Genomic DNA, 72089 nt, shown 5'->3' with positions numbered 1-72089 from the left:
TGCTGTCATCATAGGTTTCTCCGGTAAGTATTTAGCAAGAATTGGATCTGTTCTCAACAGCGACCAATGCTTAGATAGAATAGCTCTCATTGTTTCCCATTGATGATTGTAGGTTGATATGAACCTTGTCGTTGCCTGTCTTCCATTTTTCCTGTCCTTTTTGGCCAGATGATGATCTGAGAGGAGAGCACCCCTATTCGCCCTTCTTGCTCTCTCATACCCTTTCTTAATACTTCTCCCACTGTACCCACGCTCCAAAAATCTCCCCCTAAGGTCCAAAGCCTGTTTCTCAAAGGAGTCAGAGGAACTACAAATTCTTTGCATACGGAGAAACTGTCCTGTAGGGATGGCCTTAATGGTGGACCCGACATGTGCTGATGACGCATGAAGCAATGAATTTTCTGACGTCCCCTTCCTAAAGACATCAGTCACCACTCACCACAGATCCATCATCCTTGACCTGTATATTGATGTCCAAGAAGGAGATCTCCCGTCTATGGTATGTGTAGGTAAGTCTGATGTTTGAGTCATTGCGATTTAAGTTCAACATAAATAAATCTAAATCTTGAACCGTCCCCTGCCAAATAAAAAGAATATCATCAATAAAGTGGAACCAGCCAATGATTTGGGAGGAGGCACGTGCGTCGTCAGGAAAAATAGTTCGTTCCCATAGGCCTAAAAATAAATTTGCATAAGCCGGCGCACATGCCGCCCCCATGGCGGTCCCACGCTGTTGTAAATAAAACCGATCTTTAAAAGTAAAGAAATTGTGTGTTAAAACAAATTGCAACAACTCAAGCACCAGACCACGCACATCTGGATCAATGTTACTTGCTTCTAGAAAAAATTGTGATGCCCTTAAAGGGAAGGTGCCATCAAAAAATTTTTTTTTACAGCAATTGTAAAAATGTAAAGAATTAATGTTTAAATTTTCTTAAAAAATATCATTTGTTTATAATTTAGTAAAATCTGAAAAATAATTTGAAAAGTTTTGGAATTTCCACTTTTAAACACTAGGGGGAGCAGCTGCTGAAATTTCAGAAAAACCTAGTGTACAAATAGCTCACATTACAGCACTGCAGTAATTATGGGTGGAGTCTGCTGACGTGTGTGATGTCTCCTCTCCTCCCCTTCTGGGTGTTTGCTAAGGGATAAGAGAGGATGATATTCAGGAACCCAGTGAGCAGCCATTTTGTTGGTGACTGCAGAGTAAGGCTGCCGTCACACCAGCAGTATTTGGTCAGTATTTTACCTCAGTATTTGTAAACCAAAACCGGGAGTGGAACAATTAGAGGAAAAGTATAATAGAAACATATGCACCACTTCTGCATTTATCACCCACTCCTGGTTTTGGCTTACAAATACTGAGGTTAAAATACTGACCAAATACTGCTAGTGTGACCGCAGCTGTTGTGAAATTGGATTCTGGGCTCCCCCGGTGGCCACTTGTGGAATTGAACTTGTGTGCATCATCCCCTCTGTTCACCTGCTCCTATCAGGATGTGGGAGTCGCTATATAACCTTGCTCCTCTGTCAGTTTCATGCCGGTCAACAATGTAATCAGAAGCCTTCTGTGCTTGTTCCTGCTACTAGACAACCCCCAGCTAAGTTGGACTTTTGTCCTTGTGTGTTTTTGCATTTTGTTCCTGTTCACAGCTGCTGTTTCGTTACTGTGTCTGGAAAGCTCTTGTGATCGGAAATTGCCACTCTGGTGTTATGAGTTAATGCTAGAGTCTTAAAGTAATTTCTGGATGGTGTTTTGATAGGGTTTTCTGCTGACCATGAAAGTGCCCTTTCTGTCTTCCTGCTATCTAGTAAGCGGACCTCGATTTTGCTAAAACTATTTTCATACTACGTTTGTCTTTTCATCTAAAATCACCGCCAATATATGTGGGGGCCTCTGTCTGCCTTTTGGGAAAATTTCTCTAGAGGTGAGCCAGGACTGTCTTTTCCTCTGCTAGGATTAGGTAGTTCTCCGGCTGGCGCTGGGCATCTAGGGATAAAAAAACGTAGGCATGCTACCCGGCCACTTCTAGTTGTGCGGCAGGTTTAGTTCATGGTCAGTATAGTTTCCATCTTCCAAGAGCTAGTTCTCATATATGCTGGGCTATGTTCTCTCGCCATTGAGAATCATGACAGTTTGACCGGCCCAAAAAAGGGTTAAATTACTGGCTGAGAAAGGAGAGAAAAAAGAAGTCTGCTACAATTTTTTTTTTTTTTTTTTTTTTCCCCTCTAGTTCTGAGTGTGCTCTTAATTGAATCACTTGCTAGTCTGCCTATACTGCAGCCTTCCTCTTTTTCTCTCCTTCTAATCCTTGAATGGCTCTGTGTTCACCTGTTTCAAATGGATCTTCAGAGTGTAGCTACAGGTTTGAATAATCTCGCCACAAAGGTACAAAATTTGAAAGATTTTGTTGTTCATGCACCTATGTCTGAGCCTAGAATTCCTTTGCCTGAGTTCTTCTCGGGGAATAGATCTCACTTTCAAAATTTTAAAAATAATTGCAAATTGTTTTTGTCCCTGAAGTCTCGCTCTGCCGGAGACCCTGCACAGCAGGTCAGGATTGTAATTTCCTTGCTCCGGGGCGACCCTCAAGACTGGGCTTTTGCATTGGCACCAGGGGATCCTGCGTTGCTCAATGTGGATGCGTTTTTTCTGGCCTTGGGGTTGCTTTATGAGGAACCTCATTTAGAGCTTCAGGCGGAAAAAGGCCTTGATGTCCTTGTCTCAGGGGCAAGAGGAAGCTGAAATATACTGCCAAAAATTCCGCAAATGGTCTGTGCTTACTCAGTGGAATGAGTGCGCCCTGGCGGCGATTTTCAGAGAAGGTCTCTCTGATGCCATTAAGGATGTTATGGTGGGGTTCCCTGTGCCTGCAAGTCTGAATGAGTCCATGACGATGGCTATTCAGATCGATAGGCGTCTGCGGGAGCGCAAACCTGTGCACCATTTGGCGGTGTCTACTGAGAAAACGCCAGAAAATATGCAATGTGATAGAATTCTGTCCAGAAGCGAGCGGCAGAATTTTAGACGAAAAAATGGGTTGTGCTTCTATTGCGGTGATTCAACTCATGTTATATCAGCATGCTTTAAGCGTACTAAGAAGCCTGACAAGTCTGTTTCAATTAGCACTTTACAGTCTAAGTTTATTCTATCTGTGACCCTGATTTGTTCTTTGTCATCTATTACCGCGGACGCCTATGTCGACTCTGGCGCTGCTTTGAGTCTTATGGATTGGTCCTTTGCCAAACGCTGTGGGTATGATTTGGAGCCATTGGAGGCTCCGATACCTCTGAAAGGGATTGACTCCACCCCATTGGCTAGTAATAAACCACAATACTGGACACAAGTGACTATGCGTGTTAATCCGGATCACCAGGAGGTTATTCGCTTTCTGGTGCTGTATACTCTACATGATGTTTTGGTGCTGGGATTGCCATGGCTGCAATCTCATAACCCAGTCCTCGACTGGAGAGCTATGTCTGTGTTAAGCTGGGGATGTAAAGGAACTCATGGGGACGTACCTTTGGTTTCCATTTCATCATCTATTCCCTCTGAGATTCCTGAATTCTTGTCTGACTTTCGTGACGTTTTTGAAGAACCCAAGGTTGGTTCACTACCTCCGCACCGGGAGTGCGATTGTGCCATAGACTTGATCCCGGGTAGTAAATACCCTAAGGGGCGTTTATTTAATCTGTCTGTGCCTGAACACGCTGCTATGCGAGAATATATAAAGGAGTCCTTGGAAAAGGGACATATTCGTCCTTCGTCATCTCCCTTAGGAGCCGGTTTTTTCTTTGTGTCTAAGAAAGACGGCTCTTTGAGGCCGTGTATTGATTATCGACTTTTGAATAAAATCACGGTTAAATATCAATATCCGTTACCACTGCTTACTGATTTGTTTGCTCGTATAAAGGGGGCCAAGTGGTTCTCTAAGATTGATCTCCGTGGGGCGTATAATTTGGTGCGAATCAAGCAGGGGGATGAGTGGAAAACCGCATTTAATACGCCCGAGGGCCATTTTGAGTATTTGGTGATGCCTTTTGGTCTTTCAAATGCCCCTTCAGTCTTCCAGTCCTTTATGCATGACATTTTCCGCGATTATTTGGATAAATTTATGATTGTGTATCTGGATGATATTCTGATTTTTTCGGATGACTGGGACTCTCATGTCCAGCAGGTCAGGAGGGTTTTTCAGGTTTTGCGGTCTAATTCCTTGTGTGTGAAGGGTTCTAAGTGTGTTTTTGGGGTTCAGAAGATTTCCTTCTTGGGATACATTTTTTCCCCCTCTTCCATCGAGATGGATCCTGTCAAGGTTCAGGCTATTGGTGATTGGACGCAACCCTCTTCTCTTAAGAGTCTTCAGAAATTTTTGGGCTTTGCTAACTTTTATCGTCGATTTATTGCTGGTTTTTCTGATGTTGTAAAACCATTGACTGATTTGACTAAGAAGGGTGCTGATGTTGCTGATTGGTCCCCTGATGCTGTGGAGGCCTTTCGGGAGCTCAAGCGCCGCTTTTCTTCCGCCCCAGTGTTGCATCAGCCTGATGTTGCTCTTCCTTTTCAGGTTGAGGTCGACGCTTCTGAAATCGGAGCTGGGGCGGTGTTGTCGCAGAGAAGTTCCGACTGCTCCGTGATGAGACCTTGTGCTTTTTTTTCCCGTAAATTTTCGCCCGCCGAGCGGAATTATGATATTGGGAATCGGGAGCTTTTGGCCATGAAGTGGGCTTTTGAGGAGTGGCGTCACTGGCTTGAGGGGGCCAGACATCAGGTGGTGGTATTGACTGACCACAAAAATTTAATTTACCTTGAGTCTGCCAGGCGCCTGAATCCTAGACAGGCGCGCTGGTCGTTGTTTTTCTCTCGGTTTAATTTTGTGGTGTCTTACCTACCGGGTTCTAAGAATGTTAAGGCGGATGCCCTTTCTAGGAGTTTTGAGCCTGACTCCCCTGGTAATTCTGAGCCCACAGGTATCCTTAAAGATGGAGTGATATTGTCTGCCGTTTCTCCAGACCTGCGGCGGGCCTTGCAGGAGTTTCAGGCGGATAGACCTGATCGTTGCCCACCTGGTAGACTGTTTGTTCCTGATGATTGGACCAGTAGAGTCATCTCTGAGGTTCATTCTTCTGCGTTGGCAGGTCATCCTGGAATCTTTGGTACCAGGGATTTGGTGGCAAGGTCCTTCTGGTGGCCTTCCCTGTCACGAGATGTGCGAGGCTTTGTGCAGTCTTGTGACGTTTGTGCTCGGGCCAAGCCTTGTTGCTCTCGGGCTAGTGGATTGTTGTTACCCTTGCCTATCCCGAAGAGGCCTTGGACGCACATCTCGATGGATTTTATTTCGGATCTGCCTGTTTCTCAGAAGATGTCTGTCATCTGGGTGGTGTGTGACCGTTTCTCTAAGATGGTCCATCTGGTTCCCTTGCCTAAGTTGCCTTCTTCTTCCGAGTTGGTTCCTCTGTTTTTTCAAAATGTTGTTCGTTTGCATGGTATTCCGGAGAATATCGTTTCTGACAGAGGGACCCAATTCGTGTCTAGATTTTGGTGGGCATTCTGTGCTAGGATGGGCATAGATTTGTCTTTTTCGTCTGCTTTCCATCCTCAGACTAATGGCCAGACCGAGCGGACTAATCAGACCTTGGAGACATATTTGAGGTGTTTTGTGTCTGCGGATCAGGATGATTGGGTTGCTTTTTTGCCTTTGGCGGAGTTCGCCCTCAATAATCGGGCCAGCTCTGCCACCTTGGTGTCCCAGTTTTTCTGTAATTCGGGGTTTCATCCTCGATTTTCCTCCGGTCAAGTGGAATCTTCGGATTGTCCTGGAGTGGATGCTGTGGTGGAGAGGTTGCATCAGATTTGGGGGCAGGTGGTGGACAATTTGAAGTTGTCCCAGGAGAAGACTCAGCTTTTTGCCAACCGCCGTCGTCGTGTTGGTCCTCGGCTTTGTGTTGGGGACTTGGTGTGGTTGTCTTCTCGTTTTGTCCCTATGAGGGTTTCTTCTCCTAAATTTAAGCCTCGGTTCATCGGCCCGTACAAGATATTGGAGATTCTTAACCCTGTGTCCTTCCGTTTGGACCTCCCTGCATCCTTTTCGATTCATAATGTTTTTCATCGGTCATTGTTGCGCAGGTATGAGGTACCGGCTGTGCCTTCCGTTGAGCCTCCTGCTCCGGTGTTGGTTGAGGGTGAGTTGGAGTACGTTGTGGAAAAGATCTTAGACTCTCGTGTTTCCAGACGGAAACTCCAGTATCTGGTCAAATGGAAGGGATACGGTCTGGAGGATAATTCTTGGGTCACTGCCTCTGATGTTCATGCCTCCGATCTTTTCCGTGCCTTTCATAGGGCTCATCCTGATCGCCCTGGTGGTTCTGGTGAGGGTTCGGTGCCCCCTCCTTGAGGGGGGGGGTACTGTTGTGAAATTGGATTCTGGGCTCCCCCGGTGGCCACTTGTGGAATTGAACTTGTGTGCATCATCCCCTCTGTTCACCTGCTCCTATCAGGATGTGGGAGTCGCTATATAACCTTGCCCCTCTTTCAGTTTCATGCCGGTCAACAATGTAATCAGAAGCCTTCTGTGCTTGTTCCTGCTACTAGAAAACCCCCAGCTAAGTTGGACTTTTGTCCTTGTGTGTTTTTGCATTTTGTTCCTGTTCACAGCTGCTGTTTCGTTACTGTGTCTGGAAAGCTCTTGTGATCGGAAATTGCCACTCTGGTGTTATGAGTTAATGCTAGAGTCTTAAAGTAATTTCTGGATGGTGTTTTGATAGGGTTTTCTGCTGACCATGAAAGTGCCCTTTCTGTCTTCCTGCTATCTAGTAAGCGGACCTCGATTTTGCTAAAACTATTTTCATACTACGTTTGTCTTTTCATCTAAAATCACCGCCAATATATGTGGGGGCCTCTGTCTGCCTTTTGGGAAAATTTCTCTAGAGGTGAGCCAGGACTGTCTTTTCCTCTGCTAGGATTAGGTAGTTCTCCGGCTGGCGCTGGGCATCTAGGGATAAAAAAACGTAGGCATGCTACCCGGCCACTTCTAGTTGTGCGGCAGGTTTAGTTCATGGTCAGTATAGTTTCCATCTTCCAAGAGCTAGTTCTCATATATGCTGGGCTATGTTCTCTCGCCATTGAGAATCATGACACGCAGCCTTATACTGACAAGTAGACAGTCACCGAGGATGGCAGGCAGCAAGGATTCTGGGAGATATGTGGTGGAGGGAGCAGGGTGACAGCAGCACAGAGTATTTCAGGAGAGCAGTGTGCTGGTCTTTGGGGGGGCACCATGTTCAGTGCGCGGAGCAGCCAGGGATTTACATAGAGCACTGTCTTTTATACACATGGATGAACCGTCTGCTCCACAGAAATCCAGGAAACATTTCTGCGGATTGATGACCTGTTCTGATCCAGACATTGCATGCAAAGACCCCAATCCCCTCCTCAGATCCTGTCTTCTCCATCCTGTCCTGGCGATGTGTGAAAGCGAGGCGACAGGCGCAGTCCGGGGTGACACTGGGAAGGAAATCTAGCCATATAGTAACGATAAAAATGAGAACCTTCTCTTCAGCTGCCTCACCAGCCCTGACTGCACCTAACTGGAGGTCATGCTGCCCCCTCTATTACCCCAGTCCCGTGTGCAGCTGCTCAACCAGAACCACCCTAAAATGGGTCCGCTTTCTGAAGATAATACTGCCATAGTGTTCTCACATAATACCGCCATATAGATCACACATAATACCGCCATAAAGATCACACAATACTATCAAATAGATCACACAATACTGTCATACAGTTCTCACATAATACCACCATATAGATCACATATAATACCGCCATATAATTCTCACCTAGTACTGCCACATAGATCACGCATAATCCCACAATATAGTTCTCATATACCACCGTCATATAGTTTTTACATCATTCCACAACACTGATCAAACATAATACCGCCATATAGATCACATATAATACCGTCACATAGATCACACAATACTTAGCGGCATAATGTGTGATATTATATATATATTATATCTCGGCATAATGTGTGGTCTTTATGGAGTATTATGGGATAAATATATATAGCGTCATTATACGTGATCCATATGGTATTGTGCTGCTCTAGGGAGGTCACAGAGACGTATGGTGGAAGGAGCAGGGTGACAGGAGCAGAGTATTTCAGGAGAGCAGTGTACTGGTCTATGGGGGGGTGGGGGGGAGGGTGTGCTCACACTCACACGCTCCCAACTGTATACTTAGCCTTTACTGGCTATTAAAATGGTGGACACCCCCCAAAAAAAGACGTGGGGCCCCCTATAATTAATAACCATCAAATACTATGCAGACAGCTGCGGGCTGACATTAATAGCCTAGGAAGGGGCCATGGATAGTGTCCCCCTCAGGCTAAAAACATCAGCTCTCAGCCGCCTTTTACATGCGCCTTTTCTGGCAGTGGTATATGGAGGCGGGTGGCAGTGGTATATGGAGGCGGGTGGCAGTGGTATATGGAGGCGGGTGGCAGTGGTATATGGAGGCGGGTGGCAGTGGTATATGGAGGCGGGTGGCAGTGGTATATAGAGGCAGGTAGCAGTGGTATATAGAGGCAGGTAGTGGTAGGTGGTAAATAGGGGCAGGCAGCAGTGGTATATAGAGGCAGGTAGCAGTGGTAGGTGGTATATAGGGGCAGGCAGCAGTGGTATATAGGGGCAGGCAGCAGTGGTAGGTGGTATATAGGGGCAGGTAGCAGTGGTAGGTGGTATATAGGGGCTGGTAGCAGTGGTAGGTGGTATATAGATGCAGGTAGCAGTGGTAGGTGGTATATAGGGGCTGGTAGCAGCGGTAGATGCATAAGAAAAAAAAAACCCCGTACTTACCTTCCATCCTCTCTCAGGAAGTGCTGAGTCATGTTCAGGGCAGAGCAGTGAGACGATCTCCCTGCTGTGCTCTGAACAGCTCGGCAGTGAGCAGTGATTGCAGCCTGTACTGTAATACTAAGTACAGGCTGCAATCACCGCACCTCGCTGCAGATACTTACCTCGGACCCTCGCTTCCCAGCAGCAGCTTCTCCCTGGCACAAACTGACATCGCACGCACTGAGCTGTGTGTGCGATGACAGAGGTCAGAGGAAAATAAATAAGATGGCCGCTATCTCCTCTCACAGCTGTGACAGCAGCTCAGTGGGCGTGCCCAAGTCACAGCTGAGAGGCAGGAGGAGCGGCCTCAATGAAAGAGATGCGGTCGGAGCCCGACTGCAGTCTCCATTCCCATGGCTGCCGTAAGTGAGGAGTGCAAGTGTCGTGCCCAGACACACCCACACTAATGAAAATGGCGGCCTCCAGTGGTAACAGTAAGGGTATGTGTCCAAGGTCAGGATGGCCGGCGGTTTCGTCGGAGTGGCTAAGCCGCTCGGCGCTAAGCCCCGCCCCCTTCTGGGACGCGATGATGCCGGATGTGTTAACTGTACACATCCGGGATCATCCCACTCCTCGCATAGGGCCCTGTGATATTCCTTGCGGCGACGCTGCGTCGCCGCAAGGAACATGGACATGCTGCGATCTGAAAAAACAGCGCAGCATGTCCGGAGTCGCAGGGCCGCCGCGTGCGTGTTTCCATGCATAGTGGACACGGGATTTCAAAAAATCCCCTCCACTATGCTGGAACATCTGGACGCTGCGTGTTTGACGCTGCAGCTCTGCGCAGCGTCAAACACGCAGCGTTTACTGACCGTGGACACGTACCCTTAAAGTGAATAAATAAAAAAGTATGAAAGTAGTACATTTACTTTTGTATTAAAAATAATTGATTTTATAATCAATAATTATTAATACAAAAACTAAAATCACGGCACCCTCCCTTTAAGGCCCAATTAGGCCTGGTTCTCACAGTGTTAAAGGAAATTTCCTATGAACAAAAGTAAATTTTACTCAGTACATCTTGGAATAATAAATTCCATTTTATTTAAACACATCTAATTGTGGAACTTCTTATTTATTCCAAGATCTATTGATTAAAATTAACTTTTGTTCTTGTGAAAACCTCTTTAAAGACCTAACTTTTTTTTTAGATATTTTCAATATTTTTTCATCCTCATCCAAGAGACATAAATTTTTAAAATTTTCCATCAATATAGCTGTGTAGAGGCTTGATGTTTCAAGGTGAATTCCATTTTCCATGACACCTTTTTGGGATACACAACTTACCGTATTTTTCCGACCATAAGACGCACTTTTTTTCCTGCAAATTTGGGAGGAAAGTGTGGGTGCGTCTTATGGTAGGGATGTAACATGTGGGGAGGGGGCCGCAGCTAGTGGGATCGCACTGGGATCCCACTTGCAGGAGGCAGAAAAATGTCCCCACTGCCTGAATCAGCGCTGGGGAAACCATGTGATCCCGCTGATTAAAGTGCAGTGAATATTCATTAGCCGCTTCCTCGCCCACCTGTCAGCTGAGCAGTGAGCGGGGAGCAGCCATTGAATACTCCTTCACTTACACAGGGACACACATGGTTTCCCCAGTGCCGGATTCCTGCAGCGGCTGGGGAGATCTTTGTCCGGTGGAGGAGGGGGCAGCAACAGGGGCCAGCGGAGACAAGATCGCTGCATACCTGCCTGGCTGTGCTGGATGCTGAGGCATAAGGACCTGTGTGATGTCATGAAGTGGGAGGGCTGGAGCATCACATGACAGCACAGAGCCCTCCCTCTTCTGACGTCATCACAGGTCCTTCAGACTCCCCACTAGAATCTGCAACCTTCCTCTTATGACCTGTGCTGTGGAGAGGCAACAAGAGGGAGAGCTCTGTGTGTGCAGTCATGGGATGCTCCAGCTTTTACCTCACTACAGTGTGGCTGGCTGCCACAATTAAGAGGTTAGTCTTTACAACACACAATAAAGCATTCTGCCACTCCTGTGGTGAACTATAACTCCCAGCATGCCATAGGATCTGCAGGACATGCTGGGAGTTATTGTTCTTCCATGGGATTTTAAAGCAGCACTCCACTGTTATTTTGCAGTGCTGGAGTGGTGCTTTAACCCCTTCATGACCGTGGGATTTTTCGTTTTTCCGTGTTTGTTTTTCACTCCCCTCCTTGCCAGAGCCATAACTTTTTTATTTTTCCATCAATTTGGCCATGTGAGGGCTTATTTTTTGTGGCACAAGTTGTACTTTTGAACGACATCATTGGTTTTACCATGTCGTATACTAGAAAACGGGAAAAAAATTCCAAGTGCGGTGAAATTGCAAAAAAAGTGCAATCCCACACTTGTTTTTTGCTTGGCTTTTTTGCTAGGTTCACTAAATGTTAAAACTGACCTGCCATTATTATTCTCCAGGTCATTACGAGTTCATAGACACCTAACATGACTAGGTTATTTTTTACCTAAGTGGTGAAAAAAAATTCCAAACTTTGCTTAAAAAAAAAAAAAAAAATTGCGCCATTTTCTGATACTCGTAGCGTCTCCATTTTTCATGATCTGGGGTCGGTTGAGGGCTTATTTTTTGCGTGCTGAGCTGGCGTTTTTAATGATTCCAATTCGGTGCAGATACGTTCTTTTGATCGCCCGTTATTGCATTTTAATGCAATGTCACGGCGACCAAAAAAACGTAATTCTGGCGTTTCAATTTTTTTTCTCGTTACGCCGTTTAGCGATCAGGTTAATGCTTTTTTTTATTGATAGATCGGGCGATTCTGAACGTGGCGATACCAAATATGTGTAGATTTGATTTTTTTTTATTGATTTATTTTGATTGGGGCGAAAGGGGGGTGATTTAAACTTTTATATTTTTTTTATTTTTTTCACATTTTTTTTTACTTTTTTTTTAACTTTTGCCATGCTTCAATAGCCTCCATGGGAGGCTAGAAGCAGGCACAGCACGATCGCCTCTGCTACATAGCAGCGATCTGCTGTTCGCTGCTATGTAGTAGAAAATCAGGTGTGCTGTGAGCGCCGACCACAGGGTGGGGCTCACAGCTACCGGCGATCAGTAACCATAGAGGTCTCAAGGACCTCTATGGTTACTGTCCTGACACATCGCCAACCCCCGATCATGTGACGGGGGTCGGCGATGACGTCATTTCCGGCTGCCCGGCCGGATGCGATAGTTAAATGCCGCTCTCTGCGTTTGACAGCGGCATTTAACTAGTTAATAGCGGCGGGTGAATCGCGATTTCACCCGCCGCTATTGCGGGCACATGTCAGCTGTTCAAAACAGCTGACATGTCCCGGCTTTGATGCGGGCTCACCTCGGAGCCCTGCATCAAAGCAGGGGAGCTGACATCGGACGTACTATACCGTCCGATGTCAGTAAGGGGTTAAATACAGTATAAGCCCTGTGCCCCCATACTTATACTCACCCTCCAGCATCTTCATACAGTTATTTACCGACACCACACTGGTCCCGCAGCACCATCTTCTACCCACAGCTTCCAACAGAAAACATACTATCATATATAATAACACCACATAAAACAGTATGTTATTTATGTTATTACATTTTACCACTTTTTTTGCTTCAAATATTTTTTTCCCTAGTTTCCACCTCTAAAACCCGGGTGCGTCTTATAGTCCGGTGCGTCTTATAGTTCGAAAAATACGGTATATACTCACTTTTATTAACACTTTTTGAGGGGGAATGTACAAAAAAACTGCAAATCTATAATTGTATGTTGTATGTGCCACTAATCTAAGTTCCAATCCCTTAGTAATATAGTCACCAGTCACTGTCTTCTGTTTTCAACACGGCTCCGCTATGTCTTCTGCAACTTGTGACCTGCCTCATAGCTCCAGCATTTGCTGGATGGGCCGGAAATCACAATTCACTGTAGTCTATTGAAGCCAGAACAAGGCTCTCATAGACTTGCTGTCATGATTAATTTTTGGAGTCATGACAGCTCTGGTTCTGCTTTAATTTAAATGCTGTTTTTACATTTGGGCCAGCAAGGGTTAATATCAGTTTCCTCGCTGGCACCTGCCTTGTTGCTGGTCAGCTGATGTGGGTGGTAACCACTCCCACCATCCTTTAAATAGTCGCATCAGCTGACTGTTGGTAATAGAGTTGTCTCTGAAGACCAGCCAAGGAGTTTGGAGCTCTCTGATGCCAGTGGTATATCTGCTGCTTCTGAGGAGTTTGGGGTCCTGGTTCCATTTCCTCTGCTGTGTCTAAGAGCTAAGTTTCATTTTTCCTTTCCTAGTCTTTCTTGTGCTTGTCACTACCCCCTGAGCTGATACCATCTGTAGTGGTGAGGCTAGCATCCTTGCCGGCCAGTACACTAGCCAGGGTATTGTGAGGTGACAGGGACTAGGCACGTGACGGCGGCGAGGGTAAGGACCCACATAGGGCATTAGGGGAGCTTAGGGATAGGCACAGGTTGTTATTAGGGCCTTCCTCTCCCTTTTTCCATCTCATTGTGTGTGTGTGTTGTGCCGTCCGCCAGACTTTCCCATCCCGAGCATGACGCTTGCATTAAGATCTTGTGATCATTACCTCTGACTTTTGGTCAGCCAGAAGTTGCTATCATAAATAATAGTAATGTATGTTAGTAATCAGTCCCTGCTGGGATACAGTTACCAATGTAAACACTCACCCACTTTATCTCAAGAGTAATGTATTGGTAATATATTTTAATAATCAGTCCTTACTAGGATACAGTTAGCCAGGTAAAGGCTCATCCTCTCTATTGTCACCTCTATGACTGAAAGATTTTATATAATATGAGGTACCTATGCTAGTATAGTGTGGCCGTGGATCAACACTTAAATGTGTTTTTCCTAGAAGCAAAAGTTAATTGTAATCAATATATCTTGGAATAAAAATAAGTTCAACAATGTTTAACCCCTTAGTGACACAGCCAATTTTGTACTTAATGGCCAAGCCATTTTTTACAATTCTGACCACTGTAGAATGCTCCAATGTATCTCACTGATTCTGAGATTTTTTTTGTGATATATTGTACTTCATGTTAGTAGTAAAGAATTTTTGATAAAACGTGCGTTTATTTATTAAAAAAAACGGAAATTTGTCAAAAATTTTGAAAATGTTGCAATTTTCAAACTTTTAATTTTTGTATCCTTAACTCAGAGACATGTCACAAAAATAGTTAACCCCTTTCTGACATTGGATGTACTATCCCGTCGAGGTGGGGTGGGCCGGTATGACCACCGACGGGATAGTACGTCCAGCGCGATCGGCCGCGCTCACGGGGGGAGCGCGGCCGATCGCGGCCGGGTGTCAGCTGACTATCGCAGCTGACATCCGGCACTATGTGCCAGTAGCGGTCACGGACCGCCCCCGGCACATTAACCCCCGGCACACATCATGTTTGATCGCGGTGTGCCGGCGGTACAGGGGGGGCTCCCTGCGTGCTTCCCTGAGACCCCCGGAGCAACGCGATGTGATCGCGTTGCTCCAAGGGTCTCTTACCTCCTCTCCCTGCAGTCCCTGGATCCAAAATGGCCGCGGCATCCGGGTCCTGCAGGGAGGAAGGTGGCTTACTGAGTGCCTGCTCAGAGCAAGAGCTTGGTAAGCCTGCAGCACTGTAAGTCAGATCGCCGATCTGACAGAGTGCTGTGCAAACTGTCAGCGATCTGTGATGTCCCCCTGGGACAAAGTAAAAATGTAAAAAAAAAAATTCCACATGTGTAAAAAAAAATTAAAAAAAAATTCCTAAATAAAGAAAAAATATATATATATTATTCCCATAAATACATTTCTTTATCTAAATAAAAAAAAACCAATAAAAGTACACATATTTAGTATCGCCGCATCCGAAACGACCCGACCTATAAAACTGTCCCACTAGTTAACCCCTTCAGTGAACACCGTAGAAAAAAACGAGGCAAAAAACAACGCTTTATTATCATACCGCCGAACAAAAAGTGGAATAACACGTGATCAAAAATACGGATATAAATAACCATGGTACCGCTGAAAACGTCATCTTGTCCCGCAAAAAACGAGCCGCCATACAGCATCATCAAAGAAAAAATTAAAAAAGTTATAGTCCTCAGAATAAAGCGATGCCAAAATAATTATTTATTCTATAAAATAGTTTTTATCATATAAAAGCGCCAAAACATAAAAAAATGATATAAATAAAGAATAAAGAAGAATAAAACTGCTTTATCAATTTTACCAAAAGTTGAACGGTATAAACGCCTCCCCCAAAAGAAATTCATGAATAGCTGGTTTTTTGTCATTCTGCCTCACAAAAATCGGAATAAAAAGCGATCAAAAACTGTCACGTGTCCGGATATGTTACCAATAAAAACGTCAACTCGTCCCGCAAAAAAGACCTCACATGACTCTGTGGACCAAAATATGGAAAAATTATAGGTCTCAAAATGTGGAGACGCAAAAACTTTTTTGCTATAAAAAGCGTCTTTTAGTGTGTGACGGCTGCCAATCATAAAAATCCGCTATAAAAAATGCTATAAAAGTAAATCAAACCCCCCTTCATCACCCCCTTAGTTAGGGAAAAATAATAAAATTTATAAAATGTATTTATTTCCATTTTCCCATTAGGGTTAAGGCTAGGGTTAGGGCTAGGGTTAGGGCTAGGGTTAGGGTTAGGGCTAGTGTTAGGGTTAGGGCTAGGGTTAGGGCTAGGGTTAGGGTTTGGGGTTAGGGTTGGGGTTCTAGGGTTGGAGCTAAAGTTAGGGTTAGGGTTGGGGCTAAAGTTAGGGTTAGGGTTAGGGGTGTGTTTGGATTAGGGTTTGAGTTAGAATTGGGCAGTTTCCACTGTTTAGGCACATCAGGGGCTCTCCAAACGTGACATGGCATCCAATCTCAATTCCAGCCAATTCTGCATTGAAAAAGTAAAACAGTGCTCCTTCCCTTCCGAGCTTTCCCGTGCGCCCAAACAGGGGTTTACCCCAACATATGGGGCATCAGCGTACTCGGGACAAATTGGACAACAACTTTTGGGGTCCAAGTTCTCTTGTTACCCTTGGGAAAATGTAAATTTGGGAGACTAAAAATCATTTTTGTGGGAAAAAAAGGATTTTTTATTTTCACGGCTCTGCGTTGTAAACTGTAGTGAAACACTTGGGGGTTCAAAGTTCTCACAACACATCTAGATAAGTTCCTTGGGAGGTCTAGTTTCCAATATGGGGTCACTTGTGGGGGGTTTCTACTGTTTGGGTACATCAGGGGCTCTGCAAATGCAAAGTGATGCCTGCAGACCAATCCATCTAAGTCTGCATTCCAAATGGCGCTCCTTCCCTTCCGAGCTCTGCCATGCGCCCAAACAGTGGTTCCCTCCCACATATGGAGTATCAGCATACTCAGGACAAATTGGACAACAACTTTTGGGGTCCAATTTATCCTGTTACCCTTGTGAAAATACAAAACTGGGGGCTAAAATTTCATTTTTGTGAAAAAAAAAAGAATTTTTATTTTCATGGATCTGCGTTATAAACTGTAAAACACTTGGGGGATCAAAGCTCTCAGAACACATCTAGATAAGTTCCTTAGGGGGTCTACTTTCCAAAATGGTGTCACTTGTGGGGGGGTTTAATGTTTAGGCACATCAGGGGCTCTCCAAACACGACATGGTGTCCCATCTCAATTCCAGTCAATTTTGCATTGAAAAGTCAAACGGCGCTCCTTCCATTCCGAGCTCTGCCATGCGCCCAAACAGTCATTTACCCCCACATATCAGGTATCAGCGTACTGAGGACAAATTGCACAACAAATTTTTTTTTTTAATTCGTTTATTAACCAGAAAGTGAAAATACACAATATACATATTTTTGTTCATTAGCATTACAGTCAATATGGAACATGTACATTGTATATATGATTAAAAATCACAATTTGTACTCAACATATCTTTTACTCCATTTAAACCGTACAAACCTAATATGGAGTCATGAAAAATTTACAGTCATTGAACCAAAACTACAACTATATCCTACTAACTACTTTTCTGCCGTTTAACAATAAGCTCGCATTTTCCTTTGCATGACATCTAAAGAAATTTGACACTTTGCACTAACGCAATGAACCATAGGTCTATAAAGTGAGGTGAGAGGAGTTCCATCCGCTCCAAATTTTCTCAAATTTATTTGGACATCCTCTGTTTTGATATAGCGTACGTTCATATCGAATGACCAAATTTACCAACTCAACCCAGGCTCTGAGGAGAGGGGCATGAACCCCCCATCCACCACATTGCCACCATCTTCCTTGCCATAAAGAGTGACTCCCATAAAAAAATCCCAACATGATGACCCCAAGTCTCCTCGTCCCATACCCCAAATAGACAAATTAATGGTTCAAGAGGAATAGGAGATAGGACTATGGAGGAAAGTAGTGATGTCACCTCCTTCCAATATTGAAGGATAATAGGACAACTCCACATCATGTGGATAAAATCTGCGTCTGGTGAATGACAACGCAGGCATTCCGAAGAGTGAAGTCGACCCATCTTAAAAAGCCGTATGGGAGTCAAATACGATTGATATATTATATATAATTGTGTCATTCTATTATTGGCCGATGGGGATACTGTAAGTGGAGACTCTAAAATTTCCTCCTATTCTTCTTCTTGTACATCAGGGATGAGTCTCTCCCACTTCCCTTTGATAAGTCTTATAATTAGTGTTGAGCATTCCGATACCGCAAGTATCGGGTATCGGCCGATATTTGCGGTATCCGGAAATTCCGATACCGAGTTCCAATATTTACCGCATATCGGATACCGGAATCTGAAGTTCCCAGAATTCAAACTGCATGAATTCAGCCAGTGAGGAATGATTACAAGTGTGGGCACATCCTGTTGAGCATGGTGGGCATGTAACTACTGGCAAGGCTGTGATTGGCTGCTGAAATGATGTCATGATGCACTATAAAAAACCCTGCCGCCATTTCTGGCTCACTCTGCTGTGAATTCAGTTAGGCATAGGATGCTGTGTTCTGACTGAGGGCCAGTTGAGATAGCGATTTGCTTCATTGTGCTTTTCCCAGGCTAATTTAGCAACCGCTGTGTGTTCACCTTGCTTTTGCCTTGCAGCGCTGTTTTCACAGCGATCTGCAAGGTCTCTGTGTGTGTGTGTGTGTGTGTGTGTGTGTGTGTGTGAGTGCAGCCCACTCTGTAGTCTGTGTGCAGCCATAGCCGGTTGTATTCAGCTCAGGGTGGTTCACTGCCTCATACTGTTCTATCCATTGTCCTTTTTTGCTAATTGTGCAGCCTGCTGCAAATTTTTTCAAATAATTCCTATTAGTGGCTTTCCACCCGTATCCAGCTAAATTGTGGAAAAACACTACATAGGATAACCTAGAGGAGGTTTTTTGGGCCTTGCAGCGCCGTTTACAGCTGTCTGCACGGTCTCCGTGTGAGTGCAGCTCGCCCTGTAGTCAGTTCTGCCAAAAAAAAAAATAATAATAATAAAGTTCACCAAACACACCACTTTACAGTTGTGTAGGCCACATTAGCTCATATTAAAGTCTAGTCCACACTTTAGAAAATTAGTGTTTCTTATACCTGTTAGGAGCTGTTCAGGAATAAGCACACTAAGCCCTTAGTACTTTTCTGCTTATCTTTATCAGTCAACCAAGATGAAGAAGGCAGGGAGTAAGGCACGTGGGCGTGGGCGCGGAGCAGGGAGAGGACGTGGGGATTCTGTGCCTGCTGTGGGCACCAGTGACTCATCATCACCCAGTTTCAGCAGGGAACAGTACTTCATGCGCAGCTTAGTTGGAGAGCGCCGTACACCGCTGCTGCGTGAAGACCAAATTGAAGCCATTGTCGGATGGATGGCAGCTAACGCATCGACTTCAATTAGTGCCACATCCTCTCAGGCACAGAGCACTGGAGAGCACCCATCTGTCTCTTCACCACCTGCCAAATTGTACAGGCAGTCAGAGAGCCCAGGACAGGAGCCATCTCTACTTCTGTTCTTTGAATCTCTTGGCTTGGAAACAGGGGGCCAGCCAAGCAGCATTGGAGAAATGGAAGAAGAGGCAGTGTGCAGTGATGCGCAACAGCTTTGTCTCTCTGACTCTGAAGAGGCGGGTGGGCCAGTGCCTCCGGTCACCACACCGCAGTACGCATCTGATGATGACACTCAGGTGCCACTTTCTGGTGCGTGCTGTGCTGCCAAGACTACCCAGGAGGAGCAGTTGGTGGCAGAGGGTAGTGTAGATGATGAGGTCCTTGACCCATTGTGGTGTGAGGAACAGGAAGGTGGTGGGAGCAGCTCTGAGGAAGAGATTCCCCGAACGGGCCAAAGAGGGAGAGGGAGGGGGAAGACTGCGGAGCCTGTAGCCTCCACTTCGGCACCCGTTAGGAGCATGTCTCTTCCAAAAGCCAAAAAGGGCGCTCCCAAGACTTGCAGTGCCTGGTCCTTTTTTGACACAGTTGCAGATGACATTTGCTTTGTCAAATGCAAGGTGTGTCACCAGAAAATCAAAAGAGGGAGAAATGTCGGCAACCTCAATACCTCAAATATGTGGAAACCTGTTGTGGACCAGGCACGCGGTGGAGTTACAAAAACACACTGAAGACCTAGGCCAACCAACAGCGGCAGCTACCACCTCTTCAGCTCGTGTTGCCTCTTCCTCCAGCTCACACACAGCTGGTTCGGCTTCCTCCCAGGATCGCCATGGAAGAACCTCTGGCACTGTTGTCCAGAGACCCACTGTAATTCCACCCGCAGCACCACGTTCCCAGTCATCCTCACATTCCCAGCCCAGTCTACAGCCATCGGTAGTATAGGCATGGGAGAAAAGGCAGCCATTCTCGGCAAACCACCCCCGAGCACAGGCTCTGAATGCTGGCATTGCAAAACTACTGTCCCTTGAAATCCTCTCATTCAGGCTTGTGGAGACTGACAGCTTCCGTGACTTGATGGCATTGGCAGTCCCACAGTACAATGTGCCCAGCCGCTTTTATTTCAGCAGGCAAGCCGTCCCTGCCCTGCACAAGCATGTGGAGGGACACATAAAACGCGCTACTGAACGCCGTCAGTAGCAAGGTCCACCTCACCACCGATGCGTGGACCAGTCACCATGGGCAGGGGCGATACCTTTCCCTCACTGCCCATTGGGTTAATGTTGTTGAGCCGGGTACAGATCGTGCGAGTGGCGCAGGATGTGTCCTGCCCACTCCAAGGATTGCAGGAATCCAGTCTGTACGCATTGACTCCTCCTCATACACAAGTTCCTCAGAATCATCGCTGCAGGAGCCGTCACAGTCCACCTCCACATGGACCTGTGAACGTTTACCTGTTTCGACCGACATGAGCAGAGCCGTGGCCAAACGTCAACAGGCCGTCTTGAAATTAATTTCTTTGGGGAATCGAAGCCACACAGCGCAGGAGCTCTGGAATGCCATCAAGCAGGAGAGCGACGTGTGGTTTGTGCCAGCGAATCTCCAGCCAGGCATGGTAGTGTGTGACAATGGCCGAAATCTGGTGGCAGCTCTGGCCCTCGGCAACCTCACTCACATCCCATGTCTGGCACATGTGCTCAACTTGGGCGTGCAGAGTTTTTTGAGGGACTATCCGGATCTTGATGCACTGCTGCACAAGGTCCGCCTAGAGTGTGCTCACTTGCGGCGTTCCAGCACGGCAAGATCACGCATTGCAGCTCTGCAGCGCCGATTCCGCCTACCGGAACATCGCATCATATGTGACCTACCTACCAGGTGGAATTCCACGCTACATATGTTGGAGCGGTTGTGTGAGCAGCAGCAAGCTGTAATGGAGTACCAGCTGCATCAGGCGCAAAGAAGTCGCACTGCACTAGTCAGCCTGACTGTCCCCCTTATCTGCCTGCTTCAACAAATGCTGCTAGCGCCAAGGGATGATGTTGTGGAAGAGGTGGAGGATGAGGAGTCACCATTTCAATCAGCTTCTGGACAGTCAGCGCCACGTGGTTCTTCACAAAGGCGTAGCCAGGGGACACTTTGTGAGGAGGATGAGGAGTAGTCAATGGAGGAGGAAGACATCCATCCAGAGGAGGGAGTTACACAATTGTCCAGTAGTCAGTGTGTACAGCGAGGGTGGGGTGATGAAGAGCGGGCAGAGATCACGCCTCAAGCAGGGGACAGCGTTTCTTGGCCAGTTGGCAGTCTGCAGCACATGGTTGATTACATGCTGCAGTGCCTGAGAAACGACCGCCGCATCGCCCACATTCTCAACATGGCTGATTATTGGGTGTACACCCTCCTCGATCCTCGCTACCGGGACAACGTACAAAGCCTCATCACACCGTTGAACCGGTAGCGTAAAATGCAGGAGTACCAAGACACACTGGTGAATTCCATCATCTTCTCCAGTCCAACTGAGTGCTGCTAGTGCGTTACAAAGCAGCTCAGTGCGTCGAGGCAGTGGAGGAGGCTCTGCACAAAGAGAAGCAGTGCCTCTGCCCAAGTCAAGACCAGTATGGCCCAACTGTGGCACAGTTTTGTGTGCCCACCACAAATGTCTACACCATCACCGGCGGCTCCAGTCAGCAGGAGGCAACGGTTCCGTCAGATGGTGACAGACTACATGTCTTGCCCTCTTACTGTACTCCCAGATGGCTCTTCCCCTTTCAAGTTTTGGGTCTCTAAGCTGGATACATGGCCAGAGCTAAGCCAGTATGCATTGGAGGTGCTGGCTTGCCCTGCGGCTAGTGTATTATCGGAACGCGTCTTTAGTGCTGCAGGTGGTGTACTAATAGACCGTCGCATGCGACTATCCTCCGATAACGTTGATCGGCTTACTTTTCTGAAAATGAACCAGGCCTGGATCTCGCAGGAATTTGCCACTCCTCTTCCTGAGTAAATAATTGGGTGTCTACAGTATCCAGGTCTCCTGTTGTGTTCATCTTTCTACCACCTGAACTGTAATTCCTGGGCTCCAACACCGCCAGTTGAGGCTCAGAAGTGCCGTCTGCACAGTAAAAACATACGACCCAGTGTTATTGGGTTTCAGTAACTTCAGCTGATCCCCAGCTGTGTAGCCGGCAATGTGTCCTGCGACCGCCACGCTGACGCAACAACTGAAATGTAAGGGAACCTGTCCCCCCCGCCCCAGGCGTTTGTTACTGAAAGAGCCACCTTGTGCAGCAGTAATGCTGCACAAGGGAAAGGTAGCTCTTTTACTTTAGCTCCTTGCACACGCAGAACTTAACACTTATAAAATGTGTCCACTGATACCGTACAACCGTCCCGGAGGTGGGACTTTCCTTCGTAATGGGACACAGCACAGCCATCATTTCTACCCCCTTGGTGCCGTGCGCCGCCTCCTCAGCATTGTTTGAATCTGTCCCGGAGCCTGCGCTGTTAGGTTATCCCTTGGCCATGCACGCTTAGCGCTGCCCATCTTCTGACATCACGTTCCCCGGCTGCTGTTAGTGTTTGCGCTAGGATCAGGTATATGGTCAGCCTAGTTACCACTTCCCTATGAGCTGGTATTTATGTTTTGCAGACTTTGCTGTAATCTTTGAGGTCCCCTGCCATTGGGATCATAACAGTAAGCCAGGCCAATAAATAGTTAATGCATTGCTGAAGTGGGATTAAAAGAAAAGAAGTTCTGAGTTTTTTTTTTGTTTTTTTTTCTTCCTCCCCTTTATCTCTGAGTGGCTTGAAGCTTTGCTGCAGACATGAATGTTCAGACCTTGATTACTAGTGTGGATCAGCTTGCTGCACGTGTGCAGGGCATTCAGGATTTTGTTGTTAGCAGTCCTATGTCAGAGCCTAAGATACCTATTCCTGAGCTGTTCTCTGGAGATCGATTTAAATTTAGGAATTTTAGGAATAATTGTAAATTGTTTCTATCTTTGAAACCTCGTTCGTCTGGAGATTCAGCTCAGCAAGTTAAAATTATTATCTCCTTCTTGCGTGGTGACCCTCAGGATTGGGCTTTCTCGTTAGCGCCAGGAGATCCTGCATTGGCGGATGTTGATGCGTTTTTTCTGGCGCTCGGGTTGCTTTATGAGGAGCCTAATCTTGAAATTCAGGCAGAAAAAGCTCTACTGGCCATCTCTCAGGGCCAGGATGAAGCTGAGGTGTACTGCCAAAAATTTCGGAAATGGTCCGTGCTTACTCGATGGAATGAATGTGCTCTGGCCGCAAATTTCAGAAATGGCCTTTCTGAAGCCATTAAGAATGTGATGGTGGGTTTTACAATTCCTACAAGTCTGAATGATTCTATGGCGCTGGCTATTCAGATTGATCGGCGTTTGCGGGAGCGCAAATCCGCTAAACCTCTGGCGGTGTTGTCTGAACAGACACCTGTCTCAATGCAATGCGATAGAATCCTGACTAGAACCGAACGACAAAATCATAGACGTCAGAATGGGCTGTGTTTTTACTGTGGTGATTCTACACATGTTATATCAGCATGCTCTAAACGCCTAACCAAGGTTGTCAGTCCTGTCACCATTGGTAATTTGCAGCCTAAATTTATTTTGTCTGTGACTTTAATTTGTTCATTGTCTTCCTACCCTGTTATGGCATTTGTGGATTCAGGTGCTGCCCTGAGTCTTATGGACTTGTCGTTTGCCAAGCGCTGCGGTTTTGTCCTGGAGCCTTTAAAGGTTCCGATTCCTCTCAGAGGAATTGATGCTACGCCACTGGCGGAAAATAAACCGCAGTATTGGACACAAGTGACCATGTGCATGACTCCTGAACATCGGGAGGTGATTCGTTTTCTTGTTCTGCATAAAATGAATGATTTGGTCGTTTTAGGTCTGCCATGGTTACAGACCCATAATCCTGTTTTGGATTGGAAGGCTATGTCTGTCTCAAGTTGGGGTTGTCAGGGAATTCATTGCGATTCTTCGCCGGTGTCTATTGCTACTCCTTCAGAAGTTCCTGGGTATTTGTGTGACTATCAGGATGTATTCAGTGAGTCCAGGTCCAGTGCTGGAACCTCATAGGGACTGTGACTGCGCTATAGATTTGATTCCTGGCAGTAAATTTCCTAAGGGACGATTATTTAATTTGTCTGTACCCGAGCATGCCGCGATGCGTTCTTATGTCAAGGAGTCTTTGGAGAAGGGGCATATTCGTCCATCCTCTTCCCCTCTCGGTGCGGGATTCTTTTTTGTGGCCAAGAAAGACGGGTCTTTGAGACCTTGTATAGACTATCGGCTTCTGAATAAAATCACTGTTAAGTTTCAGTATCCGTTGCCGCTATTGTCAGACTTGTTTGCTCGGATTAAGGGCGCCAAGTAGTTCACCAAGATAGATCTTCGTGGTGCGTACAACCTTGTGCGCATTAGGCAGGGAGATGAATGGAAAACTGCATTCAATACGCCCGAAGGTCATTTTGAATACTTGGTGATGCCCTTTGGGCTCTCTAATGCCCCTTCAGTGTTTCAGTCCTTTATGCATGATATCTTCTGGAAGTATCTGGATAAATTTTTGATTGTGTATCTTGATGATATTCTAGTTTTCTCGGATGATTGGGATTCTCATGTAAAGCAGGTCAGGATGGTGTTTCAGGTTTTGCGTGATAACGCTTTGTTTGTGAAGGGCTCAAAGTGTCTCTTTGGAGTGCAGAAGGTTTCCTTTTTGGGTTTTATTTTCTCCCCTTCTGCCGTGGAGATGGACCCAGTCAAGGTCCGAGCTATTCATGATTGGACTCAGCCCACGTGTGTTAAGAGTCTTCAGAAGTTCTTGGGGTTCGCTAATTTCTACCGTCGCTTTATCGCTAATTTTTCTAGCGTTGTTAAACCTTTGACGGGTATGACCAAGAAAGGTTCTGATGTGGCTAATTGGGCTCCTGCAGCCGTGGAGGCCTTCCAGGAGCTGAAGCGCCGGTTTACTTCGGCGCCTGATTTGTGCCAGCCTGATGTCTCACTTCCCTTTCAGGTTGAAGTGGATGCTTCTGAGATCGGTGCTGGGGCTGTTTTGTCGCAGAGAGGCTCTGGTTGTTCTGTGATGAGACCATGTGCCTTTTTCTCTAGGAAGTTTTCGCCTGCTGAGCGGAACTATGATGTTGGTAATCGGGAGTTGTTGGCCATGAAGTGGGCATTTGAGGAGTGGCGTCATTGGCTCGAGGGTGCTAAGCATCGTGTGGTGGTCTTGACTGATCACAAAAATCTGATGTATCTCGAGTCTGCTAAGCGCCTGAATCCTAGACAGGCTCGTTGGTCATTGTTTTTCTCTCGTTTTGACTTTGTGGTCTCATACCTGCCTGGTATGGAGGGCATTCTAAGGGATGCTATGCTGGAGTATCTGAAGAGGAATAACCTCATGACCCAGTATCAGCACGGGTTTACTAGGGACCGTTCATGTCAGACTAATTTGATCAGCTTCTATGAAGAGGTAAGTTCCGGACTGGACCAAGGGAACCCAGTGGACGTAGTATATATGGACTTTTCCAAAGCTTTTGATACGGTGCCACACAAAAGGTTGTTACATAAAATGAGAGTAATGGGGATAGGGGAAAATATGTGTAAGTGGGTTGAGAGCTGGCTCAGGGATAGGAAACAAAGGGTGGTTATTAATGGAGCACACTCGGACTGGGTCACGGTTAGCAGTGGGGTACCACAGGGGTCAGTATTGGGCCCTCTTCTTTTTAACATATTTATTAATGACCTTGTAGGGGGCATTCAGAGTAGAATTTCAATATTTGCAGATGACACTAAACTCTGCAGGGTAATCAATACAGGGGAGGACAATTTTATATTACAGGATGATTTATGTAAACTAGAAGCTTGGGCTGATAAATGGCAAATGAGCTTTAATGGGGATAAATGTAAGGTCATGCACTTGGGTAGAAGTAATAAGATGTATAACTATTTGCTTAATTCTAAAACTCTGGGCAAAACCGTCAATGAAAAAGACCTGGGTGTATGGGTGGATGACAAACTCATATTCAGTGGCCAGTGTCAGGCAGCTGCTACAAAGGCAAATAAAATAATGGGATGTATTAAAAGAGGCATAGATGCTCATGAGGAGAACATAATTTTACCTCTATACAAGTCACTAGTTCGACCACACTTAGAATACTGTGCACAGTTCTGGTCTCCGGTGTATAAGAAAGACATAGCTGAACTGGAGCGGGTGCAGAGAAGAGCGACCAAGGTTATTAGAGGACTGAGGGGTCTGCAATACCAAGATAGGTTATTACACTTGGGGCTATTTAGTTTGGAAAAACGAAGACTAAGGGGTGATCTTATGTTAATGTATAAATATATGAGGGGACAGTACAAAGACCTTTCTGATGATCTTTTTAATCATAGACCTGAGACAGGGACAAGGGGGCATCCTCTACGTCTGGAGGAAAGAAGGTTTAAGCATAATAACAGACGCGGATTCTTTACTGTAAGAGCAGTGAGACTATGGAACTCTCTGCCATATGATGTTGTAATGAGTGATTCATTAATTAAATTTAAGAGGGGACTGGATACCTTTCTGGAAAAGTATAATGTTACAGGGTATATACACTAGATTCCTTGATAAGGCGTTGATCCAGGGAACTAGTCTGATTGCCGTATGTGGAGTCGGGATGGAATTTTTTTCCCCATGGTGGAGTTACTCTTTGCCACATGGGGTTTTTTTGCCTTCCCCTGGATCAACATGTTAGGGCATGATAGGTTAGGCTATGGGTTGAACTAGATGGACTTACAGTCTTCCTTCAACCTTAATAACTATGTAACTATGTAACTATGTATGTAACTATGGTTCGAAGAATGTTAAGGCTGATGCTCTCTCTAGGAGCTTTGTGCCTGACTCTCCTGGAGTCTCGGAGCCAGCTGGTATTCTTAAAGAGGGAGTGATCGTGTCGGCCATATCTCCGGATTTGCGACGTGTGTTGCAGAGATTTCAGGCTGGTAGACCTGACTCGTGTCCACCCGACAGACTGTTTGTTTCTGATAAATGGACCAGCAGAGTCATTTCCGAGGTTCATTCCTCGGTGTTGGCAGGGCATCCGGGAATTTTTGGTACCCGAGATTTGGTGGCTAGGTCCTTTTGGTGGCCTTCCTTGTCACGGGATGTGCGGTCATTTGTGCAGTCCTGTGGGACTTGTGCTCGGGCTAAGCCTTGTTGTTCTCGTGCTAGCGGGTTGCTTTTGCCCTTGCCCGTCCCGAAGAGGCCTTGGACGCACATTTCCATGGATTTCATTTCTGATCTTCCGGTGTCTCGGGGAATGTCTGTCATCTGGGTGGTGTGTGATCATTTTTCCAAGATGGTCCATTTGGTACCCTTGCCTAAGTTGCCTTCCTCTTCCGATCTGGTTCCTTTGTTTTTTCAGAATGTGGTTCGTTTGCACGGCATTCCGGAGAATATCGTGTCCAACAGAGGATCCCAGTTTGTGTCCAGATTCTGGCGATCTTTTTGTGCTAAGATGGGCATTGATTTGTCGTTTTCATCTGCCTTCCATCCTCAGACTAATGGTCAAACGGAGCGAACTAATCAGACACTGGAGGCTTATTTGAGATGTTTTGTTTCTGCGGACCAGGATGATTGGGTGACCTTCTTGCCATTGGCGGAGTTTGCCCTTAATAATCGGGCTAGTTCCGCTACTTTGGTTTCGCCATTCTTCTGCAACTCTGGTTTTCATCCTCGTTTCTCCTCGGGTCATGTTGAGTCTTCTGACTGTCCTGGGGTGGATTCCGTGGTGGATAGGTTGCAGCGGATTTGGAATCATGTGGTGGACAACTTGAAGTTGTCACAGGAGAAGGCTCAGCGTTTTGCCAACCGCTGCCGCGGTGTGGGCCCCCAACTTCGTGTTGGGGATTTGGTTTGGTTGTCTTCTCGGTATGTCCCTCTGAAGGTTTCCTCTCCTAAGTTTAAGCCTCGCTTTATTGGTCCTTATAAAATTTTGGAAGTTCTTAACCCGGTTTCTTTTCGTTTGGATCTTCCGGTGTCGTTTGCCATTCACAATGTGTTCCATAGGTCTTTGTTACGGCGGTACGTTGTGCCTGTGGTTCCTGCTGTTGAGCCTCCTGCTCCGGTGTTGGTTGAGGGTGAGTTGGAGTACGTGGTGGAGAAGATCTTGGATTCTCATCTCTCTAGACGGAGGCTCCAGTATTTGGTTAAATGGAAGGGCTATGGTCAGGAGGATAATTCCTGGGTGGCTGCCTCTGATGTTCATGTGGCCGATTTGGTTCGTTCCTTCCACGCTGCTCATCCTGGTCGCCCTGGTGGTCTTGGTGAGGGTTCGGTGACCCCTCTTTAAAGGGGGGGTACTGTTGTGAACTATACTTTTTGGCTCCCTCTTGTGGTCACTAGTTATTTGGCACTTGGATTGTCTTTTACCAGGTTTGTGCTCACCTGCTTCGTTAGGCCTGGGGTATTGCTATTTAAACTTCCTGGATTCTCAGTCCAGTGCCTGGCTGCGTTGTAATCAGTTCACTTCTGTTTGCTCCTGTCTTCAGGTCCTGGTTCTTTGCAAGATAAACTAAGTCCTGCTTTCGTACTCTTGATCATTTGCATTGTTCATATTTTTTGTCCAGCTTGTACAATATGTGATTCCTGTTATTGCTGGAAGCTCTAGGGGGGCTGATATTCTCCCCCCACACCGTCAGTCGGTTTGGGGGTTCTTGGATATTCAGCGTGGATATTTTGCAGGGTTTTTTGCTGACCATATAAGTCTTCTTACTATATTCTGCTATTAGTCAGTGGGCCTCTCTTTGCTAAATCTAGTTCATTCTTACGTTTGTCCTTTCTTCTTACCTCACCGTTATTATTTGTTGGGGGCTTGTACTACTTTGGGGTCTTTTCTCTGGAGGCAAGAGAGGTCTTATTTTCCCTGATAGGGGTAGTTAGTTCTCCGGCTGGCGCGAGACGTCTAGAATCAACGTAGGCACGTTCCCCGGCTGCTGTTAGTGTTTGCGCTAGGATCAGGTATATGGTCAGCCTAGTTACCACTTCCCTATGAGCTGGTATTTATGTTTTGCAGACTTTGCTGTAATCTTTGAGGTCCCCTGCCATTGGGATCATAACACACCGCCAGTTGGTGCCCGGAAGGGCTGGCTGCACAGAGCAAAACACCCGCCAATGTGTCAGTGGGGTTCAGCAACGCCAGCTGTTCCCCTGCTGTGTAGCCGGCATCGTGACCTGCCAAACGCCACGCAGACACAAAGCTGCCGCCAGTGCAGGCTTCGGCCTACACTCTGCTCCTCTGCTCCTCCTGCTGACTCTGGGCTCTAACACCGCCAGTTGGTGCCCGGAAGGGCTGGCTGCACAGAGAAAAACACCCGCCAATGTGTCAGTGGGGTTCAGCAATGCCAGCTGTTCCCCTGCTGTGTAGCCGGCAATGTGTCCTGCAAACGCCACGCAGACACAAAGCTGCTGCCAGCGCAGGCTTCGGCCTACACTCTGCTCCCTCTGCTCCTCCTGCTGACCCTGGGCTCTAACACCGCCAGTTGGTGCTCGGAAGTGCTGGCTGCACAGAGAAAAACACCCGCCAATGTGTCAGTGGGGTTCTGCAACGCCAGCTGTTCCCCTGCTGTGTAGCCAGCATCTTGTCCTGCAAATGCCACGCAGACACAAAGCTGCCGCCAGTGCAGGCTTCGACCTACTCCCCCTGCTGACCCTTTGATCCAACACCGCTAGTTGGGGCTCTAGGAAGACAATCTTGAATAGGTCCCCATCCTGGTTCCAGTACCGTCAGCTGGTTCCGGGTAGAGCCTTTGGCTTAGGTGCCTCCTTCTGGGTATCCGAGTTCCACCAACGTCAGGTAGTCCTTGGTAGTGCTTTCAGGCACGGGTACCTCCTGCTTAGTGACGTCACCGCTGTGATCTGCTTTCACTTTACGGCGGCACTCAGTCAGAGCGGGAAGCAGACGGCAAGGGACCTGAAGGACACCGGAATGTGAGTATGTACAGTTTGGTTTTTTTTACTTTTACGCTGGTAACCACGGTAAACATCGGGTTACTAAGCGCGGCCCTGCACTTAGTAACCCGATGTTTACCCTGGTTACCCGGGACCTCGGCATCGTTGGTCGCTGGAGAGCGGTCTGTGTGACAGCTCCCCAGCGACCACACAGCGACAAAACAGCGACGCTGCAGCGATCAGCATCGTTGTCTGTATCGCTGCAGCGTCGCTGTGTGTGACGGGGCCTTTAGCCGCATCCAAGGATGCTAATGGCAAATTGTTATCAGACACCAAAGAGCTATATTGAATTATTGATTGAACTCGCCTGATGTTAATAGAGGTATTTTTTCCCGGCATAAAGCCAGTCTGATCTGGGTGAATAAGATCTAGTATAATGGAATTTAGTCTAATGGCCAGGATTTTAGTGAAGATTTTATAGTCTACATTAACTAACGATATGGGTCGATAGGAGCCACATTCCAGAGGGTCCTTCCCCTCTTTTTTGAGTATGACAATATGTGCTTCATAGAAGGTTTCGGGCATACATCCTCTCTCCCATATACCCTGGAATACTTTCAATAGGAGTGGCGCTAGTATATCCCGATATCTTTTGTATATCTCAACGGGAATCCCGTCCGGCCCGGGAGCTTTCCCAGAGGACATATCCATTATTGCATATTCTACCTCCTCCAATGTAAATTTAGCATCCATAAAATCTCGTTGAGTGGGATTCAATGTGGGAAATGTTACGTCTGACAGATAATCTAAACATTGCGAAACACCGAGGCCACTCTTGGAGCTATACGATGACTCATAATAGTCATAAAAACAGTGAAGTATTCTTTCTGTTGTGGACATCAATAGACCGTCTGGCGCACGAATCTGCAGTATTGTATTAGATGTATTATGTTGACGCACCAGATAGACTAGAAATTTGCCAGTTTGATTTCCCAACTCAAAATATGACTGATGTGCGAAGAATAGCTTACGCTTAGACTTGGTGTCCGTGTGCTGAGTATACAGTCTCTGTGAGGTCAACCACTCAATTCTATTACCACTAGTTTGGCTAGATATATATGCGGCCTCTGCATCTTTCAGTCTCTGTTCCACCTCATCATCCTCTCTCGAAGTCACTCTCTTTATATATGAAATTGTGGAAGACAAACATCCTCTCAAGTATGCCTTGAGAGTATCCCAGAGTAAATTGACAGTCTGGGGTTCTGGGTGGGATGAGATGAAACAGTTCAATTGGTCCACTGTTCTGTCATTATGATCCATTAGTTTCAACCAAAAGGGGTTCAGTTTCCAGACCACACCACTCCTTGGTTGCCCAAATTTGAGTTTAAGTATGATCGGGCTATGGTCTGATATCCCCTTATTACCATGTTCCACACTATCCACCCACGTCGCCAACCCGCTGGAACTAAATATGTAGTCTATGCGAGACAGAGACCGTTTGGTAGATGAGTGGCAAGTATACCCTTTCACTCCAGGGTGACACATTCGCCACAGGTCCAACCATCCACTGCCCTCCATAAATGATGCCAGCTGAGTCAGGATCAAAGAGGGGGGCTCCCCAGATCTCTCATCATCCAATCTCAATCTATCAAGGCTATTATCCATAACTAAATTAAAATCTCCCATACAAATGACTTGTGCGTCTGGATAGTTTAAAGCAAAGCTCATCGCCATCTGGAGGATTGACATATTAGCCGGGGGAGGGTGGTAGATACATAAAATTACATATTCATTAGAATTAATTAGCGCATGCACAAAAACAAACCGGCCTTCAGAGTCCCTTCGGGCCTCTCTAGCCTCCCATCTGACATCTCTATGTATTAGTAATGATACTCCTCTCGAGTAGCTAGTGTGGAAAGCGTGTATATACCATTGTACCCATGATTTCTGCACATATCGGGCTGTATCTTTGGTCAGGTGTGTCTCTACCAAGGCTACTATATGAGGGTGGTGGCGTCTGATCTGCGAAAAAAGCTTAATTTTCTTTCGGGGGGGACTTAATACCTCGTACATTCCATGTCATACATACTATTTCAGATCCCATGTTTACTTATCCAAATATGGTATGCGTTGTTACTCAGGCAAAGGTCAAAGGTAGCACATAGAAAACAAGAACATCGTCAGCGGCAGTTTCTACTTAAATAACAAAGAAAACCAATAGGAAAGGAAAAGTTAAACAAGAACCAAACAGTATAGGAGCAACGTCCTGTGCTCCTGTTATCAAGAAAGTAAGGGGATACCCTCGCTGGAGTCAGCGTCCGGTATTGTTGGTAATCTGGACATTTCCTGAGAGAGCTTCACATTTAGTAATCAGAAGTATTTTACTTGACTAGATGCATTTAGGATTCCTTTGCACAAGACGCCCCATGAGATCGCAGCCATTCAGCTACCTCCGCTGGATCCGTGAAGAACACAGAAGAACCTTTATGGACAACTCGGAGTCGGGCCGGGTAGATCATTGAGTAGATGATGTTTCTGTCTCTGAGTTGCTTCTTGATCTCCATAAATCTGGCCCTTTGCTTCTGGAGTTCCATGGAAAAATCCGGAAAGATCGAGACCACAGCATTATTAAATTTAATGGGGCTTTTTTGCTGTTCCAGTCGCAAAATCGTATCTCTGTCCTTGCAGTTAAGAATCCGTGCCAGAAAAGGTCTAGGTGGGGCCCCGGGTGGGAGAGGCTTTGTGGGTACTCGATGGGCTCTTTCCACAGCGAACGTTGAAGAAAATTCATCACCCAGAGATGACTTGAGCCATCCCTCCAAAAATATCTCAGGCTGTTGACCCTCTGTACGTTCTGGCAAACCAATAATACGAATATTATTCCGACGCAATCTATTCTCTAGATCATCCGCCTTTTGTTTCCAGGCATTTATAGAGCCAGCTACTTTTGTCAGCTTGGCTTCCATGGGTGCAATGGTATCTTCTACACGGGATACCCTCGTCTCCACTTCCGTAATACGTCCCTTCATAGTTTGCATATCTTGACGGAGGTGTCCCACCTCAATATGTACATCTTCGATTTTTTCGGTGAGGGACGTTCTGGTTAGGGACATAGCTTGCATTAATTGGTCAGACGCTTGTTTAAGCGTTAATTCTTCCTGTTCGCCTACCTCAGTGCCATCAGAGAGACGATTTTTATGTTGCACCTGAGAGGGGTTATTTCTAAGAGTTCGTGTATTATCAGAGGGGTCAACTCTGGCAAATTCTTTTAATTTATCAGCTGCTCCCGAGCCCTTGGAACGTTGCATGATTAACAAGGTCAGAGTCGCAAATCGTATAGACACAGCAGGGCTATGGCAGAGTGGTGTCTGCAGTGAACCGAGAGGTTATAAATATGGTGGTCTCAGGGTTACACTAAGGTGCTGTGCACCAGGGAGGACTCACTGTGCCCGCAGTGGTAGCAGCCAGGAGGGGGGATCCAGGGGACCTCCAAAGTAATGGCACCAATAGGCACGGTGTCTTATTGAAAATATGAGGGGCGCTGGGCTCAATTTTTCAGAGCACACACCACGCGTCCGCTCAGTGTGTCCAGGATATTGCTCACTCGCCCATACAGTGCAGCAGAGATAAAGAAGATGGCGCCGCATCTCCACCTGCTGGAGTGCGCGCTCAGAAGGAAACAGCCACTTCACACAGGCACCACCTCCACACGGGTCTCCCTTGCTCCCGTCGCACCACAGACTCACGGCACCTACCGCAGGCACCGGTAACCACCCAGGAATCAGGGCAAGGTCCAGTCTCCAGCGGGGAGCTGCACAGCGCTTTCCCAGCAAAGCGCGTTCCACTGAAAATGGCCGCCTCCTCACTATGTGTCTGCTCCGAAGTCCTCCGTCCCTGGAGCCTCCCGGTCACAGAGGTTTCCCCACACGGTCCAGAAGAGCCGCTGGTAATCAGGGGGGTCCAGCGGTAGCAAATATATCGCTTTGTTTGGGGGTCTTGAGTGCAGGATAATCGAAGGATTCAGGAGCTCTCTCAATGTGTGTCCTCTCTACTTCACTACATAGCCACGCCCCCCCTGCACAACAACCTTGGGGTTATTTTTATGTCTCTGCATTATAAACTTCTGTGAAGCACTTGTTGGGTCAAAGTGCTCACCACACATCTAGATAAGTTCCTTAAGGGGTCTACTTTCCAAAATGGTGTCACTTGTGGGGGGTTTCAATGTTTAGGCACATCAGGGGCTCTCCAAACGCAACATGGCGTCCCATGTCAATTCCAGTCAATTTTGCATTGAAAAGTCAAATGGCGCTCCTTCCCTTCCAAGCTCTGCTATGCGCCCAAACAGTAATTTACCCCCACATATGGGGTATCGGCGTACTCAGGACAAATTGCACAACAACTTAATGGTCCAATTTCTTCTCTTACCCTTGGGAAAATAAAAAATTGGGGGCGAAAAGATAATTTTTGTGAAAAATTATGATTTTTTATTTTTACGGCTCTGCATTATAAACTTCTGTGAAGCACTTGGTGGGTCAAAGTGCTCAACACACATCTAGATAAGTTCCTTAGGGGGTCTACTTTCCAAAATGGTGTCATTTGTGGGGGGTTTCAATGTTTAGGCACATCAGGCGCTCTCCAAACGCAACATGGCGTTTCATCTCAATTCCAGTCAATTTTGCATTGAAAAGTCAAATGGCTCTCCTTCCCTTCCAAGCTCTGCCATGCGCCCAAACAGTGGTTTACCCCCACATATGGGGTATCAGCGTACTCAGCACAAATTGTAAAATAACTTTTGGGGTCCATTTTCTCCTGTTACCCTTGGTAAAATAAAACAAATTGGAGCTGAAATAAATTTTGTGTAAAAAAAGTTAAATGTTAATTTTTATTTAAACATTCCAAAGATTCCTGTGAAACATCTGAAGGGTTAATAAACTTCTTGAATGTGGTTTTGAGCACCTTGAGGGGTGCAGTTTCTAGAATGGTGTCACACTTGGGTATTTTCTATCATATAGACCCCTCAAAATGACTTCAAATGAGATGTGGTCCCTAAAAAAAAATGGTGTTGTAAAAATGAGAAATTGCTTGTCAACTTTTAACCCTTATAACTCCCTAACAAAAAAAAAATTTTGGTTCCTAAATTGTGCTGATGTAAAGTAGACATGTGGGAAATGTTACCTATTAAGTATTTTGTGTGACATATCTCTGTGATTTAAGGGCATAAAAATTCAAAGTTGGAAAATTGTGAAATTTTCAAAATTTTCGCCAAATTTCCATTTTTTTCACAAATAAACGCAAGTCATATCGAAAATTTTTTACCAATATCACGAAGTACAATATGTCATGAGAAAACTGTGTCAGAATCACCAAGATCCGTTGAAGCGTTCCAGAGTTATAACCTCATAAAAGGACAGTGGTCAGAATTGTAAAAATTGGCCCGGTCATTAACGTGCAAACCACCCTTGGGGGTAAAGGGGTTAATAAATAACATTTCCCACATGTCAACTTTACATTAGCACAATTTTGGAAACATAATTTTTTTTTTGTTATGACGTTATAAGGGTTAAAGGTTGACCCGCTATTTCTCATTTTTCCAACAAAATTTACAAAACCATTTTTTTAGGAACCACCTCACATTTGAAGTGAGTTTGGGGGGTCAGTATAACAGAAAATATCAAAAAATTAGTCCATTCTAAAAGCAGCACGCCTCAAGGTGCGCAAAACCACATTGAAGAAGTGTATTACTTTTATTCATAAAAAAAATTACTTTGGAACCAATTTTTTTATTTCCACAAAGGTATCAGGAGAAATTGGAGAACAAAATTTGTTGTGCAATTTCTCCTGAGTATGCCAATACCCCGTATGTGGGGGAAAGCCAACGAGTGGGTGCATGGCAGGGCTCAGAAGGAAGGGAGCACCGTTTGACTTTTTAAACTTAAAATTTGTTAAAATTAATGGTGGCAGGGGTTTGGAGACCCCCTGATGTACCTAAACAGTGGAACCCAAATTCTAACTCCAGCCCTAACCTCAACACATCCCTAACCATAACCCGAACCACAACCCTAACCCAACACACCCCTAACCCTAATCCCTAACCATAACCCTAACCACAAACCTAACCCTAACACACCACTAACCCTAATCCCAACCCTAACCGTAATCCCAACCATAACCACAACCCTAACCCTAGTCCAATGCTAACTTTAGCCCAACCCTAACTTTATCCCCAACCCTAACTTTAGCCCAACCCTAACTTAAGTCCATCACTAACCCTGGCCCCAACCCTAACCCTAACTTTAGCCAAACCCTAAAGTTAAAGGAGGGTTTTATTTACAATTTTTTTATTTTGATCACTGTGATAGGGTTTATCACAATGATCAAAATGAACCAATAGGAAAAATTTCCTATTAACTGCCTCTGGGGTTTCCGGTCTGTGCACTTGCCTAGGACTGGTGGGCGGCAGACTATCCAAATCTGAGGATGAAGCAAGGGGCTCTTCTTCATCACAATCAAGCACCATGGGGGTGAGTGTCTAGTTATGTCTGGCACTCCCTCTCCTTGTTCAGGGGTCTGGGACAAGAAAGGATGCAACATGCTACAGTGGACTATTTGGGTAAGTGGTCCTTCATCCTGTTCGGGTTGAAATTCATACACTGGCCCATCAGATCCAACTCGGCATTTCACCCAATACGGAGTCTTTTCTCATCGATGCTCCAACTTGCCCCAGGGCCATTTGTCTCCGACCAACACTCAATCTCCAGCCTTGAGAGCTGTCCCTTGAATATACATCATTTCATGATGTGGGAGTTCCTGAAACTTAGTCTGCACTAGCCGGTGAAGAGTCTGCAGTCGATGTCGATGTTCTCAGATCCAGGAAGACTCCCCTGTCTGTGGGTAGCCTTCTTCTGGATCCAACTCCAGCTCTGTGATTTCCCATCCCTTTCGGCCAAGCAGTAGGTTATACGAAGTGTATCTTTAACATGCCTTTAACCCGCTCAGTCCAGTCCCACAGCAGTGAATTGCTCCCGGTACATTTTGGGAGATTGCTGAGCATGGAACCCCACCTGTAAGCTGGCCCTTGGGGCACCCATGACTGTTTGGTCTGCTGCCTCTGCGCTCGTAGACCGCATCCTACCGACTATGCCAAATGTAAGCAGGTGCTGAGATGCAGTACGCAGGGACTGTAGAGCAATGCGGTATAGCAAGATTGTTAAATTTGACAGTAAATATGCAAATAATCTCTTTGCAGGGAGTTAATAAATAGTAAACAAAAATTAAGGGAAGAACAAGAATTAATGTGGCAGTCTGAGGTTTAAACAGCAATTATCATGACTCCCACTGGTCCTCCTTAGTATATGGTCCGATGGAGGTCTTAGTCCAGGGACAGCCAGTGTAGAATCTTCAGATGGGGTCCAAGATTAACGATACAACTTCTGATGGCAGCGGGTGGTCTCTAGTTCTGCCTGCTGAGCCCCTAGTCCATAAGCCTGTACAGCCAAAGTGAAAGAAGCTGCAGGAGTCTCTGTACCAAGCGTGGGCTGATGCACGCTGGCCAGCAAAGGGAACTGCACATCAGTGTCCTGCAGCTGGGCCACACTTCGTATGAGCACTGCCCTACATTTATCTGGTCACACGGCTCTCTCCACAGTCATGGTCCCGCTGTAGCATGCGGGTAAGCCTAGTCATGGAACATCTCGGTGGGTGCGGAGCGTGTTGAAAACCCTGCTGCACTCTCACCGATGGTGGGAAACTACCGTCCCTTCGCTTTTTTGCTGACTGCCCAGCTTAGCCACGCCCCTTTCCCAGGGTTATGAGGTCTTTCCGGTCCCCTATACTTTCCCACGGGCAACATGGGATGCAGAGAAATGATGAGGAATCCAGCTCAACGAGATAGTGAAAAAAACCTTTTCTTTATTCACTTGAAAAATGTGTTCAGTGGAGGATAAAAACATCAGCAATAACAGAGAATAAAATGTGATATCAATGCGTTTCTGGTGACCAAGCACAATTAGTTATGTTCTACTACCAACAACTAGTATGTTTTTACACTCCCTGACAGAAGTTATGTCGCTTATCCAAGTTATGCATTGATGCCAATTTATTTTCTTAACCTAAACCACATTTTGGAGGGTTTCAGCTTTCAAAATAATAATTTATACAACCAATAGATGAATTTAACATCAGGTTATAAGCTTTTATTTACATAATGGATAAGCGACATAACTTCTGTCAGGGAGTGTAATTGCGCTTTAGCCCTATTATTAATTATATCAATAAAGGTTATATTTTAGTAGTCTTTAGCTAGGGTTTATGTTGTGGAACTGCAACACAGGACTAGGGTAGAAGGGGAAAAACTGACCATGCACTATCACTAGGCTGATACCCTACAATGGAGTGGGCGACCCATTCCTTGTGAAAAGACCCACTGACGATCCTGGGTTAATCTGAGGCGAAGACCTATAGATCGGGGGAAGGGGTTCCCTGAAAGAACGGGTCACCTCCTAATAGAAAGCACAGGGATGGCTGCAGATACAAACAGAAGACTAGCAGAACACAATACAAACTAAGACTAGCAGAACCAGAACTCCCAGTTCCGCACAAATTATGCACACAGAAGATAAAGCAAAGCACTAAGCCAGAGCTAAAGCAGATTAACACTGTTGTCCAGCAAGGACTGGGAGGCAGGTGCTCATTAAAAAAGAGTGATACAATTACCTGACCCAAGACAAACCCAGCACAAGAGGGAAAAGACCATCAGCCAGAACACCACAAGAAAATGGCAGATAGTCACAAACCAAACAGATTCTAACAGTACCTCCTCTTTAACGAGGATCCCCCGTATCCTCAAGGCCGGGCTTTATTTGGAAATCTCCTGTTAAAAAGCCTTAATTAACCTTGAAGCTGAGACGTCCACAGCTTTCACCCAGGAATTGTCCTCAGGACCGAAACCCTTCCAGGACACAAGATACTGTAACCCTCCTCTGTGCCACCTGGAATCAAGAATGCGTGAAATCTCAAACTCGCACTTTCACTGCCCAATCCCCCCTCCACCATGACTCATATACATCAGCTCCTCTCTCCTTCCCTCTCCCATGTACAGCTCCCATACACTTCTCACCTTCCTGGAAAACCTCAGCCCATCTTGCCCAAACACACCGCACAAAATAACTTCATACACTTCCAAAAACTACTTGCTTTATATCTTCTTACTCCTACTGATTTCGGGGGACATCTCCCCCAACCCCGGTCCCCCATCCCCCAACTTCAACCGCTACCCTACCTCATATCAAAACCATACTAACCTTATTAATATTACTTGCCCTCCCTCACCTCTCTCTTTCAATTGTGCCCTTTGGAATCCACGGTCTGTATGTAACAAGCATCCTTTCCTGCACAACTACTTTCTGAACAACTCTCTAAATCTGTTGGCCCTCACTGAAACCTGGATCCAGGACTCTGACACTGTCTCCCCCGCTGTCATTTCTCATGGTGGCTTACAATTCTCCCATTCCCCGAGACCCACAAACAGACCTGGTGGTGGAGTCGGCATACTCCTGTCCCCACAATGCACGTTCCAGGTCATCCCCCCAGTTCCATCACTCTCATTCCCTTCTTTTGAGGTCCACACAATCAAGCTCTTTCGTCCCCTCTCCCTCAGAGTAGCGGTCATATACCGGCCCTCAGGCTCACCCACCCACTTCCTGGACCACTTCTCAGCCTGGCTGCCGCACTTCATGTCCTCAGAACTTCCAACCCTTATCCTGGGAGACTTCAACATCCCCATTGACAGCCCCACTTCCACATCTGCATCCCAGCTTCTATCATTAACCACTTCTCTAGGCCTCTCACAGCTCTCAACCTCTGAAACACACAGAGATGGTAATACCCTGGACCTGGTCTTTGTCCGGCTCTGTTCAGTCTCCTACCTAGATAACTCACCGCTTCCCCTCTCTGACCACAACATTCTATCCTTCACACTCACAATTCCTCCCCCACCCCAGCACTCTCCTACCTACAACACATTCAGAAATCTACATGCTATTAACCCTCAGACTCCCTACACTCATCATTGTCCCCAATCTCTTCTTTTTCATGTCCTGATCTGGCTGTACATCACTGCAATGACACTCTTAGAAGCACCCTTGAACAAGTAGCTCCCCTCACCCTCAGAACCTCCAAACACAGAGTGAAACAGCCCTGGCTCACATCGCAAACCCGATTTCTCCAGCGATGCTCTAGGAGTGCTGAACGCTTATGGAGGAAAACACGCACACCAGAAGACTTCACACACTTCAAATTTATGTTAAGAACCTATAACTCTGCCCTTCACCTCGCCAAACAGACCTACTACACCACCCTGAACTCCTCACTATCCAGCAACCCCAAGAAACTTTTTAACACCTTTCACTCCCTCCTCAGGCCAAAAGCGCAAGATCCTATCACAGACATTTGTGCTGATGACCTGGCCTCCCACTTTATAGAGAAAATAGACAATATCCATCAGGAAATCCGCTCCCAGACACCAAGTGCAGTGACTCCCATCCCTCCCTGCATCTCCCCTGGCTCACTCTCCACATTCGATCCCATCACAGAAGAAGTCTCCAAGCTCCTCTCCTCTTCTCGTCCGACTACATGCACTACGGACCCCATTCCCTCACACCTCCTCCAGTCTCTCTCTCCAGTTGTCACAACTCACCTAACCACAATCTTTAATCTCTCCCTCTCCTCTGGCATTTTCCCCCTCCTCCTTCAAACACTCTATCATTTCTCCATTACTGAAAAACCCACCCTCGACCCATCCTGCACAAACAACTACAGACCGGTCTCCAATCTCCCCTTCATCCCTAAACCCTTGGAGCGCCTGATCTACTCCTGCCTTACCCGTTACCTGTCCACTCATTCCCTCCTAGACCCTTCACAGTCCGGTTTCCGTCCCCTACATTTGACAGAAACTGCACTCATCAAGGTGACCAATGACCTTCTGACAGCAAAATGTAACGGTGACCACTCTCTGCTCATTCTTCTCGATCTTTCTGCAGCTTTTGACACTGTTGACTGTTGTGGATTCTGTTTGTGGGCTCCCTCTGGTGGTTACTGCTGGTACTGGGTGACTTTGGTGGGTTGCGGCCTTTGGTTTCCACCTGTCCATCAGAGGCTGGGTGTTTCCTATTTTACCTGGCCTTTCTGTCATTTCCCTTGCCGGCTATCAATGTGTTCAGATGTGCTCTGTTTGGTTCCTGCCTACCTGCTCCCAGATCTTTCAGGATAAGCTAAGTGCTGATTTTCAGTTGTTTGGTTTTTTTGTCTAGCTTGCTTAGAATGTCTCTATGCTAGCTGGTAGCTCTAGTGGACTGAGGTTCTCCCCATGTGCCATGAGTTGGCACATGGGTTCTTGTAAATCTCAGGATGGTTTTTTTTTTGATTAGGGTTTTTTGCTGACCGCTCAGTCCCCTTTTGTATCATTCTGCTTTCTAGTTTACAGGGGGCCTCTATTTGCTAAAACTATATACATCATCTCTATGTGTGTGCCTTCCTCTCATTTCACCGTCAATACATGTGGGGGGCATCTATATCTTTGGGGTTCGTTCCTCTGGAGGCAAGTGAGGTCTTATTTTCTCTGCAGTACTAGTTAGCTCTTAGGCTGGTGCGTGGCGTCTAGAACCAACGTAGGCACGCTCCCTGGCTATCTCTAGTTGCGTTTGTCAGGCGTAGGGCAGCGGTCAGCCCAGGTTCCATCACCCTAGAGCTTGTCCGATATTTTTGTAATTTGCTTGTCCTGTGCTATCCCTTGCCATTGGGGATTCATGACAGTATAGCCGGCCCACAAAGTGTTAATTGTTTGGGCTGAAGCAGGAGAAATAGAAGTGTTCAAGGGAAATTTTTTTTTTTTTTTTTTTCTTCCCTTCAGAGTTTTGCTGTCTAGCCCTTAATTGCTGTCTAGCTGCTTCTTACCTCCTCTTAACCCTTGAATGGCTCTGATCTTAGCTGTTTATCATGGATGTCCAGAGTTTGGCTTCCAGCCTGAGTAATCTCGCGGCAAAGGTTCAAAACATACAGGATTTCGTTGTTCACACTCCCATGTCTGAACCTAGAATTCCTATTCCTGAGTTTTTTTCTGGAGATAGATCTACCTTCCTGAATTTCAGGAACAATTGTAAATTGTTTCTTTCTTTAAAATCTCGCTCCTCTGGAGACCCTGCTCAACAGGTCAAGATTGTTATATCGTTCCTACGGGGCGACCCTCAGAATTGGGCATTTGCATTGGCACCAGGGGATCCTGCATTGCTCAGTGTGGATGCGTTTTTTCTGGCATTGGGATTGCTCTATGAGGAACCTAACCTAGAGATTCAGGCTGAAAAGGCTTTATTAGCCCTCTCTCAGGGGCATGATGAAGCGGAAATATATTGTCAGAAATTTCGGAAATGGTCGGTGCTTACTCAGTGGAATGAGGGCGCCCTGGCTGCAAACTTCAGAAATGGTCTTTCTGAGGCCATTAAGGATATTATGGTGGGGTTCCCTGCGCCTACAGGTCTGAATGAGTCTATGGCTATGGCCATTCAGATTGATCGGCGGTTACGGGAGCGCAAACCCGTGCACCAGCTGGCGGTGTCTTCTGAACAGGCACCTGAGACTATGCAATGTGATAGAATTCAGTCCAGAAGTGAACGGCAAAATTATAGGCGGAAAAATGGATTGTGTTTTTATTGTGGTGATTCAGCTCATGTTATATCAGCATGCTCTAAACGCACAAAAAGGGTTGATAAATCTTTTGCCATTGATACTCTGCAGTCTAAGTTCATTTTGTCTGTGACTCTGATTTTTTCACTGTCTTCCATTTCCGTCGATGCCTATGTGGATTCAGGCGCTGCCCTGAGTCTTATGGATTGGTCATTTGCTAAACGCTGCGGTTTTAGTCTAGAGCCTCTGGAAGTTCCTATTCCTCTGAAGGGAATTGACTCTACACCATTGGCTATGAATAAACCGCAGTATTGGACACAAGTGACCATGCGCATGACTCCCGTTCATCAGGAGGTGATTCTCTTCCTTGTACTGTATAATTTACATGATGTACTAGTGCTTGGTCTGCCATGGTTACAAACTCATAATCCTGTCCTGGACTGGAGAACAATGTCTGTGCTAAGCTGGGGATGTCAGGGGGTTCATGATGATGCACCTCTGATTTCAATCGCTTCATCTACTCCTTCTGAGATCCCTGCGTTTTTGTCGGAATATCGGGATGTTTTTGAGGAGCCTAAGCTCAATTCGCTCCCTCCTCATAGAGAGTGTGACTGTGCTATAGAATTGATTCCTGGCAGTAAGTTCCCTAAGGGCCGTTTATTTAATCTGTCACTGCCAGAGCATACTGCTATGCGGAATTATATTAAGGAGTCCTTGGAAAAGGGACATATTCGTCCATCTTCATCCCCTCTGGGAGCAGGTTTTTTTTTCGTGGCAAAAAAAGATGGTTCCCTGAGGCCTTGTATAGATTATCGCCTTCTGAATAAGATTACAGTCAAATACCAGTATCCATTGCCATTATTTACTGATTTGTTTGCTCGCATTAAGGGGGCTAGGTGGTTCACTAAGATAGATCTTCGTGGTGCGTATAATTTGGTGCGGATAAAACAGGGTGATGAGTGGAAAACCGCATTTAATACGCCTGAGGGCCATTTTGAGTATTTGGTAATGCCTTTTGGACTCTCCAATGCTCCGTCAGTCTTTCAGTCCTTTATGCACAATATTTTCCGTGAATATCTGGATAAGTTTATGATTGTGTATTTGGATGATATTTTGGTGTTTTCTGATGACTGGGAGTCTCATGTTCTACAGGTCAGGAGGGTGTTTCAGGTTCTGCGGGCCAATTCTCTGTTTGTGAAGGGCTCAAAGTGTCTCTTCGGAGTCCAGAAGATTTCTTTTTTGGGGTACATTTTTTCTCCTTCTACTATTGAGATGGATCCCGTTAAGGTTCAGGCTATTTGTGACTGGACACAACCTACATCTGTTAAGAGCCTTCAGAAGTTCTTGGGGTTTGCTAATTTTTATCGTCGGTTCATTGCTAATTTTTCCAGTATTGTTAAACCTTTGACTGATTTGACTAAAAAGGGTGCTGATGTTGCTGATTGGTCTCCTGCGGCCGTGGAGGCCTTTCGGGAACTTAAGCGCCGGTTTTCTTCTGCTCCTGTGTTGTGTCAACCAGATGTTTCACTTCCTTTTCAGGTTGAGGTTGATGCTTCCGAGATTGGAGCGGGGGCGGTTTTGTCACAGAGAAGTTCTAATGGCTCGGTGATGAAGCCATGTGCTTTCTTCTCTAGAAAATTCTCGCCCGCCGAGCGCAGTTATGATGTGGGTAATCGGGAGCTTTTGGCCATGAAGTGGGCATTTGAGGAGTGGCGTCATTGGCTTGAGGGTGCTAAACATCGCGTGGTGGTCTTGACTGATCACAAGAATCTCATTTACCTTGAGTCTGCCAGGCGTTTGAATCCTAGACAGGCTCGTTGGTCGTTATTTTTTTCTCGTTTCAATTTCGTGGTTTCATACCTGCCAGGTTCAAAGAATGTGAAGGCAGATGCTCTTTCCAGGAGTTTTGTGCCTGACTCTCCTGGAGACACTGGGCCTACTGGTATCCTTAGGGATGGGGTAATATTGTCCGCCGTATCCCCAGACTTGCGACGCGCATTGCAGGAGTTTCAGGTGGATAAACCGGATCGATGTCCACCAGAAAGACTGTTTGTTCCGAATGATTGGACCAGTAGAGTTATCTCCGAGGTCCATTCTTCTGTGTTGGCTGGTCATCCTGGAATATTTGGTACAAGAGACTTGGTGGCCAGGTCTTTTTGGTGGCCTTCCTTGTCTAGGGATGTGCGTACCTTTGTGCAGTCTTGTGAAGTGTGTGCTCGAGCTAAGCCTTGCTGTTCACGGGCTAGTGGGTTGTTGTTATCTTTGCCCATCCCGAAGAGGCCTTGGACGCACATTTCCATGGATTTTATTTCTGATCTCCCGGTTTCACAGAAAATGTCCGTTATCTGGGTTGTGTGTGACCGCTTTTCTAAGATGGTTCATTTGGTGCCCTTGCCTAAGTTGCCCTCCTCCTCTGAGTTGGTTCCTTTATTTTTTCAGAACGTGGTTCGTTTGCATGGGATTCCGGAGAATATCGTTTCTGACAGGGGATCCCAGTTTGTGTCTAGATTTTGGCGGACGTTTTGTGCCAAGATGGGCATTGATTTGTCTTTCTCGTCTGCATTCCATCCTCAGACGAATGGCCAGACGGAGCGAACTAATCAGACCTTGGAAACTTATTTGAGGTGTTTTGTTTCTGCTGATCAGGATGACTGGGTTGCTTTTTTGCCACTGGCCGAATTTGCTCTTAATAATCGGGCTAGTTCTGCCACGTTGGTCTCTCCTTTTTTTTGTAATTCGGGGTTTCATCCTCGTTTTTCCTCTGGTCAGGGGGAATCTTCGGATTGTCCTGGAGTGGACGTGGTGGTGGACAGGCTACATCAGATTTGGAATCAGGTGGTGGACAATTTGAAGTTATCTCAGGAGAAGACTCAGCAGTTTGCTAATCGCCGTCGCCGCGTGGGTCCCCGACTTCTTTTTGGGGACTTGGTGTGGTTGTCTTCTCGTTTTGTCCCTATGAAGGTCTCTTCTCCTAAGTTCAAGCCTCGGTTCATCGGTCCTTATAGGATCTCGGAGATTCTTAACCCTGTATCTTTTCGTTTGGATCTCCCAGCATCGTTTGCTATTCATAATGTGTTCCATCGGTCGTTGTTGCGGAGGTATGAGGTGCCCGTTGTTCCTTCGGTCGAGCCTCCTGCTCCGGTGCTGGTGGAGGGAGAATTGGAGTATGTTGTTGAAAAGATCTTGGATTCTCGTGTTTCCAGACGCAAACTCCAGTATTTGGTTAAGTGGAAGGGTTATGGTCAGGAGGATAATTCCTGGGTGGTCGCCTCCGATGTTCATGCGACTGATTTGGTCCGCGCCTTCCATAGAGCTCACCCTGATCGCCCTGGGGGTTCTCGTGAGGGTTCGGTGACCCCTCCTCAAGGGGGGGGTACTGTTGTGGATTCTGTTTGTGGGCTCCCTCTGGTGGTTACTGCTGGTACTGGGTGACTTTGGTGGGTTGCGGCCTTTGGTTTCCACCTGTCCATCAGAGGCTGGGTGTTTCCTATTTTACCTGGCCTTTCTGTCATTTCCCTTGCCGGCTATCAATGTGTTCAGATGTGCTCTGTTTGGTTCCTGCCTACCTGCTCCCAGATCTTTCAGGATAAGCTAAGTGCTGATTTTCAGTTGTTTGGTTTTTTTGTCTAGCTTGCTTAGAATGTCTCTATGCTAGCTCTAGTGGACTGAGGTTCTCCCCATGTGCCATGAGTTGGCACATGGGTTCTTGTAAATCTCAGGATGGTTTTTTTTTTGATTAGGGTTTTTTGCTGACCGCTCAGTCCCCTTTTGTATCATTCTGCTTTCTAGTTTACAGCGGGCCTCTATTTGCTAAAACTATATACATCATCTCTATGTGTGTGCCTTCCTCTCATTTCACCGTCAATACATGTGGGGGGCATCTATATCTTTGGGGTTCGTTCCTCTGGAGGCAAGTGAGGTCTTATTTTCTCTGCAGTACTAGTTAGCTCTTAGGCTGGTGCATGGCGTCTAGAACCAACGTAGGCACGCTCCCTGGCTATCTCTAGTTGCGTTTGTCAGGCGTAGGGCAGCGGTCAGCCCAGGTTCCATCACCCTAGAGCTTGTCCGATATTTTTGTAATTTGCTTGTCCTGTGCTATCCCTTGCCATTGGGGATTCATGACAGTTGACCACCCTCTCCTACTCTCTAGGCTCCAGTCACTAGTCATTAAGGACATTGCTCTCTCCTGGTTCTCCTCCTATCTTTCTGACCGCTCCTTCAGTGTTCTGTTCTTTGGCTCCACTTCATCTCCTCTTCTCACTGTCGGGGTACCGCAGGGCTCAGTACTTGGCCCCCTTCTCTTCTCCCTCTACACAGCCCCAATTGGACAGACCATCAGCAGATTTGGCTTTCAGTACCATCTTTATGCTGATGACACACAACTATACACGTCATCCCCTGACCTTACCCCCGCTGTACTACAGAACGCCACTGACTGTCTGTCCGCAGTCTCCAACATCATGTCCGCTCTCTATCTAAAACTCAACCTCTCCAAAACTGAACTTCTTCTGCTCCCAACATCTACTAACCTCCCTAAATCTGACATTTCCTTCTCCGTGGGTGGCACCATAATAACACCCCAGCAGCAGGCACGCTGTCTGGGTGTTTTGTTTGACTCCGATCTCTCCTTCACATCCCATATACAATCTCCTGCCCACTCGTGCCGCTTACACGTAAAGAACATCTCTAGAATCCGCCCTTTTCTTACCATGTAGACAACAAAAACCCTCACTGTCGCCCTGATCCACTCCCGCCTGGACTACTGCAATGCTCTATTAATTGGCCTCCCCCTTACTCGACTTTCCCCTCTCCAGTCCATCCTTAATGCAACAGCCAGGGTTGTCCATCTGGCTAATCGTTACTCAGATGCATCCGCTCTTCGCCAGTCATTACACTGGCTGCCCTTTCATTACAGGATACAATTCATAGTTCTTGTTCTCACCCACAAAGCTCTCCACAGTGCGGCACCCCCATACATCTCCTCCCTCATTTCGGTCTATCGGCCTAACCGACCTCTGCAAATGACTTTCGACTAACCTCGGCATTAATCCGTACTTCCCACTTCCGACTCCAAGACTTCTCCCATGCTGCACCAATCCTCTGGAATGCTCTACCACAAGATACTAGGACCATCCACAACTTGCATAGTTTTAGGCGCTCCCTCAAAACACATTTGTTCAAAGCTGCCTACCACATTAACTAATCAAGGTCATTTTATGTTTGTGCGTGTGTGTAGCCCTTTCACTATCTCCATCTATCCCCCACCCCCTGAAGATGGCTGGACCATCATTGTAAATACATAATTGTAAATACACACCTGTACTTTGTATCTCCCCCACCTCATTGTATATTGTAAGCTCTCACGAGCAGGGTCGTCTTATTTTGCTTTATTATTGTATTGCTAACATTGTTACCTATGATTGTTGTTTGAAACTGTTAAACTGTAAAGCGCTGCGGAATATGTTGGCGCTATATAAATAAAGATTATTATTATTATTATTATCTGGCGTGTCAACTTTCTTCAGCAAAGGTACATGAAAAACTGAATTAATTTTCCAGGATGAAGGAATGTCTAATCTCACTGCTGCCGAGTTGACAATCTGAACCACTTTGAAGGGTCCTACAAACTTAGGTCCCAACTTTTTACAAGGAATATTGATGTACAATAACAAATTGTATTGTGGTACTGTGTTAGCCAGAAAAATCGATGTGAATACTTTTCTGCCCAATGATGACAGAAGTATTCTAGGAGTGATACCTTTATTGGCTAACCAGAAAATAATATGTTTGCAAGCTTTCAGAGCACAGAGGCTCCTTCTTCAGGCAAGATTACAAATAGATTAATAAGAAAAAAGCACAACATTTAGGCTGAGTTCACACGTAGCAGAATTGCCGTGGAAATATCCGCGGCAATTCTGCGCCTCCTGCCGCGGGTATATCGCATGCAGAATTTGCATGCATATACCCGCAGAAAACTAGCGTTTTGCAAGCATAATTAGCTTGCAGAATGCGATCTGTAGCATCGCTTGGAAAACTGTTTGACAGGTTGGTCACACTTGTCAAACATAGTGTTTGACAAGTGTGACCAACTTTTTACTATAGATGCAGCCTATGCAGCATCAATAGTAAAAGATAGAATGTTAAAAATAATAAAAAAATAAAAAAAAGGCTATACTCACCTCAGCGGCTTCCGTTCCTAATGCTGGGTGTTCAGGACCTTCCATTGACGTAGCAGTCACGTGATCGCGATGGGTCATGTGACTGCGACGTCATCGCAGGTCCTTCACACACACCTCGGAAGCCGCTGAGAAGGTCGGGCCGCCAGAAGGTGAGTATATCGCTATTTTTTATTTTAATTCTTTTTTTTCACCACTTATATGGTGCCCAGTCCGTGGAGGAGAGTCTCCTCTCCTCCACCCTGGGTACCAACCGCACATGATCTGCTTACTTTCCGCAAGGTGTGCACAGCCCCGTGCGGGAAGTAAGCAGATCAATGCACTCCTATGTGTGCAGAATCGCCGCGATTCCGCAATTTTAATGAACATGCTGCGTTTTTTTCTGGATTGCGATTCCGCTCAGGAAAAAAATGCAGCATGTGCACAAAAAATGCGGATTGCATTCTGTTACATAGTCTATATAAAGGGTAGCTGGCCAACAGCACACGGATAAACAGATGCACGTCCTAGTTCCACTGGACCCCCATGGAAGATGTACATACCAGATAAGAAATGAAGGACAGCATCCAGTCCAGGTGAAAGTGTTCACAAAACGATTCCTTTATTTGCCAAAGTGCAACGTTTCGACCCAAATGGGTCTTTATCAAGCATAAAACACATGGGTAATGGCGGATTCTTATAGGGGATGGATTAACATAAACCAATCCCCACAAGGTATCCGCCCACATCAGAAATAACTCTTAAAATTACATATAATAAAAATACATATATCACATCTTAAATATATTACAGATTCCAAGGCAGAGCACAGAAACCATCGTATAATGGGCAATAAAACCCGCATAACATGCTGGTTAAAGATCTATCCCTGCGTCCTTGGTAACCATCAACCAATGGGTATATATGTAACAACCACTCAAAACTCATCCCACCTATCAGGTTCAATTAGACAATCCAGCCGGTCACATGTATAGAATCAACCAGTCTAATCCATCAAAGTGTTGCACCAATCATGTATAGCACCCAACATGCACTGTGTCACATAACGGCCAACCAAAACAACTCATTCAGTGATGTTTACAAACATCAGCAAGCCAATAGATGAGCTGCTCATCCGTCCAGCATGTTACTCGCCTCCAATCAGCAATCCAGCCGGTCACATGTATAGAATCAGCCAGTCTAATCCATCAAAGTGTTGCACCAATCATGTATAGCACCCAACATGCACTGTGTCACATAGCGGCCAACCAAAACAACTCATTCAGTGATGTTTACAAACATCAGCAAGCCAATAGATGAGCTGCTCACCCGTCCAGCATGTTACTCCCCTCCAATCAGCAAATGAGCTACGAACATGTAAGAGCCGTGCTCCACGCCCGTGTGCCGGCGTGCGGGCCTGTACGGCTCCACCCACTTCCGCGCCGCCACATAGTGAGGGGAGCAGCCCACGCCCACCGCCGCATCAACGCGCATGTGCACCGGACTCCAAGCACCCAGTCACGAGCTACACATCCAGAGGAGACACTACTAAGAAGAGACGCTTCCTCAATGGGACAGCGCCCCCTGGCTAATTAAAGCAACCCTCAGTGGTATTATTAAATATAATGGAATGTTTGTATAACTATAAAGCTGGCCTATATAACACCGGGTGGGCCCCATAGCTCCACTTACCGCAGCGTCACGCCAAATGACGCAACTCAGTGGGGTGTACAATGTAAGCCCACCATCGCTGCAGACATTTAGACATATATCATATCGGCCACAACCACGTAACCAATCAAATATTAAGACCCTTATTTAGGCTAAGAAGGGAGGATCATGTATATGTTACATATTATCCAATGGGTATCAGTCCACCCGTAGGGCCATCAGATCTCATGTCTTCTACCCAACTGAAAATATATGTATGAAAACCTAAAAAACAGAAGAAAAAAGAGAGAAAAACGAAACATGTAAAAACCAATTAAAAACAATCCTATATTCCGATTAAGTCACTGAATAACCTCAGAGCTCCTCAAGATACGCAAATTTGGAGATTGTAATCAATGTTTAGGCCTCCAGGTTGTAAAGACCCTAATTTGGAGATCCACCTCAATTCTTTCTGCTTTAACATCAAGATACGGTCTCCACCTCTCCTAAGTGGTGGTACCCCATCTATCACCCTAAATCTCAGTTGGCTCACAGTATGTCTATTATTGCAAAAATGTTTAGGGACTGGCAACTCCACCATTTTATTTCGAATTGTGCTCTTGTGTTTACCAATGCGTATCTTAAACTCCTTTGTTGTCTCGCCAACATAAACCAGCCCACATGGGCACACTAACATGTAGACCACAAAATTAGACAAACATGTATATCTGCCTTTAATTTTGATTTCTTTCCCTGTATGGGGATGGTAAAAGATTTAGGGTGATAGATGGGGTACCACCACTTAGGAGAGGTGGAGACCGTATCTTGATGTTAAAGCAGAAAGAATTGAGGTGGATTTCCAAATTAGGGTCTTTACAACCTGGAGGCCTAAACATTGATTACAATCTCCAAATTTGCGTATCTTGAGGAGCTCTGAGGTTATTCAGTGACTTAATCGGAATATAGGATTGTTTTTAATTGGTTTTTACATGTTTCGTTTTTCTCTCTTTTTTCTTCTGTTTTTTAGGTTTTCATACATATATTTTCAGTTGGGTAGAAGACATGAGATCTGATGGCCCTACGGGTGGACTGATACCCATTGGATAATATGTAACATATACATGATCCTCCCTTCTTAGCCTAAATAAGGGTCTTAATATTTGATTGGTTACGTGGTTGTGGCTTACATTGTACACCCCACTGAGTTGCGTCATTTGGCGTGACGCTGCGGTAAGTGGAGCTATGGGGCCCACCCGGTGTTATATAGGCCAGCTTTATAGTTATACAAAAATTCCATTATATTTAATAATACCACTGAGGGTTGCTTTAATTAGCCAGGGGGCGCTGTCCCATTGAGGAAGCGTCTCTTCTTAGTAGTGTCTCCTCTGGATGTGTAGCTTGTGATTGGGTGCTTGGAGTCCGGTGCACATGCGCGTTGATGCGGCGGTGGGCGTGGGCTGCTCCCCTCACTATGTGGCGGCGCGGAAGTGGGTGGAGCTGTAAAGGCCTGCACGCCGGCACACGGGCGTGGAGCACGGCTCTTACATGTTCGTAGCTCATTTGCTGATTGGAGGGGAGTAATATGCTGGACGGGTGAGCAGCTCATCTATTGGCTTGCTGATGTTTGTAAACATCACTGAATGAGTTGTTTTGGTTGGCCGCTATGTGACACAGTGCATGTTGGGTGCTATACATGATTGGTGCAACACTTTGATGGATTAGACTGGCTGATTCTATACATGTGACCGGCTGGGTTGCTGATTGGAGGCGAGTAACATGCTGGACGGATGAGCAGCTCATCTATTGGCTTGCTGATGTTTGTAAACATCACTGAATGAGTTGTTTTGGTTGGCCGTTATGTGACACAGTGCATGTTGGGTGCTATACATGATTGGTGCAACACTTTGATGGATTAGACTGGTTGATTCTATACATGTGACCGGCTGGATTGTCTAATTGAACCTGATAGGTGGGATGAGTTTTGAGTGGTTGTTACATATATACCCATTGGTTGATGGTTACCAAGGACGCAGGGATAGATCTTTAACCAGCATGTTATGCGGGTTTTATTGCCCATTATATGACGGTTTCTGTGCTCTGCCTTGGAATCTGTAATATATTTAAGATGTGATATATGTATTTTTATTATATGTAATTTTAAGAGTTATTTCTGATGTGGGCGGATACCTTGTGGGGATTGGTTTATGTTAATCCCTCCCCTATAAGAATCCGCCATTACCCATGTGTTTTATGCTTGATAAAGACCCATTTGGGTCGAAACGTTGCACTTTGGCAAATAAAGGAATCGTTTTGTGAACACTTTCACCTGGACTGGATGCTGTCCTTCATTTCTTATCTGCATTCTGTTACATAGGATGCTTAATGTTAGCGTTTTTTTCGCGGTTTTATAGCGTTTTTATAGCGAAAAACCGCGAAAAAAACGCAAAAAATCTGCTACGTGTGCACACAGCCTAAAAGAATACTACAGGAGGACATTTGTTAGAGGGTGGGAAGTGTGATGAGTCCATAGATAAGCCAAGGTAATCCAATTAGGCATTTTCTTACAAATGGAGAGGCAGTGGGAAAAATGTTCTTAAGGTACCTTCACATTAAGCGACGCTGCAGCGATAGCGACAACGATGCCGATCGCTGCAGCGTCGCTGTTTGATCGCTGGAGAGCTGTCACACAGACCGCTCTCCAGCGACCAACGATGCCGAAGTCCCCAGGTAACCAGGGTAAACATCGGGTTACTAAGCGCAGGGCCGCGCTTAGTAACCCGATGTTTACCCTGGTTACCAGCGTAAAATGTAAAAAAAACAAACAGTACATACTTACATTCGCATCCCCCGGCGTCCGCTTCCTGCATTGACTGAGCGCCGGCCCTAACAGCAGAGCGGTGACGTCACCGCTGTGCTGTACTTTCACTTTCACTTTACGGCGCTCAGTCAGTGTGGGAAGCGGACGCCAGGGGACGCGAAGGTGAGTATGTAGTTTGTTTTTTTTTACATTTTACACTGGTAACGAGGGTAAACATCGGGTTACTAAGCGCGGCCCTGCGCTTAGTAACCCGATGTTTACCCTGGTTACCAGTGTAAAACATCGCTGGTATCGTTGCTTTTGGTGTCAAACACGACGATACACGCCGGTCTGACGACCAAATAAAGTTCTGAACTTTGTTCAACGACCAGCGATATCACAGCAGGATCCTGATCGCTGCTGCATGTCAAATTAAACGATATCGCTAGCCAGGACGCTGCAACGTCACGGATCGCTAGCGATATCGTTTAGTGTGAAGGTACCTTTAGTTATCTGGAGTCCTTCTGGTGGAGGTGTGAATTGTATCCATGTAGTGACTCATAAATCCAGGTGTTAAATTGAGTCCAGGTGTCAACGAATTAAACATATTCATTAGTTTGTATTCCCAAAATTTTTCTTTCCCTGTGATCCTTAAAATTACCTTTTAGTATTAAGACTTTTAAGTCGGTCATACTGTGTCCAGGTTCACAGAAATGTTTTCCCAATAGGTGTGTCCATTTCATTCCTGATTGTGTGCCTGTGTAAATTCATCCTAGTTTGTAGTCTTTGCATAGTTTCCCCAATATAGATACTTCCATGGCACCTCGTACATTGTATCATGTACACCACGTTGGAGGATGTACAAGAAAAGGAACCCATGACCTTATAGTCCTGATTTGTGTTTGGTACATGGACTATATCTGTTGGTAATATGTGGGTACACGTTTTGAATTTTTTATTGTTACAGGGGAATGTGCCAGTCACAGATGGTGATGAGAGGACACTTCTGACAAGCAAATTCCTTACGTTAGGGGGCTGTTTATAGGAGAGAAGTGGTAGTTCTGGGAATATGTCTTTCAATTTGTGATCTCTATGGAATATGGGTTGGAGATCAGCACCAATTTTCCTTAGGATGCTCATGTGGGGGTTGTATGTGACCAGAAGAGGTACCCTGTTGTTATCCTCTCTCAGTTTGTAATCCAGGAGGCTGTTTCTTGGGATCCTTGTAGCCCTGTGGATCTGCTCATCTATTACCAGTGGATGGTATCTGTTGTGAATTTGGATTCTGGGCTCCCCCGGTGGCTACTGGTGGAATTGAACTTGTGACATCATCTTCCCTGTTCACCTGTTCTGATTAGATCTGGGTGTCGCTATATAACCTGGCTTCTCTGTTAGATGCTTGCCGGTCAACAATGTTATCAGAAGCCTCTCTGTGCTTGTTCCTGCTCCCAGACATCTACTAGATAAGTTGGACATTCGTCCATGTTTTGTTTTTGTATTTCGGTTCCAGTTCACAGCTGCAGTTTCGTTACTGTGTCTGGAAAGCTCTTGTTGATCAGGAATTGCCACTCTGGTATTATGAGTTAATGCCAGAGTCCTAAAGTAATTTCTGGATGTGTTTTGTTAGGGTTTTCTACTGACCATGAAAGTATGCTTTCTGTCTTCTGCTATCTAGAAAGCGGACCTCAAATTTGCTAAAACTATTTTCCTGCTGCGTTTGTTGTTTCATCTCATATCACCGCCAATATATGTGGGGGGCTTCTGTCTCCTTTTGGGCATTTCTCTAGAGGTGAGTCAGGTCTTATATTTCCCTCTGCTAGCATTATTTAGTTCTCCGGCCGGCGCTGGGCATATAGGGATAAAAAGTAGGACATGCTACCTGGCTACTTCTAGATGATGCGGTAGGTTTAGTTCATGGTCAGTACAGTTACATCTTCCAAGAGCTTGTTCCTATAGAGGCTTATGCTAGTTCTCTGGCCATGGAGATCATGACAGTTTGACCGGCCTCCTAAAGGGTTAAAATCCTTGGCTGAGAAAGGAGAGAAATAAGAAGTCTGCTGAGAGTTTTTTTTTTTTTTTTTTTTCCTCTGTGCTCTTAATTGGATCACTTGCCAGTCTGTCTATGCTGCAGTCTTTCTTTTTTTTCTCTCTCCTTATAATCTTTGAATGGCTTTGTGTTCACCTGTTAATAATGGATCTTCAGAGTGTAACTGCAGGTTTGAATAATCTCACCACGAAAGTACAAAATTTGCAAGATTTTATTATTCATGCTCCGGTATCTGAGCCGAGAATTCCTTTGCCGGAATTCTTCTCAGGGAATAGATCTAGCTTTCAGAATTTTAGAAATAATTGTAAGCTATTTTTGTCCCTGAAATCTCGTTCTGCTGGAGACTCTGCACAGCAGGTTGGGATTGTGATTTCCTTGCTCCGCGGCGACCCTCAAGACTGGGCTTTTGCATTGGCACCAGGGGATCCTGCGTTGCGCAATGTGGATGCGTTTTTTTTGGCCTTGGGCTTGCTGTATGAGGAACCTCATTTGGAACTTCAGGCAGAAAAAACTTTGATGTCCCTATCGCAGGGGCAAGATGAAGCTGAAATTTACTGCCAAAGATTCCGTAAATGGTCTGTGCTTACTCAGTGGAATGAGTGTGCCTTGGCGGCTACTTTCAGAGAGGGTCTCTCTGATGCCATTAAGGATGTTATGGTGGGGTTCCCTGTGCCTGCAGGTCTGAATGAGTCCATGACAATGGCCATTCAGATCGATAGGCGTCTGCGGGAGCGCAAACCTGTGCACCATCTGGCGGTATCCACTGAGAAGACGCCAGAAAGCATGCAGTGTGATAGAATTCTGTCCAGAAGCGAGCGGCAGAATTTTAGACGGAAAAATGGGTTGTGTTTCTATTGTGGGGATTCTACTCATGTTATATCAGCGTGCTCTAAGCGTACTAAAAAGCTTGATAAATCCGTTTCCATTGGCACTTTACAGTCTAAATTTATTTTGTCTGTGACCCTGATTTGCTCTTTGTCATCTATTACTACTGACGCCTATATCGACTCTGGCGCCGCTTTGAGTCTTATGGATTGGTCCTTTGCCAATCGTTGTGGGTATGATTTAGAGCCTTTGGAAACTCTTATTCCTCTGAAGGGGATTGACTCCACCCCATTGGCTAATAATAAACCACAATACTGGACACAAGTGACTATGTGTATTAATCCGGATCACCAGGAGACTATTCGTTTTCTAGTGCTGTATAATCTACATGAGGATTTGGTGCTGGGATTGCCATGGCTGCAGTCTCACAACCCAGTCCTTGACTGGAGAGCTATGTCTGTGTTGAGCTGGGGATGTAAGGGGACTCATGGGGACGTACCTTTGGTGTCCATTTCATCATCTATTCCCTCTGAAATCCCTGAGTTCCTGTCTGATTATCGTGACGTCTTTGAAGAACCCAAGCTGGGTTCACTACCTCCGCACCGTGAGTGCGATTGTGCTATAGATTTAATTCCGGGTAGTAAATACCCAAAGGGTCGTTTATTTAATCTGTCTGTGCCTGAACATACTGCTATGCGAGAATATATAAAGGAGTCCTTGGAAAAGGGACATATTCGTCCATCGTCATCTCCCTTAGGAGCCGGTTTTTTCTTTGTGTCAAAAAAAGACGGCTCTTTGAGACCATGTATTGATTATCGGCTTTTGAATAAAATCACGGTTAAATATCAATACCCATTGCCGTTGCTGACTGATTTGTTTGCTCGCATAAAGGGGGCCAAGTGGTTCTCTAAGATTGATCTCCGTGGGGCGTATAATTTGGTGCGGATCAGGCAGGGGGATGAGTGGAAAACCGCATTTAATACGCCCGAGGGCCACTTTGAGTATTTGGTGATGCCTTTTGGTCTTTCTAATGCCCCTTCAGTCTTCCAGTCCTTTATGCATGATATTTTCCGCGATTTTTTGGATAAATTTATGATAGTGTATCTGGATGATATTCTGATTTTTTCGGATGACTGGGACTCTCATGTCCGGCAAGTTAAGAGGGTTTTTCAGGTTTTGCGGTCTAATTCTCTGTGTGTCAAGGGTTCTAAGTGCGTTTTTGGGGTTCAGAGAATTTCCTTTTTGGGATATATTTTTTCTCCCTCTTCCATTGAGATGGATCCTGTCAAGGTTCAAGCTATTTGTGATTGGACGCAGCCCTCTTCTCTTAAAAGTCTTCAGAAATTTTTGGGCTTTGCCAACTTTTATCGTCGATTTATTTCTGGTTTTTCGGATGTCGTTAAGCCATTGACCGATTTGACTAGACAGGGTGCTGATGTTGCTAATTGGTCCCCTGATGCTGTGGAGGCCTTTCAGGAGCTTAAGCGCCGTTTTTCTTCTGCCCCTGTGTTGCGTCAGCCTGATGTGACTCTTCCTTTTCAGGTTGAGGTCGACGCTTCTGAGATCGGAGCTGGGGCAGTGTTGTCGCAGAAAAGTTCTGACTGCGCCGTGATGAGGCCTTGTGCCTTCTTTTCCCGTAAATTTTCGCCCGCTGAGCGGAATTATGATGTTGGGAATCGGGAGCTTTTGGCCATGAAGTGGGCGTTTGAGGAGTGGCGCCATTGGCTCGAGGGGGCCAGACATCAGGTGGTGGTATTGACTGACCACAAAAATTTGATTTATCTTGAGACCGCCAGGCGCCTGAATCCTAGACAGGCGCGCTGGTCATTATTTTTTTCTCGGTTTAATTTTGTGGTATCGTACCTACCAGGTTCTAAGAATGTTAAGGCGGATGCCCTTTCTAGGAGTTTTGAGCCTGATTCACCTGGCAACTCTGACCCCACAGGTATTCTTAAGGAGGGAGTTATCTTGTCAGCTGTTTCTCCAGACCTGCGGCGGGCCTTGCAGGAGTTTCAGGCGGATAGACCGGATCGTTGTCCGCCTGATAGGCTGTTTGTTCCTGATGATTGGACCAGTAAAGTCATCTCTGAGGTGCATTCTTCTGCGTTGGCAGGTCATCCTGGAATTTTTGGTACCAGGGATTTGGTGGCAAGATCCTTCTGGTGGCCTTCCCTGTCACGAGATGTGCGAGGCTTTGTGCAGTCTTGTGACGTTTGTGCTCGGGCCAAGCCTTGTTGTTCTCGGGCTAGTGGATTATTGTTGCCCTTGCCTATTCCTAAGAGGCCTTGGACACACATCTCGATGGATTTTATTTCAGATCTGCCTGTTTCTCAGAAGATGTCTGTCATCTGGGTGGTGTGTGACCGTTTTTCTAAGATGGTTCATTTGGTTCCCCTGCCCAAATTGCCTTCTTCTTCCGAGTTGGTGCCCCTGTTTTTTCAAAATGTTGTTCGTTTGCATGGTATTCCTGAGAATATCGTTTCTGACAGAGGAACCCAATTTGTGTCTAGATTTTGGCGGGCATTTTGTGCTAGGATGGGCATAGATTTGTCTTTTTCGTCTGCTTTTCACCCTCAGACTAATGGCCAGACCGAGCAGACTAATCAGACCCTGGAGACATATCTGAGGTGTTTTGTGTCTGCTGACCAGGATGATTGGGTTGCTTTTTTGCCATTGGCGGAGTTCGCCCTCAATAATCGGGCCAGCTCTGCCACCTTGGTTTCCCCGTTTTTCTGTAATTCGGGGTTCCATCCTCGATTTTCCTCCGGTCAGATGGAATCCTCGGATTGTCCTGGAGTGGATGCGGTGGTGGAGAGATTGCATCATATCTGGGGGCAGGTGATGGACAATTTAAAGTTGTCCCAGGAGAAGACTCAGCTTTTTGCCAACCGTCACCGTCGTGTTGGTCCTCGGCTTTGTGTTGGGGACTTGGTGTGGTTGTCTTCTCGTTTTGTCCCTATGAGGGTCTCATCTCCTAAGTTTAAGCCTCGGTTCATCGGTCCGTATAAAATATTGGAGATTCTTAACCCTGTTTCCTTCCGTTTGGACCTCCCTGCATCCTTTTCTATTCATAACGTTTTTCATCGGTCGTTATTGCGCAGGTATGAGGCACCGGTTGTGCCTTCCGTTGAGCCTCCTGCTCCGGTGTTGGTTAAGGGTGAGTTGGAGTACGTTGTGGAAAAAATCCTAGACTCCCGTGTTTCCAGACGGAGACTCCAGTATCTGGTCAAGTGGAAGGGATACGGCCAGGAGGATAATTCTTGGGTCACTGCATCTGATGTTCATGCCTCTGATCTGGTTCGTGCCTTTCATAGGGCCCATCCTGATCGCCCTGGTGGTTCTGGTGAGGGTTCGGTGCCCCCTCCTTGAGGGGGGGGTACTGTTGTGAATTTGGATTCTGGGCTCCCCCGGTGGCTACTGGTGGAATTGAACTTGTGACATCATCTTCCCTGTTCACCTGTTCTGATTAGATCTGGGTGTCGCTATATAACCTGGCTTCTCTGTTAGATGCTTGCCGGTCAACAATGTTATCAGAAGCCTCTCTGTGCTTGTTCCTGCTCCCAGACATCTACTAGATAAGTTGGACATTCGTCCATGTTTTGTTTTTGTATTTCGGTTCCAGTTCACAGCTGCAGTTTCGTTACTGTGTCTGGAAAGCTCTTGTTGATCAGGAATTGCCACTCTGGTATTATGAGTTAATGCCAGAGTCCTAAAGTAATTTCTGGATGTGTTTTGTTAGGGTTTTCTACTGACCATGAAAGTATGCTTTCTGTCTTCTGCTATCTAGAAAGCGGACCTCAAATTTGCTAAAACTATTTTCCTGCTGCGTTTGTTGTTTCATCTCATATCACCGCCAATATATGTGGGGGGCTTCTGTCTCCTTTTGGGCATTTCTCTAGAGGTGAGTCAGGTCTTATATTTCCCTCTGCTAGCATTATTTAGTTCTCCGGCCGGCGCTGGGCATATAGGGATAAAAAGTAGGACATGCTACCTGGCTACTTCTAGATGATGCGGTAGGTTTAGTTCATGGTCAGTACAGTTACATCTTCCAAGAGCTTGTTCCTATAGAGGCTTATGCTAGTTCTCTGGCCATGGAGATCATGACAGGTATCCTTCTTGTAGGAATGTATTCCTCAGTGATCGCAGCTGTAGTTCCCTGTCTTTGCTGTCTGAACAGATCTGAATATATCTCAGAGCTTGACTGTAGATGATGGATTTTTTTGTGTATCTTGGATGAAAGCTGTTCCATCTAAGAAAAGCCGGACGTCCGGTGGGCTTGTGGTAAATGGATGTCTGTATGGCATTGTCCTTGATGTGTATGGTCATGTCCAGAAAATACATTTTAGAAGTGGTAGTTCTGGGAATATGTCTTTCAATTTGTGATCTCTATGGAATATGGGTTGGAGATCAGCACCAATTTTCCTTAGGATGCTCATGTGGGGGTTGTATGTGACCACAAGAGTTACCCTGTTGTTATCCTCTCTCAGTTTGTAATCCAGGAGGCTGTTTCTTGGGATCCTTGTAGCCATGTGGATCTGCTCATCTATTACCTGGGCCCACTTCCAGAGAACACGCTACTAGCCACCATGGATGTAGAATCTCTCTATTCCAACATTCCTCATGAGGATGGAATTGCAGCATGTAAATATTTCCTTCAAAAGAACAATCTAGCCACAGAACCAACACTGCAATTTATCAGGTTTGTGCTCCATCACAATTATTTTTCTTCTGGGAACAATTTATACCAACAGTGTATGTGTAGCGCCATGGGAAGCAAAATGTCCCCACAATATGCTAATTTATTTATGGCGAAACTAGAGGAAGAAGTTTTGTCATCTTGTTCTGTTAAACCTTTTGCATACTTCCGCTACATTGATGATCTGCTAATAATATGGACAGGCTCAAAAGATGATCTACTCACCTTCCACAATAACTTCAACAAGTTCCACCCAACCATCAAGCTCACCCTCAACATTTCAAAGACCCAAATACATTTTCTGGACATGGCCAGTTGGAGCGCCCCCAGACGCAGGGCCGTGGGGTACTCGGTACCTGGCCTCTCGGTCTCAGTTCTGGGGTCGTCACAGTGGCTAGACCCGGTCCGTGACCCTGCTAAGGGGCGTCCAATGAAAGGTGTGATGATGGTGCGTGGTGCAGGTCGCGATGAATAACGAGGACACAGGGTTGCAGTCTCTTTACCTCTTTACTGAAGGCTTCAGGATCCTCAATCCAGAGTACTGCTAACAGGGCTGGCTGAGACCGTCCGGTCCGAAGGCACATCCAGAGTTCCCTTTGCAGGTGGAAATCAGTGCCTACCTTCTAGCGCCTGTGTGTTGTAGTACCTCCCTGCTGAGCACCACGGGATAGTCCTCACAACTGTTGTGTCTGTTTCTGATGTTCTTCTCTCACAACTCGTATCTATTCTGATGTTCTTCTCCGTCCCCCAGATGATATGGATAGGACGCACCCGTATGACGGGTAGGCCTGGAGTTCTTCCGGGACCCTAGCGTCGCCCCTCTCCCACAATTGCCCCCTATGTCTGCTTAGGTGATTTAGGTGAGACAGCCAACCTAAAATTAACTGTCCTGCCGCTGTTTGAAGTATTGCTTGGAGCCTAATACTTCCTCAGCGTTCCAGCCACCGGCTACGCACCTCAGTAGGATGTTGCCTCGATCTTACGGCACGACTCCTACTGGCTTTATCTCCTTTTTGCTGCAATCTCGTTTCTCACTTCTCCACGATAAACCTCGCTTCTTTTCCTTTCTTAGGATGCCACCGCATTCGAGTGCAGGCGCGGCTCCGTAACGTTCTGTTCTGTTCGCTAGGCCACTGTCAGGATCCCACCCCTGACAGAGACCCCCCTGAATCTTCCCCTGCCACACCCTCTGCCACAGGATGTTGCCTGGTTCCAACCCAGTCAGCTTCTGACTAACTTCCTATCCAGCCCCCGTTTTACCAGATTGTGAGGAGTGGCCTAATGCATAGAACCCTTTGCTCCCCCTGGTGGCCAGAATGTGAAGTGTAAAGTGTGACTGTGATACCTGGTCAGGTGAACTCCTTAAGTGCCATCAGACGTACCATCACTCCCCTTAGCGGCGGAGCGTCAGTACTGCAACGACCAGGACTCTTGGGCACTGCACTCCCCCCCCCTGTTAAATCCAGTACTCCCCGACTGGGAAGAAAACAACAATACATGTCAGCAAAAGACATACAAATTTTGAAATGCAATGAACAAGTAATAAGTAATAATAACAGTGCTTCCCTTTATGGGAGGTGAGGACTCTTGAACGTTACAAACAAAACATGGTTAAATATTTTAAATAACATACAATAAATAACTTCTATTACCCAGCCGGGTATTCTACTAAGTGCAAATTCTGAACAATAATTTAACTTTTCATTTAAGGGCGTATAAGCTGAACCCACTAAAGGTTTACTATAAAACTTCTAAAATATAAATCAACTTTTTCTTTATTTTTCTCTTCTAAGTGCAACATTTTTCTTTTTACTCTCTGATTTTTCATATGCAGGACCGCCTGTCTATCTGCCCAGGCCTACTGTCTCTTTTCTTAGTACAGGATCACTGAGCCATCTCTCTATGGCTCCTAGGAGGACTCACTCACTAACCCCTACGGGTCTACTTCCTGTCCTCAATCTCTAGCAACATTATCAAACATTCTCTATAACTGTCTAGCTAACTACATATTACTCCTATGCAAAACATTATTACCATCTACTTTCTTTAAGGCAACATTATACTTTAAGTGCAACTAGTGAACCTTCCCTTTAAGAGGGAACCAAGTCTCTTTGAGGTAATGCAGACTCTCTCTATCTGCAAGTCCAGTTAAGGCAAGAACTTCCATGCTGTACTCAGGAACAGTCTCTTCGCAAAGCTCTCCTTTTTGTAAAACCAGTAAGGGGCACCTTTAAGAAGGTGCAAACTATTTACATTACAGTTTGTGAACCATTCACCGTCCATGATTCGGCAGTCTTTATAACATGGGTGAACAAGAAGCAACAAAGAAAATAAAAGCAAAAATAAAAAGCAATGGGGATCCCGGGTAAACGAAGGGATCCCTTTAAGAACAACCCTGGTCGGGTATTAGCAGCAAAAAGCAGGGAAACAAACAGTTAACGAACTATATACAATTTCAGCAGCTTGGGCTTATAAATCAGGAGGCAGTTTCCACCAGGGCTTTACCTCACCGGTAGCCCTCTGGGGTTTAGGGAGGCTTGGCCCCAATTCCACCCCCCTCAGGACGGGTGGAACTCACGGTCACACGTTGGGTTGAGACCGCCGGATGATCCATGGTGCAGGCAGTAATCGGCCCCTCAACAAGGGGTCCGGTCTCCTGGGCCTCAGGGGCGGCCGGAAGAGCTGCGCACCGCTGGACTTCATGAGCCCTCCAACCAGTCCCTTGCTGCCACCGGGTATAGACTACAGCATCTCCAGGCTGCAGGTCGCTGTCCGCGTCAATCTCCCCATGACAGGGTACCACCTCGCCCCGGGCGACATGTGCCTTCAGCGGCTCCCCGATCTCCTGAATAACTCCTCGTCCTTCCTGGGAGTTAAAGGTGATCACGACACCCCACTTTGGCGGAGGATCCTGCACTTCGGCTCTCAGGTCGATCACGGCCACAGGTTGGGCTTCTCTCTCCTTCTCCTTCTCCTTCCGCCAGGCGGCCACCAGGTGCCGCTGGTGCTCCATCCATGGCATCAGCTTCAGATTCCGCTCCCGCGGTTCACGGCCCGGTGACGGGGTCTGTGAGTCCTCCGCGGTCGGGTCGGGTGAAGACGGGAACGCAGGGGACAGGCGAATCTCCGCAGAGTGGACTAGCCGGGAATTCACCCGGGTGTGGGCTTCTCGGCACCGCTCCTTCTGCCGGACCTCGCCCGCAGCCACCCATTCGTCTGGTGAGCGGCTGCTGGGTCCTCCTCTCGCGAGCAGTTCTGCAGCGGTCAACGCCCGCTGTAATGGTGGGTCCTGGCTTGCTCCCACCGATGCGGGCTGGCGCTGGGTCGGGTCATCCCCACATGGCTGCTTGGAGGCCGCCATGTCTGTCCCTTCTTTTAGATCGTCTTCCCGCATTCTCTTTCGTGGGCGGCCCCGTCTCCGTGGTCTCCAACCTCCAAAGAGAATAAGACGGCGGACCTCAGCCGCTGACGGACATGTCCTCAGGATACAGCAATAGTTAGACTGGGCGGCCATTGTCTTTCGCGCTCTTCAGCTTGTCTACACCCACTTCCACGCCCCTCTTCTTCTCCTGCGCTCCCCTTAGCGCTGTAATGGCGGTGGTTTTGGCAGGAAGTGGCAATACACAGTCTTTTCAATAAGTCACAGTTCAAGCACAATTCAGACACAGTTCCAAGGCACACATGACCTGATTCTTCAGGCTTAAGTAGATCCTGTTCGTGACGCCAAGTTGGAGCGCCCCCAGACGCAGGGCCGCGGGGTACTTGGTACCGGGCCTCTCGGTCTCAGTTCTGGGGTCGTCACGGTGGCTAGACCCGGTCCGTGACCCTGCTAAGGGGCATCCAATGAAAGGTGTGATGATGGTGCGTGGTACAGGTCGCGATGAATAACGAGGACACAGGGTTGCAGTCTCTTTACCTCTTTACCGAAGGCTTCAGGATCCTCAATCCAGAGTACTGCTAACAGGGCTGGCTGAGACCAGCCGGTCCGAAGGCACATCCAGAGTTCCCTTTGCAGGTGGAAATCAATGCCTACCTTCTAGCGCCTGTGTGTTGTAGTACCTCCCTGCTGAGCACCACGGGATAGTCCTCACGACTGTTGTGTCTGTTTCTGATGTTCTTCTCTCACAACTCGTATCTATTCTGATGTTCTTCTCCGTCCCCCAGATGATATGGATAGGACGCACCCGTATGACGGGTAGGCCTGGAGTTCTTCCGGGACCCTAGCGTCGCCCCTCTCCCACAATTGCCCCCTATGTCTGCTTAGGTGATTTAGGTGAGACAGCCAACCTAAAATTAACTGTCCTGCCGCTGTTTGAAGTATTGCTTGGAGCCTAATACTTCCTCGGCGTTCCGGCCACCGGCTACGCGCCTCAGTAGGATGTTGCCTCGATCTTACGGCACGACTCCTACTGGCTTTATCTCCTTTTTGCTGCGATCTCGTTTCTCACTTCTCCACGATAAACCTCGCTTCTTTTCCTTTTTTAGGATGCCACCGCATTCGAGTGCAGGCGCGGCTCCATAACGTTCTGTTCTGTTCGCTAGGCCACTGTCAGGATCCCACCCCTGACAGAGACCCCCTGAATCTTCCCCTGCAGCACCCTCTGCCACAGGATGTTGCCTGGTTCCAACCCAGTCAGCTTCTGACTAACTTCCTATCCAGCCCCCAGTTTTACCAGATTGTGAGGAGTGGCCTAATGCATAGAACGCTTTGCTCCCCCTGGTGGCCAGAATGTGAAGTGTAAAGTGTGACTGTGATACCTGGTCAGGTGAACTCTTTAAGTGCCATCAGACGTACCATCACTCCCCTTAGCGGCGGAGCGTCAGTACTGCAACGACCAGGACTCTGGGGCACTGCACATACACATCAAGGACAATGCCATACAGACATCCATTTACCACAAGCCCACCGGACATCCGGCTTATCTTAGATGGAACAGCTTTCATCCACAAGACACACAAAAAAATCCATCATCTACAGTCAAGCTCTGAGATATATTTGGATCTGTTCAGACAGCAAAGACAGGGAACTACAGCTGCGATCACTGAGGAATACATTCCTACAACAAGGATACCATCCACTGGTAATAGATGAGCAGATCCACATGGCTACAAGGATCCCAAGAAACAGCCTACTGGATTACAAACTGAGAGAGGATAACAACAGGGTACCTCTTCTGGTCACATACAACCCCCACATGAGCATCCTAAGGAAAATTGGTGCTGATCTCCAACCCATATTCCATAGATATCACAAATTGAAAGACATATTCCCAGAACTACCACTTCTCTCCTATAAACAGCCCCCTAACTTTAGGAATTTGCTTGTCAGAAGTGTCCTCTCATCACCATCTGTGACTGGCACAGTCCCCTGTAACAATAAAAAATGCAAAACGTGTACCCACATATTACCAACAGATATAGTCCGTGTACCAAACACAAATCAGGACTATAAGGTCATGGGTTCCTATTCTTGTACATCCTCCAATGTGGTGTACATGATGCAATGTATGAGGTGCCCTGGAAGTATCTATATTGGGGAAACTATGCAAAGACTACAAACTAGGATGAATTTACACAGGCACACAATCAGGAATGAAATGGACACACCTGTGGGAAAACATTTCTGTGAACCTGGACACAGTATGACAGACTTAAAAGTCCTAATACTAAAAGGTAATTTTAAGGACCACAGGGAAAGAAAAATTTGGGAATACAAACTAATGAATATGTTGACACTAGGACTCAATTTAACACCTGGATTTATGAGTCACTACATGGATACAATTCACACCTCCACCAGAAGGACTCCAGATAATTAAAGCTGGAGTTACACTAAACGACTTACCAACGATCACGACCAGCGACACGACCTGGCCGTGATAGTTGGTAAGTCGTTGTGTGGTCGCTGGGGAGCTGTCATGCAGACAGCTCTCTCCAGCGACCAACGATCAGGGGAACGACTTCGGCATCGTTGAAACTGTCTTCAACGATGCCGAAGTCCCCCTGCAGCACCCGGGTAACCAGGGTAAACATCGGGTTACTAAGTGCAGGGCCGCGCTTAGTAACCCGATATTTACCTTGGTTACCATTGTAAAAGTAAAAAAAAAAAAACACTACATACTTACATTCTGATGTCTGTCACGTCCCCCGCCGGCGTCCACAGGGTTAAAATTGCTTTCGACAAGAGCGCTGCTAATGCACGCGCTGCTGCCGAGAGCTTCCCTGCTCTGAATGTGCAGCGCCCCCCCTGCCGCAGGGCAGAGGGGTACCCGGTACCGGGCCTCTGAGTCTCTGCTCTGGGATTGTCACGGTGGCTAGACCCGGTCCGTGACCCTGCTGAGGGGCGTGCAATGAAGGTGGAGGTATGGGATGATGTCGTTATGGTGCGGTGAAGTGCCGGTCGCTGTAAATAACGAGGACACCAGGTTGCAGTCTCTTTACCTCTTTACTGAAGGCTTCGGGATCCTCAATCCGGAATACGGTTAACCGGGCCACGCAAGCCTGGCCGGTCCAATGGCACATCCAGAGCTCCCTTTGCAGGTGGAAATCTGTGCCTACCTTCTAGCGCTTGTGTGTTGTGGTCCTCCCCTGCTGTGCTTATGGGATAGTCCCCACAACTGTTGTGTCTGTTTCTCGTGTTCCCTCACAACTCGATTCTGATGTTCTTCCACGTCCCCCAGCTCTTATGGTTAGGACGCACCCGTATGACGGGGAGGCTCGGAGCTCTTCTGGGACTCTAGCGTTGCCCCACTCCTGTTGTTACCCCCCTGTGTCTTCCTAGGTCAATTGGGTGAGACAGCCACCTATAACTGACTGTCCTGCCGTAGGTTTGAAGTTTGGCCTGGAGCTCTATACTTCCTCGGCGTTCCGGCCACCGGTTATGCGCCTCAGTAGGATGTTGCCTCGTCTTACAGCACGACTCCTACTGGTATTCTCCTTGTTGCGTTGATCTCGTTTCTCACTCAGCACAATAAACCTCGCTTCTTGTCCTTTCTTGGGGTACCGCCGCTATATCGTGCAGGCGCGGTCCCGTAGCGTTCTCTCTGGTTGCTAGGCCTCTGTCAGGATCCCACCCCTGACAGGGACCCCTCTGAATCTTCCCCTACAACACCCTCTGCCACAAGGTGTTGCCTGGTTCCAACCCAGTCAGCTTTCTGATCTCACTTCCTATCCAACCCCCAGTTTTACCAGACTGTGAGGAGTAGCCTAATGCATAGTGCCCTTAGCTCCCCCTGGATGCCAGACTGTGAAATGTATTGGTGTCTGTGATACCTGGTCAGATGAACTCCTTCAGTGCCATCAGACGTACCATAGCCCCCCCTTAGTGGCGGAGCAACAGTACTGCAACGACCAGGACTCTGGGGCGCTGCACTCCCCCCGGTTAAATCCAGTACTCCTGGACTGCGATGAAAACAACAATACATGTCAGCAAAAAGACATACAATTTTTGAAATGCAATACAAGTAAACTTTAACAAAGCTTCCCTTTATGGGAGGTGAGGACACTTGAACGTTACAAACATGGTTAAATATTTAAGTAACATACTATAAATAACTTCTTTTACCCAACCGGGTATTCTACTAAGTGCAAATTTGTGAACAATAATTTAACTTTGCCTTTAAGGACGTACTCGCTGAATCCACTAAAGACCTTCTTATAAAACATTATAAGGCTAATCAACTTTTCTGCATTCTCCTTCTTTACATCTGCAGGACCGCCTGTCCTATCTGCTCCAGGCCTACTGCCTCTCCTTTCTGTTACAGGACCGCCCCTTTCTGCCCGGGCCTACTGCCTTTCTACTACCATACACGGTATAGAACTTATCATCCATCTTTCAGTTCAGGATTACTGAGCCATCTCTGTATGGCTCCTAGGAGGACTCACTGACTAACCCCGTATGGGTTCACTTTCTGTCCTCATTCTTCTATCAACATCATTAAACATTTCTCACAATCAACTAGTTAGCTACATTTAACTTCTTCTTTCAAGACATTATTGCCATTTAAACATCTTAAGGCAACACTGTTCATAAGTGCAATATGTGAACATCCCCTTTAAGAGGGGACCAAGTCTCTATGAGGTAGTGCAACTTCTCAAGCTGCAAGTCTGTTCGCAGTAAGGACTCCGGTGCTGGTTCCAAGACCAGTGTCTTCGCAAAGAGTCCTTTCCTTGTGTAAAACCAGTAGAGAGCACCTTTAAGAAGGTGCAAACTATGTACAAAAAGTTTATAATCATGCATTGTTCATGATTCAGCAGTTCTTTCAATGATGAATAAACAGGAAACAAAAAACAAAAAGCAGAAAAAGGGATCCCGGGTAAACAAAGGGATCCCTTTAAGAGTTAACCCTGATCGGGTTGTAGCAGCAAAAACATCAGAAGGACAAACAGTTAACTATATACAAATGATGAAGCATTCTTGTTTACTCAGTTTCTGGCTGCTTCGATCCTTGGTCCCCGGCCGCTGCAATGTCAGTACCGGTGGTTGATCTCTCAGGTGCCGTCAGATCACCCGGTGTCTGGATTTGAAGGCTAACCCTGTTTGCAAGTTCGGTAGCCGCTACAAGGCGGACGGTGGTGATAGTAACAAGATCTGTCAAGCCCGGATCAGTCATGATCGGGGCAACAGGTGACGCCCCTTCAGGCTCACAGCGTTGGACGTTCCGAGCGCACCATCCTTGCGCACTCCGGTGGCGGGTGTAGATCACCTGAATCCCCCTTTGCAATCGGTCACCATATTGGTTGCAGCAGGGAGTTTTCACGTTGTAACTAGTAACGAAGACGTCAGTCGGTAGTCCCGGTTCCTGTATGGAGCCCCAACCCCTCTTCGGGTGGAAGGCCAGCACCGTTCCCCGCTTTACCACATCTTTCCTGCCGTGCGCAGACTTTCTGCGTTGCATTTTTGGCGTGTCAGGTTGTTCCGTCTCGTTTCGGTGTCTCCAATGCAGGATTAAACATTGCTTATACTGTTCCCAAGTGAGCACAGCAAGGGTGAGGCCGTCCCCCCGAGCTCCATCCGGCTCGATCCAAGGGGTGTCCCACCGGAGGATCACCCCGTCTGGGCCCACGTCTATGGGTTCTCCCATCTTGGTCGGTAGTGGAGGTACCAGCTTCCCCATCGCGTCGGGGGTGAGGATCACCCGCTCAACCGAGAAGAGGCGGTTACTGTTGGGATGAGGAGCGGTCGCGGGAGCGGGATCGGGCAGGGGAGCAAGATCGGTCAGGGGAGCAGGGGCGTCTTCCATACCTGTGCCTGATGTGATTCCACCGATGTCGATCCGTTCTGCTGACAAGGACACTGGAATCGGCTGCAGCCCGGACCGCGGCTCCTCCGAAGTGGCCTCTTGATGTGGCTCCGCCCTCCATGGCTCCGTGGTTGGGATAGGTAGGCTCGGCTCCTCCGCTGGCGGCTCCAAGGAGTTCAGATCCTTCACCGGCGGTGGACGCGAGTCCGCCTCTGGTGGGTGAGGGCCAGCCGGGATCACTTCGCCGCTGCTCAGGCACTTGCTGATCGTCATCGCTGTCCGGCATTCGGCGGCAACGCATGCACCTGGCTCCGCCATTTCTCCGAGGTCGAGCTCCCTCTTCACTTCATTCCCGCCGTTGCAAATCAGGGGGCGGTCCTCCTCTGCTGCTGGGCAGGTCGTCATCTCGCAGCAGAAGTCAGAGGGGGCGGTCGCTACTTTTGGCGCCGCTTTGGTGGTCTCCTCCCATGGCACGCCCTCCTTCTTCCTCTGCGCTCCCTGTGGTGCTGCAATGGCGGCGGGTTTTGGCGGGAACTTTTGGCGGCAAGTGGCAATACACAGTCTTTGCGATAAGTCACAGTCCAAGTATAATAAATCACAGTTCCAAGGCACACATGACCTGATTCTTCAGGCTTAAGTAGATCCTGTTCGTGACGCCAAGTTTGCAGCGCCCCCACTGCCCCAGGGCCGAGGGGTACCCGGTACCGGGCCTCTGAGTCTCTGCTCTGGGATTGTCATGGTGGCTAGACCCGGTCCGTGACCCTGCTGAGGGGCGTGCAATGAAGGTGGTGGAGGTATGGGATGATGTCGTTATGGTGCGGTGAAGTGCCGGTCGCGGTAAATAACGAGGACACCAGGTTGCAGTCTCTTTACCTCTTTACTGAAGGCTTCGAGATCCTCAATCCGGAATACGGTTAACCGGGCCGCGCAAGCCTGGCCGGTCCAATGGCACATCCAGAGCTCCCTTTGCAGGTGGAAATCTGTGCCTACCTTCTAGCGCTTGTGTGTTGTGGTCCTCCCCTGCTGTGCTTACGGGATAGTCCCCACAACTGTTGTGTCTGTTTCTCGTGTTCCCTCACAACTCGATTCTGATGTTCTTCCACGTCCCCCAGCTCTTATGGTTAGGACGCACCCGTATGACGGGGAGGCTCGGAGCTCTTCCGGGACTCTAGCGTCGCCCCACTCCTGTTGTTACCCCCCTGTGTCTTCCTAGGTCAATTGGGTGAGACAGCCCGCCTATAACTGACTGTCCTGCCGTAGGTTTGAAGTTTGGCCTGGAGCTCTATACTTCCTCGGCGTTCCGGCCACCGGTTACACGCCTCAGTAGGATGTTGCCTCGTCTTACAGCATGACTCCTACTGGTATTCTCCTTGTTGCGTTGATCTCGTTTCTCACTCAGCACAATAAACCTCGCTTCTTGTCCTTTCTTGGGGTACCGCCGCTATATCGTGCAGGCGCGGTCCCGTAGCGTTCTCTCTGGTTGCTAGGCCTCTGTCAGGATCCCACCCCTGACAGGGACCCCTCTGAATCTTCCCCTACAACACCCTCTGCCACAAGGTGTTGCCTGGTTCCAACCCAGTCAGCTTTCTGATCTCACTTCCTATCCAACCCCCAGTTTTACCAGACTGTGAGGAATGGCCTAATGCATAGTGCCCTTAGCTCCCCCTGGAGGCCAGACTGTAAAATGTATTGGTGTCTGTGATACCTGGTCAGATTAACTCCTTCAGTGCCATCAGACGTACCATAGCCCCCCTTAGTGGCGGAGCAACAGTACTGCAACGACCAGGACTCTGGGGCGCTGCAAATGTGTCAGCGCCGGCAGTAGCAGCGGTGATGTCACCGCTGTGCTCTGCTTTACGGCCGGTGCTGACACATTCAGTGCAGGGAAGCTCTCGGCCGGAGCGTGTGCATAGCAGCGCTCTTGCCGAAAGCAATTTTAACCCTGTGGACGCCGGCGGGGGACGTGACAGACATCAGAATGTAAGTTTGTAGTGTTTTTTTTTTTTTTACTTTTACAATGGTAACCAGGGTAAATATCGGGTTACTAAGCGCGGCCCTGCACTTAGTAACCCGATGTTTACCCTGGTTACCCGGGTGCTGCATGGGGACTTCGGCATCGTTGAAGACAGTTTCAACGATGCCGAAGTCGTTCCCCTGATCGTTGGTCGCTTGAGAGAGCTGTCTGCATGACAGCTCCCCAGCGACCACACAACGACTTACCAACTATCACGGCCAGGTCGTATCGCTGGTCGTGATCGTTTGTAAGTCGTTTAGTGTAACTCCAGCTTTAGTTATC

Source organism: Ranitomeya variabilis, chromosome 3 (assembly GCF_051348905.1).
Source record: "Ranitomeya variabilis isolate aRanVar5 chromosome 3, aRanVar5.hap1, whole genome shotgun sequence".
NCBI lineage: Eukaryota > Metazoa > Chordata > Amphibia > Anura > Dendrobatidae > Ranitomeya > Ranitomeya variabilis.
This window is presented reverse-complemented; position numbering follows the sequence as displayed.